This window comes from Aptenodytes patagonicus, chromosome 3 (genome assembly GCF_965638725.1).
Source record: "Aptenodytes patagonicus chromosome 3, bAptPat1.pri.cur, whole genome shotgun sequence".
NCBI classification, from domain to species: Eukaryota; Metazoa; Chordata; class Aves; order Sphenisciformes; family Spheniscidae; genus Aptenodytes; species Aptenodytes patagonicus.
Window position 1 is genome coordinate 80,657,087 of NC_134951.1, and position 72,089 is coordinate 80,729,175.

The 72,089-nt window shown below is 40.6% G+C and overlaps 1 long non-coding RNA gene across 1 annotated transcript; it reads right to left on the minus strand.

Annotated features, from left to right (window-relative positions):
- Positions 1 to 18,274: 18,274 nt before the first annotated feature.
- Positions 18,275 to 52,911, minus strand: LOC143159049 (uncharacterized). Its single transcript, XR_012995095.1, has 5 exons — positions 52,782 to 52,911; positions 42,949 to 43,209; positions 38,595 to 38,664; positions 21,959 to 22,062; positions 18,275 to 20,609 (listed from the first exon to the last, which is right to left on the minus strand). It is a non-coding gene; the product is annotated as an uncharacterized LOC143159049 (long non-coding RNA).
- Between the last annotated feature and the right edge of the window lie 19,178 nt (positions 52,912 to 72,089).

The window sequence follows — 72,089 nt, forward strand, 5'->3', positions numbered from 1 at the left end:
ATCTTCTATTAGCCAGTCCCAAGAGCTCCAGAGCAAAAACAAAACAAAACAAAAAAAGTCAAAGTTAGCAGTACAGCTGTCAGAAAAGCACTGGGATAGTCAGATAGGAGCTTCAGTCATTCCCCCTGGGCTGGAAAGAATGATGTCTTGTCATGTGGAGCTGTTAAGAGAAAAGTAATTAAAAGCTAAGAAAAAAAAATAAAAGGAGACCCATAGGAGTACCCCCTCTAAAACAGATGTTTTAAATTGCTAAAGACTGCTTTTTCTTTATTTGGGGAAAACTTTCCTTTTTGTTTTTTGTTGGTTTTGGTTTTTTTTCTTCTTTTCCCTAGCCTAAGTCTTCAAGCTGTAACATTGCCAGAGAAAGTAGCTTCACTACTAAATAGGCTTTATGCGGTATGAAGGTATCACTACATACTGCAGGGACAGGCAAAGGCCAGAAGTAGATATGACAGTAATGCTGGACCCCTGCCCATTAAACATATAGGAAAACAGCCTCTGGTGCAGCTGGCACTGGCTAATAAGCAAGTTTAACTTGCTCAGCACACTGTTGAGTCCTAAATCCACTTTGTGCACCTTTGTAAGTGGTCTGAATATGGCTCCTCCGTCCATGGTATCCTGACACGTTTTGTACAAGTAACATTTTCTTTTTGTACTAGGTTTCTTTTAAGGATCCTAAATCGTTTTGCAAACTTTATAAAGCTCATTAAGGTATTGCAAAATCAGTAACTATATTTCAAATTAATTACAATGCAATCATTGGAGGCATCATTGCTTCTATCACTGAGATTCATCCCAGAGGTGGATGTGCTGTAGTATGTTTGAAATCCAGAGGAGATTTGACATTCCAGAGGAACACTACTCAATCAGTTGGGAAAGGATGTGCATACAAAATCACATGTATCAAAAGGACAGCAAAGAAGGATCTTGTTTTCAAAAGATAATCTTCAAAACTAAAAATTACCTGTAACAACAAGTCTTTCTGACTAATCCAATTTGTCTGAAACAATCAAGGGGTCTTGGCAAGAATCATAATGCTGTCCATAATCCAAAGACTGAGCCTTTTAGCACATGGCTGTGTCCTGATCCAAAGGCATTAGGGCTTCCTAGTCACCTGCCAACATCAGTTCTGCAGAGTTTTCCTCAGTGACTTCTTCTATTGCATGTCTTTGCCTATCAATACCTACTGAGGCTGGATGGAGCTCATGCCCCAAGATATTATGTTATGGCAATTTAGCACCAATTCCTCTGCTGGCTGTGACATGAGGTCCTCAGAGGGAGATGTAGAAGCCGTCCCTTTGTATCTGTTTTTCTCAGTAGCAAGCCAAGACTGGTTTCTGCTCCTCAAAGATAAGTAATGAAAGGAGAGGATATGAAAAACAGGAATGGGAAGGAAAAATCATCCAAGCACATCCATGGGAAGGTCATAGTTAATGAGAAAGTGTGACGAAAAGGACATGAAGAGTACAGTCTGACTGAACAGTGTTAGTGCGTCACCGCCACAGGCCCAATATAGACACCTAGGAGATTAAGGATACAGGATATGAAGCAATCATAACCACTTTTTCTGTAGCTTTCTTTTCCTCTCAGTTAAAGAAACCCAAATTAACTCATTATTTGACAATTTAGCTCTCTAGTAGAGGCTGTGGCCTGCCTTGAGTGGGCAGGGACGCCGGGGGTCCCCTGGGGACTCCTCCCCTGGTACCTACATAGCTGCCAGCACCAAATTCAGCCCAGCAGTGAGGTGGGGGCAGGAACCCCTGCCTGTCTGCTGGGGGCCCAGACTATCCTGCTAGATGTGGAAGGGAGCACACACGCTGCCTGGCAAGGATGCTCCTTGTGTATGTGTTGCACAAAGCTCACTGCATGCTCAGTGACCAAATTTCATACCTTGAACCACTGGGCTCAGCCAGGCATTTGTTCTTGCTGGGAATATGATTATTCAGCTTTTCTTTGGGTCTGATCTAAAGACCACCTACACAAAGGTAGGGGCTCAAGGCAGGAAATGCTCATAGGTTTCACTTATATATGAATTGGAACAGAATATAGAGTAATGCAGAAGGGAAGCTGTACAAATAATCATTTCTCATGTCAAAGTATGCAATGGGTGGTATTAATAGCATGCCTAATATTTTTGTTAACTCAGAAAAGATGCTCTGGAGTGCTATTACTAATGACAGTGCTGCATTGTTATGTAGAAGAAGCTTCAGGCCAAAAAGATGAGTGATGCACTTCATACTACATTTTTATGGAACAAAGACAAACCTAGCCTACCTTTTAGCCCCTCTATAGGGCTGACTCTTTTTCCATCCTTTAGATCCAGGATGATTGGGGCTACCCTTCTGCCTGGTATGACCAATATAAGTTTAGCGACAGCAGTCACAATGTACTTAGGGATGTAGGGACAACATTAGGATCCAGACTCCCTGGATCCTTTCTCATGTGTTTCCCACAGAAGGAAATCCGGCTTGACATAGTTTTTGCATGTAAACTGAGCAAAAACTAAATATTACAGTTCTACCCCCACCACTACCCTAATGCCTCCACTGGGCTTCATAAATATAGTTCTTTCAAAGAGGTGTCAATGGGAGCAGAAACCATTTTCTTCAGTGTGTGCTTCGAACTAGCCAAGAACTAACCAAAAGAAATACCCCCAGCAGCTGGTGAGCACTTAGGATCTGCATAGTTTCCAGCTCAGGGGGAATTCACAGGGCTCCAGAACTGTGCTAGAATTGATTTTGTGGGCCACTGCAACTTGAAGTTGAGAGCAGCACGGAGTATGTATTCATAAATATGTCTTTTCCTTGGGAGTTTAAATTTTCCTTCAGCTCAGGCTGTGTAGGTAGTTTGCACAATGCAATTAGCAGAATTTGTTGCTGCAATAGGAGTTTGCAGTAATGGTTCAATCAGGACGTGTGAGCCACAATCAAATCTAATTCATTTTTTCCTAACTGTATGGACTCCTCAATGCTAGTGAGAGTAAAGGATTGTAAAAATCCATTTTTTTGTCACTAAAGTAAAAGCTCTGCCTATGAATATGTACACAAAGCACCCCTGTTGTAAAAGCAGCTGCCATTTTACATTGTCACTTCTAGAAAAGAATTTGACTTCCCAGAGCGAGAGAATGCAACACAGGACGATCGTGGATTTTATTCAGACTAGCATCTTCAGCAATAAAGTAGTGGGTGTAATCCTTAGAGAGAGGTTCTACCATTTTAATCACAGTGGTAGAATGGTATGACTCTGTGTGTAGGCAAGCGATAAAATAAATTTTGAGAGCCTGTTCTGAGCTACGGCATTCCTATGTTCTTGCTTTATACTTTTTTTTGCAACCTCCGTGAATTAGAATGAGTTATAACCTAATGTTAACTTCAATGAAGGCAGAGTTTGCAAGCGGTGCATGCAGAGAGGGGGTTGTATATTTTGGGAGGGTTCTCTGTAGTTCAGATCCATTCCTTCACTTCTGACTTGTAAATAGTAAAACTATTTGTTACTCAGTTTTCAAAGACAGCAAAATGTGTCGGCCTGTCACACTCTGTAAGTTGGCTGTCAATAGGAACTTCTGAAACAGCCCATCTTCCCTTCATGGCTAGCAAATAACTACCAAAAACTGAACGCTTGCCTTTTATGTTCTTCAGGAAACAAGAAAGCAAGAACAAAAAATTTGAACATTAGCCTCTTCCATGGAGATTCTTTTATGTGCTGGCACTTACAAACTTTTGGAATATTACGTTATTCTGGCTTCATTCACTATATCACCATTAGCTTTGTGTTCTGGGTAGCGTGGTTAAATTATTGTGAATGCTATAGTTAAATTATTAATGTTGCCTTGGTTGCTAATCCAGTGCTGACTGCTTGTTACCTTGGATTGTGTGGCTGGTTACAGTTCACTGCCTTTTGCCCCTGTCTTCCCAGGGTACTATCTCTAACCAATTACCAAGTCTGATGTTTTCTTATTTTTCTTGCTAGTTATTAAGCAGCTCTCTCAGCTTTTCCTTTGGCGTCACAGCGACAGTGCTAATAAAAACTGGAGTGGACCTGGAATATGGAAGCTGTATTTTTAGCCATGGAGCAAGCCCAGCTCAGCCTGCAGCACAGTAGGCTTCCCTGCTTTGTCATGTCAGACTTTGGCTGAGATGCCGAAGTGGACTAATTAATGCTATTTCTGTTGCCGTCACCTACACCCAGGGAGGTAAACTCATACCACATGGCTGAAGTCATGCTATCAACTTTTCCTTGTTCCCATGCAGGCCCTCTGGATTTGAACCAGCAGCCCACGACTGACTCTATAGCCTGCACAAATTCCTCGAGCTATCTACTGCCTTTGCCATGGATTGTTTCAGCAGTGTCCAAAATAAGTCAATAAACCAGTGGACAGAGCCAGCTGGGAACCGAAATTTTTGTTTGCAGGCTATTCTGCATTTCAATAATTCTAGTTCCCAGTTAGAATAAAAGCTATTCCTACAATAACCATTTCTGCAATTGCCAATTCTTAAAAAAAAAATCAGTAAGAGACCATTTTAAAATATTTTGCTCTGAATCATTTCACTTTGGTTTTATATAACATTCAGAGGTGTAATAGTACTTCTTTAATATGCCTAATATCATACACAGATAACATATAGCAATCATTTACAATACTTTAAACAACCCATCAAAATGAAATGCTCCAGCATTATATTTTGAATTTTCTCTATAAAAAGTCAAAAATTGAACTTCTGCAAAAAGCTTTGATTTACGTGAAACCACATTTTTAATGGAGAGTTGGTGTTCATCTACTGCTACCAATAGCTACAGGCAATACCACGATGCATTTATTTGGCATATCAGAAGGCACTTGGACATTGGGGTTTTTTATATCACTCAGTGTCTTTGTTAACACTCACAGGTTAGCCATACATTCCTAGAACAGCAAAGGCTACTTACTCTCTGGATCCGGAGCTTCTCTCCTTTCTGTGTTATCTTCAGGCTTGATTTGACTGGTTTCTGGCCATTCTGTATGTCACGGCCCATGCTTCCTTTCCAAACATTGGGAGGCAGAAGCACAGATGTGACCATCTCAGTGGGCTGGCAGGGACCTTCCTGCCCCCGGGGCACTGGACTGGCAGAGGGAGACCAGTGCCACCCTGGAGCCCAAGCGAGCATACGGAGGGGAGGTCACCCACAGTGACCTCCTCTTTGCAAGGAAGTGCTTGTGCTAAAAGGATTGCTTGTGTTTTGTGGCCCCACATAATGCCTGCTTCCTTTCCTGTGCCAAAAACTCATGGTCTAAGTGGAAGAGACTTACCCTGAAGTAATTTTCCTATATATGTACATACATATGTATTTCTTTAGTTATCCATACCTATATATATGTATTGATATAAAATCCTCATTGTATTTAGATGGTTTTGCCCATCTTTGATACTGAGGGAAAAGGTGTTTTAGTGAAACCCAGACTGGCTTCTTTGCTTTCCTAGTTCATGATGTTATTCCTTGGTATACTTGCAAAACAAAAATTGGCAGCCTTTGTCAAACTGAGGACAGCTGCAGTGCCAGCAAGGAGGATAACCCCCATCTACCAGAGCAAAGAGCACACAGTTGCCCACCCACTAACATCTCTGCTGCCTTAGAAAGCTAACCCAAAGCAGCCCATGCCAACCCAGCAGAGGCATCACTTTTCTCCTCCTCACCAGCCCACTTGCAACCTCCCTCTGATGCAGGTTGGTCTCCTGTCTGCTCTTGGCAGGAACCTCATCAGGGGAAGCTTTTGTACCAAATATGTCAGGCAAGCCAGGCTGCTTTACTTCAGAGTTTGAGCTAACATGAAAATTAGCAAAAGGCAGCAGACAGATGTATTGCCTCCAGCTACTAAGACACTATCAAAGATCCACTGCTTGACATCTGTGTCCATAGGAAGTCCTTTGCTCTAGATGTTGAAGCAGATGCCAGGCCTTCTTGGATCTTTGGCAAGAAAGAAGACCTTTAAACTTGACTGCCTCCTATGTCTTAGATGCACTTCCTTATCATCTTGTCTCTGCAACAATTTACTACTTTAAATGGGATAATAGAACCAATAAGTCAAGTAGCTCTTTGCTTTGGCTTTCTGTGTGCGAATGATTGCCATGCAAAGCCCGCTACTTTCTGCAGTCTTGGCAGAGCAACTTTCGATGCTGGGAAGAAGCAAGGAGAGCATTTACTTGTAGAGAGGCAGGAGCAGGGATTCACATCAGAGGGAAAATTTGTTTTGTCTGTACCACTGACAAGAGCCATGCTGAAAAAGATGTCTTACAAGGTACAGCTGTATTAACAATGAACTAAGTTTTCCTCAGTGACAGGCAAGAGCAAATGATATTCGGTATATCTCAGTCAATGTTAGATGCTACCTGGTAGTAAAAAGTTCATTCCCATCTATACTTACAGACCAGTGCTAGGTCCGGGGAGCCATTCTGACCTCTGTGGCAAAAGACATGAAGAACTTCTCATTGGTGCCAACAGGAGCACTGAGCTGGGGCTCCTCACTAGCCCATGCCATGCCAGGTCAACTCAGGAGAGGCCAAAAAAGAGGTCTGCACTTGGGTCAGAGGAGGGAGGGACATTTCTTTGTCTCTCTGCTTTTTGAAAGAAGAACGGGCCGAACTTTACGACGGAATAAAATGTTCCTATCCAAAAAAAAGAAAAGAACTCACTATAACATGGCATTCAACTATATTTCCGCTAAATTTTACAAGAAATCTGAAGCAAAATTGTAACACTGAATGCCATTTCAAATGGAAATTTTTGTTTCATTTTTACTCATGAAAACATTTTACTCATGAAAACTCATGATTTATGGAATCATGCTGCATGCATATCGGTTTGCGTCTTCCTTCCTTAAATTTGAATCTCTTGCCTGAGTTCAGCCAAATTTGACAAAGACACAAAGACCTCAGAAATAATGAAGGCTCTGCAGATTCTTGACTATCTTCAGAACAGCCTTTGGGTGGCTGTGCAGAAAGAGTGAGACCCTGTCAGCGGCTCTGGGAAGAAGAGGCAGCGATGTGAGTTCACCCATTACACATCAGAGTTCATGCAAGAGGCAGACATTATAAAATGTTCCAGCACTTGGATATTTTCCATCAGAGCTCTAGACAACCACAAATTCAAATCCATAGGAAAACAGCCACACTAAATCTACAGCTTACAGAACTGCTTTTCGCCTTTTCATTATACTTTTTTGCTTTCTATCCCTAAATGTATTACAAAAATGAAAGGCATGTAATGTTCCCTTTTCTCCAATTTCTTTTCTTTCTCCACTCATAGTTTTTCAAAACGCACCCCAGGGACAAGTTTCCAGATGGAAAAAGGGAGCATGAAGGTCTGTAACTGATGCTTACTAACTTTTCCAAAAGCAAGGAATGTTTGTGAAAGCAGACTTAGTAAAAAGTAAGCTTTGACTTACAGGGAATATATTTTTAGAGTAGGAAAAAGGTAAAATTTCTAGGTGAAAGAGGAAAATAAAAATCCTCCATTTCCGAAATAAAATGATAGTGGAAAAAAATTTAAAAAGGTCCATGTGAATTCCCTGCAGTGAAAATAATTGAAAAGTTCTATGTTTTGATGTTTTAAGCAACAAAACTAAAAGGTCTAAGAACTTGGTCATTAAGTGAAGGCCTCATTTCCCATACAAATGCAGAAACATCCCCTATAGTATATTTCCTGTGATAGGCTGCTCTTTTAACACATACGCTTATCAGTGACACCTGAAATATGTGACTCCAGCTTTCAGTCCCTGAAGGCAGCTTGTTACAAGTATGCATGTTGATAACAGCTATCATGTATTTATATCTTAATTTTCAGTGCCCAAAAGGCACCTAAGTCTTTCCCTATAAACAACACTTAAATACAGTTATTGGATGCTAGCAGCTGTTTTGCCATTAACTTCTCTTGGGTCAAGAAGGCAATGAAGATTTTAATTACACAGGTCATTTGTGGAAAGCCTTCCCAGAGCCCATCGAGATACGTCTCGCTTACTGGAAATTTTGTGTTTTCACATATCTGAATACAAGCCAATATTTTTCCCCTGCTATGAGGATAGCTTATTCTGTTTTGGACCAAGGCAAGGACTGGGGTATTTAAATAACTGTATACCTAATTCCTGTTCTTCTGTTCTTCTGAGTGTCATTTTTTCTTCCTTTTTTTTCTTCCCCTTGGGAATAAGAATATCTATTGTCTTAAAGATAACGTCAGTTTTCTGAGACCAGTTAATCTGCGTAGCTCGGTGAGTTTATTTTCTAGGAAACAACGAATTGCAGAGCACAAATGGAATTGCTTTAACAGCTAGCAGGACGAGATCTGCGTGAAATTTCCCCCACTGTCTCAGCTGTTCTCACTATATGCCAAATCACAGTTTCAGATGGCTGAAATAGATTCATCTCTTCAGACTTTGATTTGGCTGCTACAGAACCCTGTCATTTCTGAAAACAAAGGCTCCTTCTATAGTCTGATACAAATTCCAGAGAATTTGGATTCACAGACTAAAACTGTACAAAGTTTCAGAAAAACAAAGGTATATATCATCGAAAAACATTGTCCTGCACCAACTGGGATGGCTCCTGCCAACAACTGGTTTTGGGGAAAGCAGACAGTGTGACCCATGGCTGGCACTCAGGAGTCTCCCCCTCTGATGTTGCACTGACAGGGAAAAAAAAAAACCAAACAAAAAAAAAAGTATAAATTTAAAATCCTGAGTGCCAGGTATAAGCAATTCATCTGTACAATCTGAGTATACTTCGGCCTTACAGATTTTATTTAAACTATCCTTCTAGAACACATCTTCTGGTAGCCTGCTGCAGTGCTGACTGGCAGGTGATGCCCTGTATGTACCTTTCCACTCACATGGCCTCGTCTGCACCCCTCCTTCGGGATAACTTCAACACCCCAAACCACAAGGGCACTGGGACCTCCCAGTTCCCTCTTGTGGTCTGCAACTCCAGACTGGCGATGGGCAACATTAATCCTCACACCACTGAGTGATTACCTGACATTTAGCAAGTCTGCAGGATAAAACATGCCTTATCTTTACCAGCTGGCGGAGGATGGCTGGGTGTTAGAAAGCTCCCCGAGCCCAAGACCGTACCAACCGCCTCCAGACCAGGGAGGAGGAGTGGTGTCCCAGGGGCACGGCTGGACCCAGCTGAGAACCAGGCAAGAGCTGTAATTGCAGGTGAGTAGTGTGGACTCCCCAGTAGTGTGTAATCTTTGGTTCAGGGAGCACCGCTGGTGGCTGTCCATGCAGACCCCTCTGTAACAAGCTCAGACATGTGTCCCTTAAATGATGGGCATGTACCAGTCACATGACAGCACGTACAAACAGCCCACACTGAGCTCCAGCAAGTCTATGAAGTTTTGCTCGGCCCTGTTGAACACTCTTCTGGCTATGAAACATATGAGTTTCACAGATATTCTAGGGTTTGTGGTTGGGTTTTTTTGCAGTGTCCATGCGTTCACCAGCTCCATTTCAAGAAGATCATCACGGAGCCCTCAAATAGCAGTGACTTTTAATTGCTACCTATCCATATTGGATTTGAACCGGTGACCCAGAGATTAAAGGAACCATTCCTGATCCCATTACCCATCTCCTGAGTCCACCGGTCCCTGAAGAATGTGATTCATTAACTGAACTGCTCTTTTGCTGACTGTATTTTTCCAGCACCTCATAACCTACATGAAATTACAGTGTTTTTCCCATTCTCACTGTATGTATGTCAGATACTTACATATCTCCAGTTATTTTGCTAGCTAGCCTCATAGGAGTTGTGTAAATGGCATTATCAAAATTGCATCTCCCTGATTCATTATTTCCAATTTTATAAAATAGCTGAGTTAGTGAAGACACTATCAAAGGGGTTTTTAAATAAACATGCTTAATCTTCTGGAGATTAAAAGAGATATTATGGGTGACATATAACGATTATTTTACCCCAAAGCCATCAGAAATACAATGTACAAGAAAAACACATCAAACAAATAGGCACAATAGAAAGCATTTCAATGAGAAGATAATCACAGTGCAGGATTTGCTTCAACTCAGTGGCCTAAATATTGCCCTATATGAAAAATAAAATGAAAGGGGAATATTAAAAAAAACAGATTTATACCCCACAGTCTGCTTAAAAAAATGAACTGTAACTAATATCTAAACTCATTTATTTTTAAATTAATTCCTAGGATTTAAATTTGTCCAAGAGACAAAAATTAAAATAATTTAAGAATCTAGGAAGAAAAAAGCAAGGTGATCAATTTCTAGCATGATGTAAATTTTTATTGGTAAGAGTAAAATGATTAGGCAATGTGTCTCTAACCAGATATCAAGAAAATTACACTGACTGCCTGATTATCTTAATATTTTTCACAGAAAATGTAGGGTACGTAGAAGAAACACATGACCTGCCAGTGTAGAAACACATAGGAAGCAGTGTAGATTCAAGTCCGTAGAAAAGGAATTCATTTAATAAATCACAAATCCTTCTGCTATTCATCCTGGTTGCAAAGGGATGGTTGATGCAGAATAATGCCCAGTTTTCATACACCATGCTGGGCTATTAGATGTACAGATGCTATTAGGTTCTGTCCAGATCCTCTGTTGGTGTAACTGGCATAAATCAAATCAAGCTAATTGAGCTATGCATATTTACCCAGGTAGCTGGGAGAAAATCACATATTCATTTACAGCATGCCTGAGAAGCCCAGAAAAGGGTATTTTAAGGCATATTGTGTTCTTTGAAGTTAGGAACCTGATTAAGTCTTTCTAGCAGATGCAGCCTCTTTGTGACTAATGGCTTTTCCATTGACTAAATATTTGGATACATACTCCATAGGGCCCAAGCTTCCTGCCAGATTTTCACTGAGACAGGATCTCATTTCTACTGTGTAATTATTCTGTTAATTAAGTTTTCACACATTTCAGTCATGTGCACTGTGGCATTTCATCTGCCCCCAAATCATTCTACAAACACAAAGAGCCAAAGCAGGAAAAAAATCAGAAATGGTACCTGGCTATATAATTTCACTAAAAATTTGGGGTCATGCCTCTTGCCAGCTGATCATCCATATAGCCACCTGACTAGCACATAGCCTAACTTAGTAAGACCCAATGTTTTCCAAACAGCCAAAGCCAATGGTCCAAAAGAGCCACGGATCACTCACAGCACTTGGGAAGGGAAGAGCTTTGCTCGACCCCTCTAAAAGACTGGGCTGAAATCCACTTCCTCCCTTCCTCCCTCCCCAAGTATTTTGCTTTAATAAGATTTACTAAGATAGCTTCAAGCACTCCAAACTCAAACCCACCCCTCTAATATTGTTTGCTTACCTAGCGTTACAATAAAAACCTCACCGCAGGTAAGGAGCCCCACCACAAATTTCTTATCAGTCACCACCTATGAACAGTACATGCTGTGTTCACACCAGCATCAGGAGAGGAGAAATAAGCGGTCATCTCCCTTTTGCTTAAAGCTACAGACAAAAGATTTTTACTCTGTTTGACTTCTTTCATCCCAGGCCGTATGACAAATGCATTTCGTATCAAGCAGTGGGCAGGCTCGCAGCCACGACTGGAAAGGCAGCAGTTACAGAGACCATTGCAAGCTGGTCTAATGCCTCAGATCTGTTCAATCGCTCTTGGCTAGTTCAGATGCCAGATTCATCTCTGCTGGGCTGCGAGGGTGTCCCCTGTAGTGAACCGCACATATTGACACCGAGCGACTGTCGGATCAGGGTCCCAAGTATCCAGAATTCCCAATGTGCATTTAGGCTTAAATACAGGGAGGACACAGAACCTCATGGCTTTTGAACATTACCTGGTTTAGTTCCCGATACCTCTAGCAAATACAAAGTTGTTCAGACTCAAAAAATGCTCCTTGCAACTGATGGTTGGACTATACTTACAGTGTACTAGGTGTTTGATGTAATCAGGCCAGACAATTTGTGATAGCTAGTGCCTTGCTCTCGGAGGAAATAGTCATTTAAAGTAGAGGGAGGAATCTGTCCCTTAGGTTTAGTGTAAAAATTAAATTTTCCTGTTGATCTGTAGCTGCATAGTACCAACAGTACTTCCCAGAAGTAGTAAAGTACATCAGATTCTTGTTGGCATGAAATAAAAAAAGAATACCAGCTGTTCGATATTCAAACATGACAGTCACATATTTGCATTGACATGAATGAGAAAGGTTTCTCAGTCATTTCAATGGGAGCTTAGATGAAAGAAACAGTTCTAAAGGTTTCTTCTGCTGCTTTTTTTAACACTGCCTGCAAGGTACTTTTCTGCCTTCTTTTTTTTAGCTTATCAATATGTATTTCAGAGGTTTTTACTTTTATGTTTAACACATCTTTTTTAAAAGGGAGCACGATCACTTTCTAAGGGTGCTACTTAGAGGTACAGTGGTACAAAAAGGCAACCACAGACTGGGAGGAAAGCTTTCAAAAGCCCACGGGAAGTGACAGGGATGGAAAGCTGATCTTTCCATGGCAAGTCCATCCCTGGCACCTTCCAGGTTATACCCAGGTGGTGTATACTGTAGCCTTTTACAGTTGCCAGGTAGTGCTCTGGACTAAGATAGATCTCTATTACCAGTGCTGAAGACAAGCCCAACATTGTACGGTATTACTGTCACACATCAAAACAAGAGCCCTGAGTTCTGCTTTTCCCTTCAGAAAGCACTTGAGTTCATTTATCCCACCTTTTAATCAGGCACCACTTCTCTTTTGACTAAAGATTAACCTAAGGGAAAATCTGAGTACAACTTGAGGAGAAGAATCCTACCTGACTTTAGTCAAAGAAGAGTGCTTTTATTCTTGATTTCAGGCAAGAGGCAGTTTGATCTTAATAATATTGTGCTATAACCTCCTCTCAAATTAGGACACTAAGAGTTCTTCTGCTTTTGTTTCTGCAGGTCTTTGGTAGGTGGTTCGGGTTTGGAATATGATTAGCAATCTGTACAAAAACACAAAGCTAAGAATAAAAGAGGCAATTAGGGTTACATTCAGGTGAGCGCACCACTCTAAAATAGTAAGAATTCAAATAATTATACAGTTCAAGGATAATACATACTAGTGTCTCCCTTGAGAATCTTCAGTTCATCTCCTGGTCCTTATTTCTAATTAATCCTTGAATCCTTTTGTAGGTTAATACAATTAACAATAGGGATAAACCCTCTGTAGTGTTTAGTCAATTGGATTTGCAGTACTTGCTTTTCTTTGCTATGACCAGCAGGGGTCTGAGGAAACCCTGCCGCCCTCTTAAACCTTACTTAATTCTAGCATCAGCCAATGACATGCACACTCAAACACCTCCTTTTAACCGCACTCAGGGTACCAGAGAGGGAAAATCAGCTTAGTTCAATATTTCGTCAAAAGACTACTATACAAACCAACATGTCTGCCCCCACACACACCCACACACTTGCTATCTTCTCATTGTACTGTGACTATCCAAAATGAATACTGACAGCATGTCCTCGAAGGTATAGAGTATTCTCGCAAAAACTCAGCATTAGATTTAAAACCAAAAATGAATATATAAATATAACATTTTCCCCACAGGAATGTAAAGAGGGAAAGGTTCTGTAGGGTGAGACTGCATTCGGCATAAGACATTGATTTCTCTTCTCCTCTCTTCTCACCCTTATTTTACTAGCCTGCTGCTGTTTCTAGCTTTTCCAGGTCTTTCCAGCCAGATGCCAATCAGAAAAGCACATGGGTGCTGCTCTCCCTGCCTATATCTCTTTCCTTGTATGTTCATTAGCGTTCTGAGCTTCATATTACAGTCATCATAGTTAAATACGCAATTTAGATTCTCCTTTTAATCACCCACAAATGTATAGTCAGGACCTGCTGTACTTCTTTTCCTGATCACAGATAAACTGTATATGCAATATTGGCTCCCCTGCTCCCTTTCTTCTCTCCTTTTTTAGTGTTTTCTTCCATGCTTATTGGGTTGTCCTGTCCTTGGTTATCACACCAAGGGACTCACTGGGGAGTCTCAACGGACAACACTAACTGGCAATGGGTACTCCAGTTTCCAATGTCCTATTGACTTCAGCACCACAGTTGAACCATTTGGTTTTCCACCCGCTATTTGATGTTCAAAGCTTCTTAGATCATGTCCTTCTCCTCTAGATAACTGCTTGCAGGTGAGTATTTACCTTCTGTTGAATATCTCTCCATCAACAGAGACAGAAAGATAAGCATTGATGGAATACCTCTGCGAGACTCGTGTTTCCCAAAAAGAGACTGGTATCCTGGTTGCATCCTGCAGATGTCCTGTGAGTGCTGAAAGAGCCTGAAAGCCTGCACTCAGCACCAGATGTTATTATTTTCCTTTCTGCAGAATCTCAGAAGGTTTCCAAATGGATGCTTTTGTTTTCCAGGCCCGTGGAGAGTCCATGGGTTTTTTTAGTTTGAAATTAAAAAAACCAGTAAAATGAGACCAGCTATTCTTAGTAAAGAATTGGTTATGGAATATAAATACTGAAAATTGAGAAACAAAAGAGGCATTTTTAAAGGGTTTTTGATTAAATCTATATCCCCACTGTACTCTATTGCTGTGTGTCCATGCCTTCTGTGGTTCCTTCCTCTATTTTCAAAAACATCTGTAGTGCGGTGAAGGAATTACAAGGTAAAAACCTTCATCTGTGTGGTTATACATTCAAAATGTGTGACTGCAGAGTGGAAGCCTGAAATGAAAGGGCTTATTAATAACATTTTTTATTCATACAGCAGTAAGAAAAGGCTTCATTTGTTCATCCCTTGATCGTCTTTTTCTTTTCAATTACCTTTTCTAAAAGGAAGGTTAATGTTGTCTCTGGATTCCAGCAGGTTTCCAGTTAAAAAGAAAAGAAGACAAAACACTTTCAACTTCGGGTAGGTTTTCCTGCGACTTTTTCCACATCATTTTATCTATTTATTAATGAAGCACCTGGTATCTACTAACCTGAATTGAGAAAAGCTAATTTTGTGGGGGCCAGCAGAGCTCATGCCTCCTAGCCCTGGTGCCAATCCCCGACGCTGGCTATCTAATACCAGGACCTCCCCCTGGTCTGGGACCTCAGAGAGACCTTGCACCTGGGCTCACCAAGCAGGAGAAGCTGCCTCTTCTGGTGCTCTCCTGGAGTCCTACTCTCAAATGTGCCCCGCTGCAGAGCTTGCCCCAGAGTTGTGCCACAGTTGCTCTCACTGCACCGCCTGAGTGGTGGTGCAGCAGGAGGGCACACGGGAGCTCAGTGTGAGGTTGTGGGGCAGACCTGATCCTACTCTAGGATGTCCTTTTTCCCCATTGTCCTCTGTTGTGCTGCTCCTCCTCCTTCTGCCTCTGCCCATGGTTTATACTCCTAAGTCCTCAGCAGTGTTCCCTGTAGCGTTCTCCAAGATCTCATGTTCCCACAATACTGGTTGCGCCCCATTTTCTTCTGAGCTGGGGCAAAACAGTCCAGATTTTGTGAGGTTATCACAATGAGATGAGGGCTTCTAAGCTGAGTCAAACCTAAATTGAAATAGGAATGCAACCTCCTACCAGAATCCAGCAGAAGAGTATCAAAGCAAGGAATACGTCCCATCTACACAAGTCTTCTTTCCAATCAGCCTGTGTGCAGGACTGCCCTATAAATAAGGTTCAGAAGGATGTAAAAAACTTTGCAGTGATGTAGGTCTTGCACTTCAGGACTAATTGAGAATATATGGCACACCAAAATCTAAAATAAATATCCTGGTTTCAGCTGGGATAGAGTTAATTTTCTTCCTAGTAGCTGGTACAGTGCTGTGTTTTGGATTTAGGATGAGAATAATGTTGATAACACACTGATGTCTTAGTTGTTGCTAAGCAGTGCTTACATTAAATCAAGGACTTTTCCGCTTCTCATACTGCCCTGCCAGCAAGGAGGCTGGAGGTGCACAAGAAGCTGGGAGGGGGCACAGCCAGGACAGCTGACCCCAACTGGCCAAAGGGATATTCCATATCATGTGACGTCATGCTGAACAAAAAAGTGGGGGACTTGGCCAGGGGGGCGCAGCCACTGCTCAGGAACTGGCTGGGCATCGGTCAGTGGGTGGTGAGAAATTGCATTGTGCATCACTTGTTTTGTATATTCTTTTATCATTATTATTATTTTCCCTTCCTTTTCTCTCCTTTAAATTGTCTTTATCTCAAACCACAGCGAACGGCTGTGTGGTGTTTAGCTGCCTGCTGGGTTAAACCATGACAATAAATGAATATTAAATCTTCCCATGATCCTTGGGCCTTGGCTGGTGTCGGAAAGGAGACTTGAGTAGAAAGAGAGGAACGCCTCCAGATAGTTTTGTACAGATGGTAAATGATCCTTAACCCATCATTTCAAACTGAACGTGCAGCCCAGGGCAGAACTTTCTGGCTGTATACAAAGTAAGGCTCCTCATTTTACTCTAACATTGGAGCAGATCATCAACATTAATTGATTTATCTTTGCAATATTTCTTGTCTAGCTTTATTGTTTATATGGAACTGACAGTAATACCAGTTTACACATGTATTACAGGAGATCACCTATATTTCAGCTTGGGGACATTTCCTGCAGTTGGGTTTGTTGAATGCTAATTAACACTAGCCCCCACACAAAACACTTCTTTAAAATTAACAAACAAAAAAAATGTAAATAGTATAGTGTTTGATTGGTATAAGAGGAATTGACACTATTTTTTAAAATCAGGATTATTGGTAAAATAGTTGTCAAACAGAAGCTTCTTAAATATACTTTCAGGAAAGCAAACATAAAAGACAGAAAAATAGGCAGCTATAAACATGTAAAAAGCAGCAATCATTTGGGTGGTGCTGTAAACCCTCCAAAGACAATTTACCTTTCCTTTATCAAAGGTCTGTAAATGATTTCCTGACTGACTGGGATCAGTCAAGATAACTTTGAGAGACTCTGCACTAGGAAAATAAATCCTTTTTAGCTCTGCAAAGTATATTATTTCATGGTTCCTACATACCAAATGGAAGAATAGTCCATTTAGAGAAAAGCCATATGCAGTCAGATGTTTTCAGTACATCTTAGTATCTTGCTGCTTTTGATCCAAAACACAACTTTGTACACTTGGCTGGCTTGCCAATGTTGCATTTGCTCACCTCTCCCAGAAATCTGGTTCATCAGTCTTTAAAATGTCCAGAGGGTCAGCATAATGGGGGAAAAAAAAGGGGCAGAAAACCAGCTGATGTGTGATGGGTTATTCTGTTTCCCCTCTGATTATGCTTTGTCAAGTTGTTAAGAGGGTCTGTTATGGGAGAGCTTTTGATAACTACCTCCTTTACAGAGGCAGTCTAGCTTTTCTTGGCTATGGACTCTTTGCAGTAGAGTTGGCGCCCTGAAGTAGGGAAATGAGTGCTTAAGCAGCTATTCTCGTGGCTCTGTAATTCTATCTCACTTTTTTTTTTCTGTGATTTTTCTTAAGTCCAGTACTTTAACAAGTAACCCACCTCCTCCTTGCAAGTCAGAGAGCTATTATTTTTTAACAAAGCCAACTGATTGCTGCCAGCCTTCTATTTAGCGGTCATTTCAAGTATTTATCCCAGTCAACTGCTATTGATAGCTTATAACATTGTCTGTAAAGAAAGATATAGCTGCACATTGAGCAGGTCTGTGTCACTGCACACTCTCTCTGTAGTTTTGCTTAATCCTCCCTTGCTCTCTAGTCCAGCGTGCTGTAGGAAGCCCAGATTCAACCTGTTGTTCTAATTGAGATCCGACATGTCCAGGATAAGAAAGAATACCCTCCCTGTCATCAAGCCATAGGCTAGGCTGGGCTAGACCACCTTCAGCCTGTCCTTTTGTGTACAGACAAGGAGGGCAAACACAAGGATGGCAATACCACAGAAAGGAGTGCCACTGTCCCTTGCCTTGGTTGCTCATTTCCAACCTTTCCCATGTGTTGGCACAAATGCTTAACCTGCCACATAGAAACATGGATCAGTGAATGAATCTGGTTAAAAACTGATCCAATATAAAGAGAAGATATAAACTGGATAGGTTTTCTCACTTTACCTTGAATGTGGCTGCATTGGGGAAGATTTTACCCAGACTATTGTTAATGAGCACTGGCTGAACAGAATAATTGATTGTGGTGGGTTGACCCTGGCTGGATGCCAGGTGCCCACCAAAGCCGCTCTGTCAGTCCCCCTTCTCAGCTGGACAGGGGAGAGAAAATATAACAAAAGGCTCGTGGGTCGAGATAAGGACAGGGAGAGATCACTCACCAATTATTGTCACAGGCAAACCAGACTCGACTTGGGAAAATTAGTTTAATTTATTACCAATCAAATCAGAGTAGGATAATGAGAAAATAAAAACCAAATCTTAAAGCACCTTCCCCCCACCCCTTCCTTCTTCCTGGGCTTAACTTTACTCCCGATTTTCTCTACCTCCTCCTCCCCAGCGGTGCAGGGGGATGGGGAATGGGGGTTGCGGTCAGTTCATCACACGTTTCTGCTGCTCCTTCCTCCTCAGGGGGAGGACTCCTCACACTCTTCCCCTGCTCCAGCATGGGGTCCCTCCCACGGGAGACAGTTCTGCATGAACTTCTCCAATGTGAGTCCTTCCCACGAGCTGCAGTTCATGAACTTCACCAGCGTGGGTCCTTTCCACGGGGTGCAGTCCTTCAGGAACAGACTGCTCCAGCATGGGTCCCCCGCAGGATCACAAGTTCTGCCAGCAAACCTGCTCCAACATGGGCTCCTCTCTCCACAGGTCCACAGGTCTTGCCAGGAGCCTGCTCCAGTGCGGGTTTCCCATGGAGTCACAGCCTCCTTTGGGCATCCACCTGCTCTGGCGTGGGGTCCTCCACGGGCTGCAGGTGGATATCTGCTCCACCATTAACCTCCATGGGCTGCAGGGGGACAGCCTGCCTCACCATGGTCTTCCCCATGGGTTGCAGGGGAATCTCTGCTCCAGCGCCTGGAGCACCTCCTCCCCCTCCTTCTTCACTGACCTTGGTGTCTGCAGAGTTGTTTCTCTCACATATTCTCACTCCTCTCTCCAGCTACAGTTGCCCAGGTTTTTATTGCCCTTCTTAAATACGTTATCCCAGAGGTGCTACCACTGTTTCTGATGGGCTTGGCCTTGGCCAGAGGCGGGTCTGTCTTGGAGCTGGTGGCATTGGCTCTATCAGACATAGGGGAAGCTTCTAGCAGCTTCTCACAGACGCCACGCCTGTAGCCCACCCTGCTACCAAAACCTTGCCACGCAAACCCAATACAATGATGCATACACAATTTCTATGCTTAAAAGTACGTTTTCATTTTGGCAAAAAGCTTGTTTGAATACTATTTATAAGAGATCTGATCTTATGGTTAAGTGCCAGCAGGAATGAAAATTAAACCTTGAGAGTAAAAATTGCCTCAAGAAGCCAATCAGAGAATGGTAGTATTATCAAAAAATCCCTGCACCTTCTTGTTTCCTGACATTGGGTGTCATTGGAGTTCTGTGTTCACTTTGCCTTGAGGAAGCAGAGATAAATGACACTGAAACACCAAATTAATTGCTTTGCAGTCAACAGTCCCTCTGCCAGACGTATTGGATTACTCATTAGCTGACCATCATTTCTAAAAGACTTTGCTTTCTAAATTACGTTCAATTAATTGCAATTATCCTTAATTTGAACCTAAAACCCCTCCCCTCAAGACATTATCCACTAAATGAAAAGAAGCTTTGACACTAATCTCCCCACATTTCATTTTTTTATGCAGTAGTCCTGCATAATCCAAGCAAGAGTGCATCATTATACTAATCTCAGACACACAAATCTGAATCTACATTGAATGAGCAGGTAAGATTAGTGTGACTCATTACGACACAAAAACCCTTCTGCGACTGTGTTTTACACTTGGGCAGTTAAAATGGCAACTTCTTTGACAGGGAGAGAAAACAGTTTAAATACCAATCAAAGCATTTGACGTAACTAATGTAGTTTGAACATCTTGGCAAGATCATTAAAAATGGAATTAGTTGTTGAGTGATAGCACAAATGTGGCACTCTAAAGGACTTCACATTTCTGGAGCTTATCTCATGCTCTGCTGAAACTCATTAATGTATCTATACTGAAAGCTGTGATTTTAGAGAAACTGAAATTAAGATTTTGCATGCCTATTTACATGCAGATTATTGCAAAGAAATTGAATTACCAGTTGTTCCAAGAAATTCAATTTGGCCAGCTGTTCATGTGCAAGTTAAATAACTATACCTGTGGTGTGTTCTGTACAAAACCAAGGCAGTTTTATATCAGAGATTTTCCAGACACTCAGATTATTATCTCTAATCCCAGGGTAAGGATTAAGAACTTGTAATAGACCTTGGTGGCTAGAAATCAGGCACCACAATATTTACATTTATATAATATTAAATAATATAGGCACAACAATATTTACATTTTAAATGCCAGATTCTCATAACCTGTCTGTACCCTGTATGGGGGACTAGAACTTCAGACTAAACAAAATGGGATCTTCTCTTGTCGTGGCACTACGCACCAGCAGCAAAGAGGGACATGCCTTTTGGAGCCTGTTCCTGAAGCACAGCCTGTAGTTTTCTTCCTCAAAACCCATTCAGGTCTCTGTGTTTCCTTTAAAGGCCTGGTAAAAGGAAAAATATGAATTAGGTAACAGTGGTGGTGATGACAGTGGCATATATTATTCACTTTGCATTTAATATAAAATACAGAAACATCCTACAGAGTAAGCACTGGTACCCAAGACCAGTACCCAAGACTAGTACCCACGACCCTTTTACTGTTGTCCCCCTTTTCCCACCTCTAGCATTACATTCCTCTTTTTCCATACCTTTCTCCCCATCTCTCCTTCGCTCCCAGTAAATTTTCTTGATTTGTCCATTTCGCAGTAAAATAACTTCAACATGACAGGCAGAGAGTACCTCTCACTCCCACATGGTATTTAAGACACCTCCCTTGGAGGTGGCAAATGAAGTTTTGAACGTCCTCTGATCAAGGAGTGAGTCAAAGCCAGTTTCCCAGTTCCATCCGTGAGACACTGCCTTCTCACCATTGAAATTAAGCTGTATTTTGCATTTTGGGGGAGCCCAATATTCCTGGTATATGCTAGATGAATTATGAGACTCTCTATTGGTCAGAACCACTGAGGATACTGGGGGAAAGTTTGGAGTTTCCCCATAGATATCCTTATTTTCCTTCCACCTCTCAGATCCATACCAAGGATAACACAACGCTGCTGTCCTTTGAAAAGCCACTAGTTTATGAATCATTTTTAATTACCACTGTGTAGGACCAAAAGTCATCTGTAAGGATGGGCAACCCATTGCCAAAGGCAATAATGAGAGACAGCTTTTTTTCTGAGCAGTTTACAACCAAATGGCAGTGAAAATGAAGTGGTATTGCACATTGTCTTTCACGGCAGGGTGGATGGAGACATGGATAGATGAAATAGCTTGAGTACAGTCACACAGGAAGTATAAGACGAAACTGGAAAATTAAGCCAACGTTGAAGTCCCTGGTGGTGCCTTAGCCTCTAGCCCTTGCCTCATCTGTTAGACTGACCTTTTCTGAACCAAAGAAAATCTTCAATTTTTCTGATGCTGAGGCAAAAAGTATAAAAACCAGGGTAGGCACAGAGTGATTCTGCCTCTAGAATCCCCTCCCGGTTTCAGGCATAGCTGTGCCAAAAGATGAACTGCAACCTAGGATTCAAATTCCAGTCTCTCCCTATCTCAGGAGTATGAAAGTTAGTCCAGAATAGACTTCATCTGACTAAGATGACCCAGTCTGGGTGACTGGAGCTCTGAGGGGGAGCAACGTACTCAGTTCTGCCCATGCTCTGTCCCACCCTCCATATGCACCTGGGAAATTACATCAAATAGTGGCCCAGTGAGTCTCTCCCTCTCCCCCGCACTGGCACTTGCCATGCCATTAGTAATGAATGCACTGGAAATGCTGCTTGCCACATGATACCTTTTCCCATCTTTTCCTTGTGCTTCAGTTTTCCCACTTCTTCGGAGCACAGAAGAGTCCTCAGAGTGATGGTGACATATATGAAATTATATGAACTTTGTAATCTATAACAAGGAGAGATATATATACACACACATATATATGTTCTTAATATCAAAGTATTTTTATTTCTTCTACTTCATATTTCATTTGCACCGTACAGATTTCTAAATCTGTTCTCAGATATTTTTTGACTAGGTCTCTGAATGTCCCCTTAAATTCAAATGTCATTGTATTTGTCCAGGCCTACTTGCAGAACCAGCCAGCTGAGAAATGGAGCATGAATTCGTTAACAAATCATACGCACCAGAACTGACCTTACAACCTGCATGAATCAAAAAGAAAGACTTAGCTTGGGTGACTTCTTTGAAAAAACAGAGGCTAACCAGCACAGTCAAAGAGGGCAAATTCACAAAGAACAAAATGTTATTATCAATCTTGTAACATCAAATCAAAAACAATGGAAAGAAAAAATACAGAAATAAGGCTCTGAGACTATTCCAGTAAATGCGACAGTTGCTTACTAGCTTTTAAAAAAAAATGCACAGGTAGCCTTTATCAGTGTGGAACTGGAGAGTCACATAATGACAGCCTAAGCACTTTCACTCCAGGGAAGAAAGTGTTTCACAGCATAAAAGAAATTGCTGTAGTGACCCAGGGGAGCTGCCAATGCTTCTTGGATGAGGACAATTAACCAAAACAATATTATTAATTTTGCCATGGGTTTTAAATGATCTAGAAAGCAGAATACACACTTTACCTTAACAGACTCAACTTAGGCTCTGCAGCAGAAGGGAATTTCAGTAAAACCCTGCAGCATCCAGGGCTGCAAATAAGAAACCAACACACCTGCAGGAATAGATATGCACAGATCTTAACAGCACAATTGAACTTCTTTTAGCTGGGTTCAGAAGGGAACAGCCTAGCGCAGGCCAGCGCTGCGATGCACCCTGGTTGGCACCTCTGTCACCACTAGAATTGCGGACAGCTGGCCACAGCAGTAATCACCTGCACACAGTGCCTTTCCTCCCTGGAAGGGTCTCCTGACATACACATCTGCATCAAAACAGGCATTGCCCTAAGTAAATATTAGCTCTGCACCACAGATAAAGAAGTAGAGGTCCATGGCTTATCCCTGGTTAGACAGCAAGCCACTGGTACAACTAGTCTCCAACAACAGTCCCTGCTGAATCTTGATTCCCACGCAGCTGCGCTTACAACGATTTCAGAAATTAGCAGGTTTGTGAGCCCCTCAGCCTCAGAAGTGGTGAAGCAGGAGAACAACCCATGGCTGCCTGCAGTGAAAAGGCCCATAACATTCAGGCTGGTGCCTGTGCCATAGAGGCTGAGGCATACACGCATCTTAGCTGGTTTTAGGCAAATACTTGTGCCAGGGAATTGCTGCCTACCACTGCCATGCGCCAACGGAAGATGAGGTTGTGATGGATGCACACACCCCACATGAGGACGTGCCAGCCAGCCAGCACACTGCAGAGCTACAGCAGCAAAACACCATTTGCAGAGAACCTTGTTTCTTTGTCAGAAGCATTTCTTCTTTTCTCCTTTTTAACTAGATGACAGAGACCAATTAAAGTAATGAGCCTCACAAAGTATTTCCCTTGGCTAGCAGCAGCCTTTATTAATGTTTGCAGAAGTGCAGTATTTGGGCCATAAGCTTTCTGGTTAAATGTTAACACTTGACAAGATGCTTCAACACCCTGTGAAGTTCTCCATCTCTTAAACTGGTGCCTTTGTCAGGTATAATGACCCCTCTCCCGTTTCCCGTGGCTGATTATATCTCAGCGCCCCTGTAGATGTGAGCACCCAAGCAGCACAGCTGTTACTGCCCAAGGCCCAGCTTCTCCTAGAAGAGCCACAGAGGTATGAATCCTAGTCAGGCAATTTCTCTTCTATGAACAGAGCCTAGTTTTGCAATTGTCTCATTTAATGTTTTTGTTTGTGGAGTGGGGTTTTTTGGTGGGGGACACTTAAGCTAAAATATATAAACCCTTCAAGTTAGATCTCCCTCAACCTGCTACATCAGTTTTGGAAAGAAAGCCACAGGTTTAATTTTTTGAGATAGCTTGTTTTCATAACTGTTGTAATAAATGATTATGAAGAAAATTTCTCTGTTGAACTTGACAAGCTTCTGCTTACAAAAAAAAAAAAATAAAGGTAACTATTGGCTTTGGCTTGGATTCTTCCAGCTTGTTTTAATTACCACTTTTATTATATTCTTGTAAAATGCCAGACTTTCAAATGTGTTGTAAATGCAAACAGTGAAAAGAAATTAAATGTGGAGATAGCGCCAAAAAAACCCAAAGAGAGTTTATTAACTTATTCAGTTCTTGTTTCAGTGCTTCATCAAGCAGGTGCCATGTCACGATGGATGCAGGCCCTGGAATTTGGATCCAGATCTGAATCTGCTCGCCTTCCAAATCAGGGCCTTTCCAGACCTGTGGCTGCCCTCCAAGTCTGTCGCTGAAGCTAAAACTAAGGTACTCTTCCACATTCTAGGCAATTTTCATAATTTGTAGGCAATTTTTTCAAATTTTGGTGCCCAGTGTTAAACCCTGGGGGTGATAAATGAGCATCATTGAGGTTGGAGGACTGCAACAGACTAGCTACCTCAGGCTCCAATTGTAGACTTGTGCTATAACTTTCCTGTATGACTTGGGCCTCTACTTCATTATTACAATGTATTCTGGTCAGCATCACTGCCAGTGAAAACTGCCTGGACATCTTAGTGGGAAGTTAGTAAAACAAGGATCCAAGGCTCCCCCTCTACAACCAGCTCTTGTTCGAGGACCACACGAGAACCAGGATGGACAAAGGAGCAGACATACAAGTGGAGCACTGCATTTAGGTAGAAGGAAAGGACAGATAAGCACAGTCCTACACCGTGTGCAAGAAAACCAAGCTAAAGAGAAAAGAGGCAGGAGCTCAGCATACCCTCAAATATGGGCACACCTGCAAACTTCCAAAACGGCTAAGATCAGACTGAAGGTGGTATAAGCCAGGACTTTTGCTCTTTTGATGAGGCTTGTAGCTTCTGCTATATTTCAACAGCAAAGTGACTAGAATCAACATACTTCTCCAGAGCAGGAACTTCCAACTCTTTGGAAGAAAACAGTTGACTGAAATCAGGTTTCAGACTCCAAGGATGCAAAAGCAATGTGAACAAGGCTACATCACTTTAGCAAATTCAAATACTGTATCAATCACTCCAGCTTTTCATCTTACCTTAAGGTGCATAAATATTCCTCTATTAATCGTCATCATTCCCTCCTTGTTTCACTACTCCTCAGTTTTAGACAGAAACTGCTAAGCACTTTGAGAGATTGCTGCTTGTAAAATATTACACTGGAATGGTCCCCAGTCCTCCTCCACCTTGCAAAAGAAGGGACTTAGGACTTATACAGAAAGTGCTCAGCTCTTGACCAAATAGATCCATGGGAAGTCAATAATAACATCCAAAACAGAGAACTGGAGTCCTAGCAAGCCAGACAACCTTCACATCTGAAAATGATATGTCAATTTCACAGTGAAACCTTGCATTTATATATCACTTCATCTCCAAACACACCAGACCATATGAAATTATTTAACTTCACAGTATCTGTACCAGGTCATCTTGGCATTATTATCCCTGTTTTAAAGATGAAGATGTCTACCAAGATCCTGGACCTGTAAGGAGTTGCCCAGATGACACTACCCTGACACCAATGGCAAGAGTGTATGTCACTTGGCAGGATGATGCCCTAACTGATCATACCAAAGACACAGAGGGCAGTGCCCAGAATACAAATTTTAACTCCAGAAAGCAGCTCCGTTCAAGAAAGCAATTAAACATGTCCTTAAACTTGAGCATGTGCTTTTCTGTTCCAGGAACAGAATACAAGGCTCCTGGTTACCAGTCTTTTGCTCAAAGCATTATTCTTGTCATTAAGAAAAATGTTGTTAAAAACTTGAAGGAAATAGTTCTTTCAGATCAATGTAGAAGGAAATCTCATCTTGGATTCTGCTGTTGCTGTTGAAGTCAGTGAGAGTTTTGCCATTAATTTCAGTATGATAAGGATTAAGCTTTTAATGCACACACTAACTTTTCATTGACTAAGGTAAAAGAATTAGGCTATTGTTTGCTTTGCACTCACCTGAGATTTTTTGCAAAACAATACCTTTCATTTTACTTCAGTGTCTGTCAGGTGTTCTGAACAGTTTGTGCTTTTCCATCTTAAAGCTAAATATAATGCCAATTACAAAAAACCTCTCCAAAGACATTTGCCAGGTTTGAGACTCCTTTTAACAGACGTGTTAACAGTTGCAAGTTGCTCACAACACTCCGAAACCAGCTATAGCCAATGATTGCTTTTAGTGAAGAAAATAAAATGACCACAATTATATTAAATTACATTCTCTTGTACTTGGAACTTGAAATTGGAGCTGTGCTGAAAGGAACAGATAGTGCAGAGATGCTAATGTAATATACACTAATACTTGAAATTAAAAGCCACAAATTACACCAGTCATCTTTACTTACACAAGTAACTATTGGTCACTTAATCATTTGTTAATGATCATACCAAGGCAAGACAGCAACATGGTAAACACTATATTATTGCCGTAGGCCTGTCCAAATCCCAATTTAGGTAAACTAACGATACCCCACCAAGTTAAATTCCCCCTGTGTTTTGATCTGATGTGCTGTTCTTTTCACTTCAGCTTATGTGCTGTTATGGCATGCTGCTAAGCATTATTAAATACTTCGAGATGCTGTCCTCACATCGTCATAGCAGGTGAGGTCCTCCCTAGTGTGAAATAACACCACACTGCTGCTGTCTAGGGAGCTACACTGAGTAGCTTCAGGCTGAAAATTTGACCCACTGGGTTTAGATATACAAAAGATTTAATTGGTACAATGTAATAGCAAGGAGAGTAAATAAATGACAAAAAATCCAAACCATGTTCTCATAGTAACTGTTGCTCAACTTCACTACAAAGCAGATGCATTTCTGGTGTATTTAGGAAGGTAAGTATTAAGATCCTGATTGTAATTCCAGTGTTTGGGGTTGAATTGCTAGTCATACTAGAAATCACAACTTCAGTAGTAATTTGCTGGAGAAATCTTTTTCAAACAAAAATGATATACATCATATATATTTGAGCTGTTGTCCTCAGAGCTTACTAGCACATGAACTCCCTGAAGGATGGAGCGATTTTGAAGCAAGCTTACACAAGACCCCACAACTCTGCAGGGCACAGAGCACTCTCCGCATGACCCAAGGGGATGCTAAAGGCACTGATCACCCTGCAGGTGTATTCTGGATTAAAGCATAATGAAACAGTTTACAAGAGTCTTTATTTCAAGTAAATCACTGTCCCACAATCCAGTCTAAACCTTTCCACAACCTGTGTATCTCTACACACACACACACACACACACACACACACACTTGTATGCACCTGTCAGCAAATTAAGCCATAGACCTACAGCGTTCATCCTTCTGTACTGCAGAAGTCATTACATGACCATTATATATGATACAAGGCCTGCCTTTTCTGATTATATTCCCTCCCTGCTTAACTTAGCTCTTTCAAAGGTTAATTTATTCAAAAATATACATTTCCTAGCACATTCCTATATGGGAAAAAACCCCACAACTTTGTTAGAAACAGTTACGTTTGAAACCGTGGTAGGAGAGACCAGACAGCAACAAGCAAAACCCATCAATTTCTGAATAAAATGCAATAAAGTCTGCATATAAAGAGGGGATTCTCCACTGTTTTCTCATACAGTTGCCTAATATCCTGCCCTGCCTAATTCTCCTTCTATGCTCCCGCTACTGTCAATGGGGACGAAGAGGCAACAGAGCAGAAAATCCACCTCACTTACTTCAGAAATTTGTGCCAGGGAGAACGGATCAACTGATTTTTAAAGGTGCTTGGCTCTCTCTACTGGTCACAGAGGGAGCTGAGATAATTTACGTGGACTGGACAGTCAACTTTTACTAAGTTTGTAAGGGAAGAGCTCATCCCTGAAAGATTTACTGAAAGGGTCGCTGTTTAAATGAGCTTGGGTTTCTTCAAAAAGGTGGTAGACAGATATACTACATGCAACTGCACCCAGTCAGTACCATCCCTCAGCTCTGCTTTCTCGCTTTGTGCCTTTGCTTGGGAAGGGAAAAACAGTAAGATTTCTTGGTCAGGATCACGTTTCAGTGTCTCAGCCATGAGGCTAGGTCCTTCAGAAGATTAGAAGGTTAAAAAGAGTTTGCCATTGTTTCCTGAGGAAAGGATGCACAAAGGAGCAAATCTCTCCTCAGTACATGTTCACACCTTAAAATAAGACTTGTTGGAAGGCTTTGCCTGCATAATAGATAGACTGTGCTATCAAAGGTGAAAATTGCATTCCTGGTTCCCTTTCAACACTTTTTTTTGAGGGGGGCGAGAGAGGGAGCCTTCAGAATACATTGGTTGTGAAACTCCAAGCAAGTTATTTTCTCATTATTCTATTTGCTTTATAGCTCACTGGTTTGTGATATACACACCTAGCCACTGCTTGGAAAGACCAAATATTATGTGAGGTCACCCTCTCAAGGAAGCAATGGCTTGTATAACCCTGTTTTCTCTGATTTCCTGCAGAATCCCTCAAATCCCCCTCTTCAAAGGTATCATTTGCTATTGATCTCTGCTGCAGCAGAAAGCATATCCTAACACACACACTCAAAGAAAAGCTGAAAATTAGAGAAGGCTGGAAAACAAGAACCCGCTTTTGCAAAACAGAATGAGATTTTGCCATTTGAACTTCTTCTGTACCCAGTAAAAGAAAGAGAGGAGAAATTATCGCACCAGCCAATGTTTAAAACCTGCATCTGAGATGCACAAGAGCCAACCTGAAGTCTCTAGCTGGCCTGCCCACAGCAGCTTTCTGAACCTGTCTTTGGCATGCTGGCTGGAAGCTTTGACTCCCACACTGTGGATTCAACCACTCCCAATGCCTCCCATTACAGCTTTTCCACTTCATATAAAAAATTAACTACTTCTTGGCCCAGAAACAGAATCACACAACACTTGGATTTGGTCTTTGATCTCCCACATCACAGATAAGAGGCTGAATCACCTGGCTGTGGTCAGTGAAGACACCAGAAGAGATTAAGAGAAAGGCTGACTACAGACCGCTGGATGAAGACACTATTTGACATTAGGAAGATGCAGGTAGAAAACTGTCTTCTGGTTTAGGATTTTAATGCCAGTTTATTATATTTCAGAACCTAAACAGTGGAGTCCTGGTAATGTTGGAGTGAGTCCATATCTCTAAGCATCCAGGACCCCACTGAAAAATGTCCTGTTTTGCTGAATCAGTATTTTTCAATGAGCGTTGAAGTGAACATGATGACAAAATTTTGTGAGCCACCATAGTGCAGTTTTGAGTAGCCTCCTCTGGCAAATTGTGTATTTATATATAAGTTGCCTAGAGCAGTGCAGTACCAGTTCAATAGAACTGGTTCAATACCAATGACAGCAGTCCCAGGATTTACATATAAGTCACCCTCCCTTGTCCAGTCAAATGGTTTGAGGGACCCCAGACATTGGGAGAGGAGCTATGCAGTTTATCCAGATGTCCCAAGATAAGGGGAGAAGAGAAACAATTTTTATCTGCTGCTGCAATCTGTTTTTCAAGGAATTTCTTGAGCTGAGGTGGGCTGAAGCCAGGCAAGGGCAGGCAAGAATACCCATAGTAACTTCAAATCCTGACAAAGTGCCTTGGGGAACTTTTGTACCTTGATGAGCAGCATGCGTTTTAGAAGGCTTTGCGTCTGTTGTTTGTCTTGTTCAAGATCCCTTTGGATTCTGGTGGCTGTGGTTTTATTAAAAACTACCCCTATTGTTGTGAGGGCTCCTGAGCTGATGGCCTCGGGTTGAATGCATGCCTTTACAAGTGGCTTGAAATCACTCACTGTCACACAGACTCTTCTGTTTCATTTTCTGCTTACTGAGCACAGAGTGGAGATGGATGCTTCCACTGGGTCTGTCACCTGCAAAGCCTTGGAGGGAGTGCCCAGAAATAAACATGGTGATTTTTCTTTCTGCCCTACTGGTCCTAGTGGAAGTTAGCTTTTTCCTAATCCTCCTAGAATATTCTGTGGTTAAAGGAAAGAGATCATCTCACCTACTTTTTGCCCATTAAGCCCACATGCATACTTTCTGCCAACCCCCGGTATGGAGACAGCTCTTTCACTTAAAGGTAGCCAGAGGCACATTGTGCCATTTCCCAGGTGACACCAGCATTTCCTCCCTGCTGTGCTTCCAGAAGAGTTCAGATCCATCCCCCTGACAATGGGAACAGAGACTCACTCAGTGTTATCTTTGCATTAGCCTTCCCAGTTCCTCAATTCGTTATCTCATATTTTTCTTTACTTGATATTTTTTCCTTTGAATTTGTGTGATGCCTCCTCCCCATGACATCCTATCAGCGAATGACCCTGGAGGTGTACAGCTCTCAGAGCACATACCCATCAGGTGCCTCTATGAAACCAAGAAAAGCCAAACAACTTCTCTAGTAGATTTTCATCAGATGGTGTTAAGGTCAAAACTAACAGAGAAGGGCAATTTTTATTTTCCCTGGGTATGTAGAGCTAAAGATTTGGAGCTCTATAAAGAAAAGAAAAGTGAGAGAACCCTTCATAGACCCCAAAGATGGAAAGAAATGGGAGAACAGAGATGAATCCTCTGAGAAATCCTGAGTGAATAACCTGTTGCTCTGGATAAGGCTAGGTCAGAGAAGAGCCACTCTTTATGCTGATGTGCTCCTTACCAAGAGGTACACCAGAGTCCTTGGTACCGAATCTGTGGTACCAGGAGTGCTGCTACCTCTGTTTTGTGCCCTCAGTGCAGAGTAGTGAACTACGAAGTCTTTTTGATTTCCTTAAGCATAAAGTGCAGCCGGAAAGGGCAAGTTTCTCCCAGGGTTAGAACTGCCTTTTTCCATGTATTCCAGTCCACAGAAATTTTAAATGTTCCCTCCATAACACTTCCTCTTTCTGAATAATTTTTGTTAATTTCTTGCTTTACAAAAATTGCATGGATCATGAGATCAGAACTCCAGGATAAGTCAAATTCTTCCAAACTGTCTGACCAAAAAAACCCCTTCACTTCTGACCTTAACAAAAAAGAAGGTAGTTTACTTTCTAATTTGTTGTTCTTTTTCTTCTTCTATATACCATCTCCTTGTTGGCAGTCACTACTGATTGTGAGGCAGGGTTTGTTGGTTTAGGGTTTTCTTTTTGGTAATGTATAATTTTTTATTAAGATGAAAACAAAGAAGTACTTTCACATTAATCATCAGGTAGCTTCCCAGTCTCTTGCCATCTGAGTCGGAATTTAGAAGCAAAAACCTTAAAATCTTATGTCCACTCATGTGAACTCCAGGGTCCCCTAGATATTTTAGCACTGTTTCTCAAGCTGGTCTTAGTCACCGTAACTGCCTAATTGATCACCTTTGACAGCTAAGGTTTTGACCTTTTTTCATAAAACAAAGAGTTCATCTTCCAGTTTACCAAGCAAAAAAGACATCAAATTTAAGTAAGAAATTAAGCAATTGGATAATATCTCACTTTTTTTTGGGGGGTAAAGGAAAAATTATCTCAAAACTAGTCTCAAAGAACATCAGGGACAAGTGGAAATGCTCATATTTTTGGATTTAAGAAAGCATCTTTGCTGAAGTTCTGGAAACCTTGAGAGAAGAGCAGTGATTGGTATGCAGATGGAGGAATGAGAATCATAGAATCATAGAATCACACATAGAATCACAGAATCTTTTAGATTGGAAAAGACCTTTAAGATCATCAGATCCAACCGTTAACCTAACACTGCCAAGTCCACCACTAAACCATGTCCCTAAGCACCACATCTACATGTCTTTTAAATACCTCCAGGGATGGGGACTCCACCACTTCCCTGGGCAGCCTGTTCCAAGGCTTGACAACCCTTTTGGTGAAGAAATTTTTCCTAATACCCAATCTAAACCTCCCCTGGCGCAACTTGAGGCCATTTCCTCTTGTCTTATCGCTTGTTACTTCGGAGAAGAGACCGACCCCCACCTCACTACAACCTCCTTTCAGGTAGTTGTAGAGAGCGATGAGGTCTCCCCTCAGCCTCCTTTTCTCCAGGCTAAACAACCCCAGTTCCCTCAGCCGCTCCTCATAAGACTTGTTCTCCAGACCCCTCACCAGCTTTGTTGCCCTTCTCTGGACACGCTCTAACACCTCGACGTCCTTCTTGTAGTGAGGGGCCCAAAACTGAACACAGTATTCAAGGTGCGGACTCACTAGTGCCAAGTACAGGGGGACAATCACTTCCCTACTCCTGCTGGCCACAGAATGCAGAAGCCCAAAATTACGTTTGCTGCAACTACAAAGTGGGAAAAAGATAGGAGAAAAGCTATTGCAGGAGATGCCTTTTAGGGCACTTTATACATAGAGCAAGAGAATAGTCAAGATGAAATGGTGACCATTTAGAAATCAAACTCATCATAAAGGTACTTTAAACAGTTTCAATATTTTGGCTTCTATGCAGTCACCCTGTCCCATCTGCTTGTTTCAGTGACAAAAAAAAGGAGCTCCTGCTTCAGTTCATACTGTAGCTCTACTGCAGCCGTGGAAGAGCAACTAGAGTCTAGCCTGTTTCATGCATCATTGACAAAGTTGTCAGCTGAGTCCCCAGCTGCAGATTCTTTATTGGTGGTGATAATGTGGGAAGCAGAAGGGAACACAGCTTGATTTGCAGGGCCCAGGCTGAATTCCCATTTAGAAAAATAATCCCTTTACTCATAAACTGAGCAAATCTGATAATGAGTCATCAATAGAAAACAAACGGGGAACCCCCGCAATCGTCCATAAGGGAGTCCATCTGACTCCACAGAATCTGCAGTAAGGAGTAAAGAGATGAAGGGAGGATTCAGTGGGATCAAATTCAGTGGGATTGTACAGCAGGTATGTACTTTCTATATGTAAAATATTTCAGAAAACTGTGGAAAAATCATCAATTATTAGTGTGCAGTTAGTATGAGAAAAACAAACAGTGGACACAGCTGAGATGTAATCTTGCCTTGCTACTCACCTCAAAAGGTCAGTAGTCAAGGATGGTGACCGCCTTCAAAGTGAGGAAGAGACATGGGAGCTTGACCACCTGATCTATGCATGGGGAATTTTTAAATGGGGAAAAAAGGATGAGTTCATCTGCAGCAAAGAGCATACGTTTCCAAGAGTCTTGCAGAGAGAAAATCTGAACAACAAAGAAGTTTATTTAGCTACAAATACAACTACAAAAATGTTGAATTTTGAACATTTTGAGTTGAAAAAGAGCTCTGCCAGCATCCATGGCTTAGATGCTCAAAGTCACCACTGAACAGGAAGCCTTAGAAAGTAGGGACAGAGCAGAAGGGATCAATTAGGGGATCAGTTCCCATTACAGAGCCAAAAGCTGGAAACCAGGAGTTCTACCTACAGGCTAGTCTCTTGGGTCTAACTCTCCATAAGGCTCGGTAGGGGTCAAGGGTTTTGCTGTGGGAAGAGGAGTCAAGCCCCAGGTAACAACCATATTTTCTAGTGCAAAATGGCATGTGCAGCCATAATCAAAAAAGGTGAGATTTTAATTCAGTTTTCCTTTGTTTTTCAGCTTAAGGATGGCAGTTTCAAATCCATAGTGCCGTTTTACTCCATCCAACTTTTCTACCTGGAATAGAAAGTGCTACTGCACTGTTGAGTTGTTTTGTTTAGCTGCTTCTCAGGTTGCATCCCAATGCAGTTAGCAGCCCTCCATCCTCAATCTGCTGTTGCAATGTTTGACATGACAACTGCTCTGTGGAGACCTGACAACTTCAATAGCAGAGAAAAAGTCAAAAACCTAGCTATAGTTACTTTCCAGATAAATATGATCTATTCAGTTGTTGTGCTTTGCTGGCTAACATTTGAATGGGCAGAACTCTGTGCAGCAGAGAATTTCCATCATGAAGCTCTGTCCCATACTGTACTTTGTGGTTATACTCCCTACAGAATTAATTAATTAAAGCAGGAGAGGTGCAGGTTAAAGCCTATTTTGTCCTACTCCACTAAGATGTCATACATGTGGACCTTTTCCCTCCTACATCCCAGGGCACGCAAATCAGGCTGAATGATGACCTCATGCTCCTCAGCACTAGGCAGAAGTCCCAGTTAACATTCCTAGGGCTATATACTGGACACTGTTCTCAGGGGTCTGTAGTCATTATGGACAAATCGTTGCTCGCTGTATAAAATACTATAAATCCCGTATAATGACTTACAATGTCTAAGAAACAGGATTAAGGAGCACACACTCTAAAGCTGCAGTCCTGAGTGACTTCTGGTGTATCTACACTAGTGATTTAGTTTGGAGCAAGGTGCACTTTTGACGTGAAACTCCAGACCACCCCCCACTTAGTATGTTTTGCTTCACGTCGCAGAGCTGTCCTGACTCTGAATCCCCTGCAGAGGAAACTAAATCAGGAGACGTGCTCCAGGAACTCTCAAATGTGCTCCAGCTGCTGATCAGCATTCAGTTCACGGGACCAGACTAGAGCTACTGCAAAATGATCCTCCCCCCTTGCCACACCTCTGAAAACGTGTGTTGTACAGAGGTCACAGCACCAACCGTTCATCTTTCTGAACCTGCTTCTGTTGGGTCACAATACTTGGTAATACAGACACAATCGTTGTGCTCCCCACTGAGCCCACGGGCATATCTGGAAAGTAAGCTTAAGGAGGACTGTAGCATGTCTTGAGGATAGCTGAGGATAGCTGTCATCAAGGATGGGTGTCATATGTGTCACCTCCTACTAGCAAGTAGGCAACAACCCTCTTCCCACAAGGTTTTAGATAACAGACAGAGTGGTAACAAAGCCCTTTGTCTTTACTACTGTTCTTACCAAGGATGCTGGTAGAGACCGCAAACACGCCTTCATTTGCAGTATAAACATGCCAAAAGCATTTACACAGACAATTTGCTCCTTATGCCTGCTCCAAGTTTTTTCCAGCCTTCCATAAGCCAATACAGGGGGGAATTCCTCTCTGCTTTAGAGTGACTTGCTTACTGCAAGGCTAGGTCCACGTCAGAGTTTCGTGTTTTAAACTGGATGTTTGGGGAAATGGACTATATGCTCGTAACTTTCTGTGTTTTGGGCAAGTCACACAAATTTTATGCATCCTTTTTTCAGCTCTTTAAATTAAAGGTAATCATTCTTCTAAACCTCTGTAAAGGAGCCAAAAGATACTATAGCAATGTTTAAGTGTACCAGTATCCCAAAGGTTTGCAATTTCCCAATGAAAAAGTTAGCTCAACAGATTTTGGATCTTCCTAGTTCTGTCCAAAAACTGCTTCAAGAAAATTATCTGGTAACAATAAATCCATATTTTCAGTCCTGAAAACTTTGTCCTGGCTGGAAGACAAAAGTACAAAATTGTGCCAAAGTGAAAAATATTTCAGGCTCTTAAATAAAAGAACCTTTTCAGTTTTCCCATGAACTTTATGGAGAAGTACTTTTTCCTATTTAATCCCAGTCAGTTTGCCCATTTCTCAGTCAGCACAGACACACACAAGATCCATTCACATCTGTGCAGGATCTTTCTACCTACTGTGTTTAATTTTTCTGGCCAAAGCCATCATTTAAATAAATAAATAAAAACCTTTCTTCCTTCATCCGTGTTCCAAGCTACAACGGTTTTCATTAAAAACAACAAAGGTTTTTCTGAGAAGGTTGCACCTTTAAACCTAGAAATTAATTACTGATAGGCACTCCTGCTGTCAAGCCACCCTGCATTTCCCTAGCTGAAGCCCAAATAACACAAAACCCATTCAGAGGCCATTATAAAGCCATATTTTGAACTCCTCATTGGTATATATTGTTTATCTTTTTCAGCTTTATAATTTTGAATGTTTCTCTAAGTCACCTTGAAATCTTTCCTTTTGCAGAGAAAAATCCATCAGCATTTGCTTTTCCTCTCTTCATTTCCCCTGAACAAAAATTCCTCATTTATCTCAAACTGCTTTTTCCAGTCAGTCGTACAAAAAGTCACTCAAAAAGGTATAGTGCAGATGTTCCACAACAAGCTCTTTGTTAAAAGATTTTTTACTTCCTTCTCTGATTCTGAACCTTCCCAGAGCTATTTTGAGGACTGGGTTTTTGTTGCTGTTGTAGGGATATTTTTTTTTAATTGTACCATAAATTTTTAAGTAGGTTCTTGAATGAACTCATTGGAGAGTTCTCCCGGTGACTGGCCTTAAGCATTTGTCATTCATTACATTTTCACTGCCATAATCTGCTCAAAAGCTTCTGAGTTAGTTAAAACTTAACTTAAGGCTCCTTTCACACATGGCTGTCTCTAAACAAATTATGCTTTTTGAATTTCAAGGTGTTCCCTCCCTACAGCCATGCAAATTGTTTCTAATACTGTAACTGCAATTGGTACTTAGGAAGATACTCCATAATTACTGGATGTGTACTGTGGATCTCCATTTGTAGACAGTGATCAAATGACACTGTCAGCCAGTAAAAATCTGACTCATACTTGGAAACTTTCAAAAATTTCTGTTGGGAGTTTTGATAATTTCCATTCTCTCTCTTCTCTCAGAGGGGCAATTTGTGTACCACAAACATAGTCATCACAGCTCACCGGAGCTGGAAGTCTCAGCAGAAGCAGGACCCTCTTGCACCTGTATTTTTCTTGTTTGATTCTTATAGGGGAAGCACATGAACATACATATGTATGCATGTGCGCACATGCATACACGCCCTATAATAGCTACCACTTCAAAAAATAACATTTATATACTAAGTGCAACAGCCTACTACTTATAGGGCAGAGAATTGTTGTGTTATTTCTAACATCACTGCATACATCACTGTGTGGCAAGGATGGGGAGATGAAGACTTCTTAATGACCACCACCATATATGCATGTACAAAACAAACTGGATATAATTATAAATGGTTATGTACAAATAAGAAGACTATTTTGAGCTTAGGTCATTCAATTTCAGGAGTTTGAAATCAAGTTAGTAACACTTTACAGGTAAGAAACAGACAAGACTTAACAGATATTACAAAGTGTTGCTGGCATCTCATTTAGGAGCATGAAGCTACTCTTTCCTGTAGTTTCCCATAGAAGAGGCTGGATAGATCCTTAAAATGGATAACAGCAATGCAGACTGGAGCTGTGTCAGGGCAGCTTGGTTTCTGTGCTCAGACATTTCACCTCTCTAAGGGTCTCTCTAAACTGTCACAATGTGCCTGTGGAGAGAGTGGTGCCCATCACTAGGAACTGGAGGGAGAGCTTTGCCTCTTTGCACACTGCTCAACAATCACATACAACCAAGCCGTAGGCTAAGAATAGCTCCCATCACTGCTGGCTTGCTATGTGCTTTCTTGAAGATCAGCTTGGAAGGTACTATTAATCTTCACATAATTTCCTGTTTTATAAATGAGAAGCTGCACTGAAAAAGCTGACCATATGATTTTTCATCATTGTGGCTCTCTTCAGTCCTTTCCATTGAAACACAACTGGTTCTTAGCACTTTATTTTTTTCCTGCTTTGTCGTTTCTCTAGTGTGGGCACCCCCTTTAACCATGTTAAAAGATTTTCATATTCTTTAAAGTAAAGGAAAAAATAAATAAAACTAAATTCTCTATTGCTTCTTTTCTCAGTTACTGGCTTTTAAGTAGATAATCTCATCTTCTAAGCCGCTTGCTCGGATAAATGTCCATTAATGTGTCCAAAATGACGTGTGATTTTGTAGACTGCAATTAAAACAAATGGCAGAAGGAAGCAATCCTTTAAATAACTACAGAAATGTGCTCCCCTCTTTAGAGTGCTCATAGTTATTTTCATGAACAATGTCCAAGTCATTAAACCTCCTCTGAGATCAAAGCTCTCACCTTACAATCTTCTTTTATCTCTAAAGACCTTTCTGATATACATGTCCTAACTGCTCTGGGAAGATACAGAGGAGTCTTAGCATAACCTGACTATATTAATTGTTCTGAATTTCCACCAAGCTGTCTACACTGGGGACAGAGCTAAATTATACACCTCCTTTCACCTTGCAAATCCTGTGATATCTTAGTAGAGAAAAGCAGGCTTTGGTTTTAAACCACATTTCTTACTCAAGGTATCTTAAATGTTCTTTGCAACAAGAAGTTGAATAGTGATAACCCAGAATCCACGGCAGCAGATTAGTTAGAAATTCAGTCTCCAACTGATGTTTGGAGCAATGGCTGTCTGAGATCCCTGGACCCTGGATCTAGGCTTTTTACTAGAAGAGATATTTGCCAAAATGGTACTTTCCCAATATTCTTCTTTTCACAGGGTTTTTAACATCCAGTGAGTTGCTTACAAGAGGCACTCAGAAATGAAGTCAATTTAATTACACATTGAGAAGATACAATCTTTAGCAGAGCAGTACGATGACTCCCTTGCTCCCTGTGTTTTTTGTTACCAGCAGGTGACACTGAATCTGAATCCTAGTATAAAAAATGAAGCCACAAAACTTCTGGTCGGGAAGGAAGAGGAAAGAAGTAACTCACATAACCATTTAGGCCACCGTTCCCATTCTTCTTCTCCTACGTGCTCAGTTCATCAAGCCCTTTGTCAGACCTGTATAAATCAGTAGATTAAATTATGACATGGCACAACATCTAATCATGTCTGGCATTCCAGTCATAACAACCTTATCTTTGAAAAAAGATCCTGGCCAACAATTAGATCATGATTGCAGCTACCATGGTTTGGTATAACAAAATAGTTTTCTTTATCCCTATTGACTTTTCTTTGGTTTACCTTCTAATAATTTCCTACAATGCTAACTGTTGAATACATTACCAATACCTCTAAATTACCTCTAGAGTTCTCTTTTTTCCCTCTTAGATATTTATACACTGAATTAAAATCACAGTAGGACATCTATGTCCTTGCTTCTACTTGCCGAGATTTAAGTTGCCTCTCTCATGTGTTGATAGATGTACATAGCATAATGCAAGCAGGATATTAAAAAGCTAATTCTTTTTCTTTCCCCTCTTTAAATATCTTGCCTTTTTTTTAAGGATCAACTAACTCAAGTAGCTCTTTTGTATTCCTTTATTAGCTTGCAGCATGCTTTGTTAAGCATGACATGGCAACACAATTTAAAAATGAACAAGAGTGGCCATGATGAATGTGTTTTTTAAAAAAGACTAATCCACCATTTAGTCTGATTTCCCCTTTCTGGTTTGGTTTTTTTTGAAGCAGGCAAATGGCAAAATTACTTAGGAGATTTCTGGAAAAAACAACAATTAAAATAGCAAGAACTCAGCTTGTGCCTATAAAAAATTACTAGAAAGGTTAAGGTGATTTGTATGTCCTGAAGTAAAGTGCATTTCAAGTGACTGTGTGCTATAGGGAGAATTCAGTCTTGTTTAGGCACTAACTGGATTTCCACTAAAGAGTCTGCTAAATCTCTTGCCTGTTGTCCCAGCAGGAGAACGCGAGGTACAAAACTAGTGGTGGTCCACCATTACCATCCATGCTGGGTCACTAGTGTTGCACCTGTGCATTGTGAGAGTAAAGCACCATCAGTTCAAAATGGCAGCACATCCAGTGCTAGGCTCGCAGCTGGGACTACCCAAAATGATGAGCAATGCTGGATCAGTCTCCACAGGATTTATTCCCAGGGATTTCCATTCATGCCAACAATTCTTCTCTGATGTAAAAATGCAATGGCTCCACCAGATTTGAGTTGAGATGCACAGATCTTCATCAGCAAAGGATCTGACATGATGAAGTTAAACATGGGAATAAACGGAGGAACTGAAGAACAGATAACAGTGCTGATGTTGAAGGTCATCTAGTCTGACATTCCTGCTCAAAGTAAGTTAGCTAGAGCAAGTTGCCCAGGACCATGTCCAGTCAGGTTTTGAATATCTCCAAGGATGGAGACAACTGCTCTGGGCAACGTGTTTCAGTAGGACATTTCAGTAGGATGTCACCATGTACCTTTGCAGACATGAGCAAATAAATAGATAAAGCACCGGAAGTATTTCTAAGCATGTACGTGCATTCCTTTCTCTGGGAAACTGTCCTCACCCAGACTATAAAAATCTCAAGTTTAATAGTTAGAGATTATATGGGAATGCCATCAGCAAATTTGTTCCTGGTCTACAGATTATTTGCAGAGAGTTTGTTGCACTGATTCCCCATTCACAGTTCATGCTCTGATGCTTTGTTACACAACTCAGCCTCTTTGTTTCTGTATGATTTATGTAATTCTTCATCCCGGCACAAAAACTAAATAGGAAATTTTACACTACGTGAAGTATTCTCTCAGTAAATTTGTGCATTTCAGCCTGACATTTGCCTTACACAGTAATAGAAGACCTCAAGAGCTCAAATGATTGTGAAAGGCAGACACAAATGGCTTGCAAACAAAACCATTAAATCTGAATTCATACTAAAACGTGAGCAACTATTCACAGAAAAACTGATCCTAACATTCACTGAGCACTCACTAATCAATGTTTGGGAAGTGTATTTGCTTATGGTCCTCTCTGGTCAGTGTGTGATTTTGAAAAACACCTTGCTTTTCTTCCAGTTCTGCTTCTCATAATTTATGGCAGATGAGCTTATTAACAACTGCTGTAGGTTTGCCCTGCGTTGCTCCTGCCCCCTCTCCTACTCAGAGACCTTAGCTCTGCAGTTGCCTGACTTCCCAACACAAGAGGGTTGGGAAGTCATTCGGGAATTTCACTGGACAAATTCTCTGCTGTTTTGAGGAACTAAGACACGTCCCGTGAGCATTCCTGTCTGTTCTGGGTGTGTAATATAGCTGCGGCTTTTAGTCTTTTAGGCCATGAGTTTGTTTTAAAGCATGAGTTGGTGAAGACCGTGTCGGCACATGGAGCGTGTGTGTCCCAGCAGCTGACCTGAACCTCTAGCCCATGGCTGCCCACAGCTGTGTTAGGCAGGACCCAGCACCCAGGGCTCTGGATAATGCTGCCTCATGATACTTTGGAAAAAGCGTTTCCTGGTCCAGTTGTCCTTTTCCGTCAGCAGCACCTTTCTAAAATTCAGTTCTGATTTGACCTTTTAATGAGCCCATTGCTCTCTATTTTGCTGTTTATCTTCCTAGCATTAGTAGTCTTCAGGCATTTTTATGGAATTGTCAAATTCTTCTAATCAAAAAAACTTTTTTTTTGGTCTAAATAAATTGAACTCCGAATTGTTTCTACCTCCCTTTATTAGGCTGTTTACCACATTTTAGCCCAGTGCGGCTTTTTTAATTGCTCACATTTGGTATCTGCTATGTTCTCCTTGGATCTCCAGCCACAAAACAAGCCTGAGGCACCTATCCTGCACAAGGCTGAGTCCCTTCTGCAGAATACCAAGAGCGCTCGCTACATGGAGAGCATCTCTGCTCCCTGTAGGACTGAACCAGGTCTCCACTGGTTCTGAGGTCATGAGCTCTCATTCTCTATTTTAATCCTTTCCTTACCTTACACTCATGAACTGCACAACCCTTCTGATTTTCTACCACCCATTTAATGGGGCTCACTACACTCATTTTCATTTTGTTGTTTTCTCTTCCATAGTTAGAAAAACTTTTTTCCCCTTCAGTTTGCAGCTTACTCACCTCTGAGGCAAAAAAACCCCCAACAACCAGTGAATAGAAATAAGAATTCTGAATGGCACTTAAGATAGATAGATAAATAAATAAATAAATAAACACAAACATGTGTAGACCTGCATTCATATGTAAAATTGACCCAAATTACTAAGTGATGAATTAAGTGATGATTAATTACTCTACTTGACATTAATAGAAGCTGCTGGATGTTCAGATCTATGCAAACTTAAGCCTAACTTTGGATTTTCTTTTTTTGACAAACTCGGCCAAACTCTCCAATAAGACAGAGAAACAAAGTGAACTGAAAAATGTACTGTGAGCGACTGTAACATTCCATATTTGCAATAAAACCAATAGCAGCTACTTCACAACAGGCAGGAAGATTCCTCTGTATTTAAGGGCATATGAAGAAAAAAAGAGACAGAAGGACACTTCTTTCATTATTGTGTTACTCAGAGTACAAGTTTCAGAGGGCATTTTTAGAAGGCTTCTACAATATTACATGGCATTACTGGCAATGTTGATTGACATAATTTAGAGTTAACACAGCAAAATGGGAATTGACACATTTTTTTCTGATTTCTTCCCATAAAAAATAATAATCCTATAGATCAACAGCACCTTCAGAGAAACAGTGAATAAACCAGACAGTTTTGCTATTGGCTTCAAATTCACAGATGGTGTTCAAGTGCTGTCCTGAACCACCTAAATATTTTGACAGCAAGACTGGACTGGAAATATCATTAGGTCAGCATGGCTTGTACAATTTCACATTTCCCTCTCTTTGGTCATTTTGCAAATAAGTTGTTTTCCTTCACAGCTTATTGAAATCAGTGAGTTTTACACCTTCCTTGAGCTTAGGGACAGCCCTAGAGTGAGCTTTCTCCTTGATATTTTGACACTTGCATTTCTGTTCCCAACAGAAACTAGGAATTATAAATGTGCCTTTACAGAGGTACCCATAGAGGTAACTTGCATTTCGGAGATTCAGGAATGCTGGACTCTGGAAGGTGATTGTATCTGGGCCAGGCAGCACATCCCTCATTGAGAGCACAAAGGTAAAGCAATGAAAAGAGGAGATCCCATTTCACATTTCTGCTAGTACCTTTAAAATCTACCTAGCCAAGTTCAGCTGTTGAAGCACATGGATGGTCTAATTGTAATTTGACAACTCCATCCTGGGGGGACTGAACCATGCAGTGACTCAGTCCGTGCACAGATGGGACTTCTGTCTTGCATCAGCTGCTGCAAAAATACACTTACTTTCTGTAATAACATCTTACCTTTTTCTCAGCCCCCACAAAAGAGTGAAGAAATTGCATCTCAGACACTGATCTTGTTAACGCGAACAAGTCCTGAGTCTCCCATATCACAAATGAAGTCTCATGAACTCCACAGCCAACTGGAGCTAAATTCTCTGGCCAGGTAACCCTGTTACGCTTCCTCATCACAATGTGATGTACTTTGCTTCACATCCCTGCTGCGACTGCAGGCGCGGTCAGAGACTCCAGCATCAGCTGACTCCTGATCTCAGGTGGCTTTGCCTTGCAAATGGAAAAGACCAATTAGCTTTTCTTCTCTCGTTTTTTCAGTGAAACCTTACTTCATCCAATTAATCCATCATTAGAGAGCATATGAAAGCTGTTGTGCAAGGAAGAAGGGAAGGCAAGAAGCAGGTAATATGTGGAAAAGTTAAAGGAGAAGGAGTTTTTTTTAAACTTGTTTCAAAATACAAGGGGAAAAAGACTGAAGGGAAAAGGTGGTAAACACAAAGCACATAAAAAGCCATATTGTGGTAGGCAAAGTATAACTTATTCTGGAATTCACTGCTGCAGTAAGTCCACAGCTGACTTTTAAAGATTAGTATTTTGAATCTGAGAGCTTCTTTGGAGTGAATCACATTAGCTTCTATAAAATTTCACACTGAGGGGGAAAAAAAAAGAACCTATCAGAAATCATGAATATGAGCTTAAATACTTTCTACAAAGTTGATTTTTCAGGCCCATTGTGTAGATCTATTTCAGTTCCTGGATCATTTAGCAGATAAAGGAGTTCTGACCTTCTTTCTCGTCAGTTTAGCTGCTAGAAGTGTGTGCTTAATTCACATGCTAAAAATCTTAAGGACATTTTTATTGAGTATAATAACACAGCAATGCAGCCACAGTAACTGGTTTTTATACTGCAGGAGAATGGCTACCTTAATTAATTTTCTCAAAACATTACCAGATATCAAACTTTATTAAACTAATCACCCATTTGTGTTATCACTCAAATCCAGTTTAAGTTATATAAATGCAATTTTAAAGTCTCTAATCTATAATGCTCTATTTTAATTAATTTATTTATTTATTTAGTCAGAGACATGGAAGAAGCTTATAGTTTAAAATTTCAGAGCTAGTTTCTACTGGGGAAAAAAATCCTAGGTTTTGTTTTGTTTTGTTTTGTTTTGTTTTCTTTGCCAATCCCCTTCATATACTACTGTCTTTAAAACAGTAGACGACCTTCCCTTCCTTTTATAGTCAGAATGGTTTTTACACCATCTTGATCTCATCCAGGTTGCCTTGTGTGTGAATACATGGTAAAAACAGGTTACACACCTCTCTGTGGTACCAGAAAAGAGACCAAAGCCTGAACTGGCATCATGACCAGTCTCTGAAATAGCTGCTCCTTCAGGTCCAGCGGGAGAAAAGCAGGCCAGAAAAGCTTCCACTGCTGCTGTCTATGCTGTTTGCTTTTGTAGATTAATCTAGGCCAGCTTTTTGCGGGGTCAGTATTTAATTCCTTTGTTGATTGCTATCTTTATTTGAAAGAAACGATAAACCAGCTTTTTAAAAAATAAATACGTTTAGTAAGATTTGCCATGCTTTGTTAAAAATATACATGCTATGTGTTAGAGAATTAAACAAAATGCAAGGAAAAGCCTTCTTGGTAAGAGATTGGAATGTTACAGAAAATAAAGCAATGGAGATGATGAGCCCACTTTCATTCTTGCATTAAAATTACTTTTTTTCCCACTTTCTTTAAATTCTTCTGGAAGAGACTAGAAAGTTCCCAGAGAAACAGATCTCAATCTAAATAACATTGTTTTATAGTATTTTGCTGTATTTTGGGTCATGTCACTGACTTCCATGGCTCAACATTTACGATAGAGAAAAACCAAAAACTTTTAACCAAGTCAACACCCAAAACTTCAATGTTCAGAAAGGCTTCCTGATTGTTTTCTTGTGCCCCTGCTTTCTATTTATAAGAAGTAAGAAGCTGCAGATTTCATACTCTAATGTGTATTGTGCAAGCCACCAATGATGACAGATGTTTTTTAAGCTGCAGTTAGCGAGATAGCATAGATTGAAACTCTTCCTTTTTATTATTGCTTTTGATGCACACAAATCCTTTAAGAGGAATTTTAGCAATTGTTCTATTATTGCATGTCCCCTCTCCCCTTCAGATGAATTATTCATACTTTGTTGTCATAGCAATCCTTTCTCTCTCTGAAATGTTTAATAACTACTCTTGACTCCTAACTAGACAATGAATCAAGGTGTAACAAAAGCTTTATTAACTAATGTGCTTTGAGGCAGACGCATTGTTTGTCTTCCACCTACACTTCCCTTGAGCTGTTGTCAGTCCAGTCCAGTGATATTAATGATGACAGCAAAGACGCCTGTAAGAAATGCCCTTTACATAAGCTAGTTTCTTAGTGTCCATCTCCTTTGCAGAGTGACGAGCCTCTACTTTTCTGTTAGCCTGACTTTTTTCAAAGCGGCGGTAAGCAGCCACTGCTCTCTGCAGAGGACTCCCTGTCCTGGTGGATATGGACACGGTGGTTAGTGGGACATTAAGAATCACAGAAAGAGTCAAGTCTTAACAGGGAGAAGGGCAACAGCAGCATTTTTCACTGTTTTTAGCCTGTGTCTACATTATGTACCTGTGTTATTTTACTCTTTAACTGTGTCCCACAAGTAGATGTTGATCTAACTTGTCTATTTGCTCCAACCACTATGGTGACCAGCATGACCGATATTTTACATCTGAGCACTGTGTTAGAGATCATCATAACCTTTCCACCTACCATACACCTGAGGAGGAAAAATCTGAGTGCAAGAAAGTATTCAGTGAATATGCAGATTTGAACTTTTCCTACCATTTTTACAACAGTGCTTTTGGGGAATATTAGTCAGAGTGAATAATCATCCCCTTTAATTTTTACTTTCCCTAGCAGAGAGATGTCTGCTTCTTTAGCAATGGTGTCACCTCATACAATTGAAGACCCAAAGTCACATTAATGAAGACATTTTCCCTTCCTTTGACAAATGCTGGACAGCCAGCACGGGTGACGACCAGCGGCAGAGCGCCGCTCTCCTGGAAGCTCAGCTTCAGTGGTTCCTGGCTTCCAAGCCCAGTCTCACTCCCTCCCAACACATTTCATTCCCTGCACACTTTTTTTTGAGGTCAGTGATAAGATACTTCAAAACAAATTTTGAGTTCTCTGTATGCATTCTACAATCATTTCATTCAGTCTGTTATTCTCCTGATTTCATAGTTTATGAGAGTCCTGGCCTTCTGCATGCCATTCCTAAACCTGAGAAGGTGGTACTGTCCGTAAGAAGACAGGGACAGCCCTGGTGTTTCAGGTTGGTTCAGTTCAGTGCAGGTAACTTTATAATCCCTACCCATACTCACTTTGCAGTTTCACATATATCCTGTATGGGTTTCCCCTTGGCAGAAACAGTGGACACTGTTGGTCTTAAGCAGCTGACATACTGTAGCACAGCCAGAGCTGTGTGTAAGTGGTGGACAAATGATCTATAGGTTGAGTCATATGGAAGTATTCTTTTGTAGTGTTCTGAATGAGCAGCGAAGGGCCCAGCTCACAGTGTTAATATCGGCCAAAATCTACCCGATAGTCAGTAGAAGCCTTGCTCTAATAATTCAGTGTTCAGCCTGAAAGAGCTAAATCAGCTAATGTAACAGTCTATGAACAGTCCTGGATCAGAGGCCTGACAGGAGTGTAAATCACTAGAGCTTCTGATGCTGGTTCTAATGCAGGAACAACAGTCTATTTTCTTGGAAGAGAGTTCATGGGAATAACAAAGGCTTATATTTTACGACATCAGCTGCCTTCAAGCCTAGAGTAAGGCATTTGGGAAGAATGTCTTATTTCTGCCCAGCCTGCTGGGATGATAAAAAACAATGTCCTAGGCCAACAAGGATTTGCTTCCAGGGAGGAATGGGGAACCAGTTGTGTTCTCCAGCAGTTCTGCTATGCTGGCACAACTCCCATGAGACAAAAGATGTCACTCAGGGAGGTGGTGCCAGGAGCCAACAGATGACCTCCTTTTTCTTCACTTCTACTTGCGGTGTGTGTAGGGGAGAAAAGGAATGACTTTGCCAATACAGATGTCGGAACAACTGCTGTGGAGACCAGTTGTTATTATCCCAAGAGATGGGCATGGGGGCACAGCACCTTTTCAAATTCATCCTAACTTTGAAATTTTCTTTTGGCTGTCGTTATGTTATTTTACTACTTTAGCCTGGATTTTGTTCATTTTGCCTATAGTTTTGTCAGTATTTACACCTGAATTATTCCCTTCAGTCAGGTAAGGTCCAACAAGCTTGTCCTGAGCAGGCTCTGCCCCTGTAAAACTTCTCATTTTCTTTTCTATCCACATGGGGAGTGGTATATTCAGCATCATTTATTCATCCTCAGTTTGGTACATATATTTGATCTAACAAGGGCTTCATCTATTCAATACCCTATTGAAAAGGTCCACAGAGTCCTTTCCAGCCTTCTGAGATGCAAATATTAAATATAAAGCCGAATACGCATGATTGGGTTTGAGAATATTTTGTGACACTAGTGTTCATTATGGGGGGCCTATGCCAAAAACTACATTATTTTAATATTTTGTCATAAATCATCATTTGCTGTTGTGCATTTATTTTACTTCATAAATGTGTAATGAATGGTCTCTGGGTTAGACTAAATTTGACTTTTTCCGCACATTAAAATCAAAACAAGTGATGTAAAAGAAGAACAATATTTAAAAATAATTTCTCTGGCTCAGACAAAATAATGAAAAAGGTGCAGAAATTTAACAAAAATATCTGGATGATTTAATAGACATTTCAGGATTGTGAAGCAGTCATTTTCTATGCAAAATAGAATGAATAATACAGTATGCAATATGTGGCTGTGTGTCAATTTGAATAAAAATCATGTTGTTTTTTAAATCACATAAAAATACAGGCCTTGTCCAGCAAAGTGTGCTAGCTTGTGAGTCCCCTAGATGAATTCAGCTAGTCTCACTGAATCACCTGTCATTACAAGAACACATGCTTAAGTTTTGTTGACCTAGACTTACCTGAAGAGCCAATCTCCTCCTTCCGGCCCAGTCCACTAAGTTGTCTTTTGATTCTTGGTCTTCCTCCAGGCCTCTCTTGCTTATTTTTTTCTGTTAGGCTTGCTTTTTTTCTTTTTTTCATTATTTTTTTCCCCCAGATCACTTATTGAATAAAGTACCAGCATGGTTTTACAATTCAACTCTTGCTCTTGTGCCCCAGCACTCCAACATTCTAACACCTTGGTACACTGAGTGGTTATGAGATTTTTGTGATCCAGTGAATTAAAACAAAATTTCTCTTTCTTGGAAGTCAGGCTTCCTGTTCCTTCCGTGAACCCTGCAGTATCTTGTAGGATCACTATTGTGAGAAAGGACTACAAATAATCTCCTTTGCAGTGTGTCAGATGCAATTCATCAATACCTTGGCCCTTGTTAATCCTCCCAGAGAGCTCCAAAGCTGTAGGATTGAGCTAAGAGCTGAAGTCTGGAAACAGGATAGTCAATAGTCTCATCTCATTCTTGTGCTGCCCGTATGGATGTGAACATGGGTCTATAGTAGGGAACAGCCCCTCTGTGGTCTGAAATGCTCTTACCTCTCAACACACACTTCAAAATATCTTTTATCCCATTTTTGTTTCCAGGAAGTAACAAAGAAGCTCCCCAGAACAATTCTGGATTTCACAGCCTTCTAAATGAGTAACAGAAACAAGGTACATTTCCATGAGAAATGTGTGATCTATGGGTCAGGCATACACAACTTTATTCTGTCTACCCATTTACCCCATCCTTGATCAATATCAAGCCTCACTGCAAAAGCCAAAGGAGCCCCAGGGCTGTGACCCAGGTATCTTCCTTTGCCATACTGTGTCTCCAGGATGCAGCTTCTCACATGTGACAGAGCCGTCTCCCTTTCTCCCCCCAGGTACATGGAGGTGCCTAAAGCAACACCCAGAGCTGCAATTTTCAAGGTCCAGTTGTTCTTAACACAACAGCAATCACACTCCAGGGCTTAAATTCAGGAAGCAATGTCATCCTTTCAAGCTGTATTCACTTTCTCTCTCCATTATTGCCTCAGATACAAAGCTTTCAGTTAAAAGCCACTACACATTTCCTAACCAAAGGACAGCTTAGTTCAGGGCCTTAAAAATTCCTCCAAAGAATGGACTATTTGTAAAAGTAATATGAAGAAAAGCACCACAGACTCTGCATCAAATGCCTCTGTCCTTCAGACAGACTTATGCTTTCCCATCCTGGAGGAGAGGCCCCCATCTGTAGCAGCCCCTTATCTGTGTGTGCTGGTTTTGGCTGGGATAGAGTTAATTTTCTTCACAGTAGCTGGTATGGGGCTGTGTTTTGGATTTGTGCTGGAAACAGGGTTGATAATACAGGGATGTTTTCGTTACTGCTGAGCAGTGCTGACACAGAGTCAAGGCCTTTTCTGCTTCTCACCCCACCCCACCAGCGAGTAGGCCGGGGGTGCACAAGAAGCTGGGAGGGGACACAGCTGGGACAGCTGACCCCAACTGACCAAAGGGATATCCCATACCATATGACATCATGCTCAGCATATAAAGCTGGGGGAAGAAGGAGGAAGGGGGGGACGTTTGGAGTCATGGCGTTTGTCTTCCCAAGTAACCGTTATGTGTGATGGAGCCCTGCTTTCCTGGAGATGGCTGAACACCTGCCTGCCAGTGGGAAGTACTGAATTAATTCCTTGTTTTACTTTGCTTGCGTGCACGGCTTTTTCTTTACCTATTAAACTGTCTTTATCTCAACACACAGGTTTTCTCACTTTTACTCTTCTGATTCTCTCCCCCATCCCATTGTGGGGGGAGTGATTGAGTGGCTGTGTGGTGCTTAGTTGCCAGCTGGGTGCGAGCGGCTGCATGGTGCTTAGTTGCCACCTGGCATTAAACCACGACACTATGGAACATCTTGCTGAAAGACACCCTGTTGGTTTTGGAAATTAATGTGTCTGGTTCAAAATGGAAATCCTGTACACTGTTTTTCAGGACTTTTTCTCAAAACTTACTCATTACTTGATAAAGGAAACCATATCGCTGTTTTTAGAAGGGAGAGAGCATAGGAACACCTCAACTTGATTGCCATTCCACACCTATATTTGACATGCCTTAAAACTACCATCTCTGGAAGAGCTAGAATGCAGCCTGCAAAAGCTGTGTGGCCAATTATCAGCATTAGTGACTATAACCCATGAAGCAACTTTTTGCCATGGGCTATCAAAGACTCAACCGTAGGAGGACAACGTCACCACTGATTATATTGCTAGAGGGCTGTGGATGTGCAGCCCTCAGCTCCCTTGTACTTCTGGAGGACTCACAAGCATGTTCGAGTCCCAGGAGAGACTGCCGGAGGCAGCAGAGGACAGCAGGAATGTCGAGGTGCTGCCAACCAAAGTGCGCTTTGGCCTCGGGTCAGCTGAGCTCTCCAGCCGCGATCACCACTTGGACCCATCTACACAGCTGTCCCTCCCACAGAGTTTGGATGTAGACTTTCTTCCCATTTCCAGTAAAGAAAAAGGCTGCAGGCAGAAATGTACTCATAAACATAAGCTTTAGTCCTCGAGTCCCTCCTGAACTGACTGTTCCTATGGCTTCTGCCTGCAGGATCTCTGCTGTCCCTTCTTCTCTCTTTCTCTTGCCTCAAAGAAAAGCTCAGTATTTTATACTTCTGAGTTAATGAGCCGGCCTGCCTGGCCTGACTGTCAGGATGAGTCAGCAGGCTAGTTCTGCACCTCCATGCCATACCGACACTCTCTCTCTCAAGTGGATTTAGCATCATTTAATAATATTTTTTCCTGTATTAGTCCAGTGGCGATTCTCTCATACCTTAGAAGCATGAGTTGATCATTAACATTATTTCACTTAGGTGGGTCTCATAGTCCAGCTTCAGCCTAGGTACAAGATGGATTTTGTTCTTTGTAATCATCTGTACCAACAGCTACTGATCGGTGGGTAACTGTTTCTGTCCTTTTGCGTAAAGGGGATTCCAGAGTGGAAGCCTACATTCAAATCAGATTCCTAATTTAAATTTCATATACTTTTATTAGCAAACATATATAAAATTAAAAAACTTAAATACTGGTAACTCACATCCATACCTGCATTTATTATAATTCATGAAATTATTTGTATTAAATAAACATTACTATCCCCATAGTACATGTGAACTGCTGAAGGCAAATCCCTCAACCATGTAATTCAGGAGTTACGGAGTTCTAGATCTAAATCTGTGAATGTACTGAAATAGTTAAAAAGCTGTAGCCTCTTCTGCAACTGCAGGGATGATATTTTCTGCATTTCTGTTTGTTTAGTTACTTAAATTCAGTGACTAATTTATTCATAACTGAGAAATTTTTGGCTGCTGAGAAACTGGATAGCTTATTATCCCCTTCCAATCCATAAATATAAATGAGGTGTAACAGGATGAGATCTGGTAGTTCTAAAATCATGACAGACATGATGATCAGAAAGTATTAGTACAACTTGTTAACCATGAACAACACTTCCTTTGTTTAATGAATCAATTAGTTTTAAAACCCATTTCAATAAATGAATGTTTTCCCTAAGTAACCAGCTATTTAAGGTGGTTTAATTTAACTAAAACAAACAACTTTATAATGTTGGGTTTGTGCTTTTAATTGAGTTGCAAATTCCATCCAACTGCATCTTGACAAGAAACACAAATAAGAGTATAATCATAATAGGGTAAATAGTAAATGTATCTTTCACCATTTTTCTAAATTACTTTAGAATCATAATCTGACTAAAGGTATATCAGGCTATACCCTGGCTACATGTGTATAATATATTCACCTCATTAAAATAAGAACCTTATTTAACATACAGGTTCTATTTAGGTGAAAATCAACACGTTCCTGTGGTTACTAATCAGGACGGTCCAATATTCCTTTAGGAACGTGACTAATAAGTAAAAATGCAAACCTAGATTAAAATTGATTATTTAAAACTAAGTTTCCTGTTTGCTAGTTTAAATGATGATCAAAATTGGTAATAGAAATCAATCCATAATGGTTAACTCCTGCTTTTTAGTAGAAACACGGCTTTAATCGTTTTTCTGTGGCAGAATATATCACAAATGAAGAGAAAATCACTTTTTATCATCATTTATCTATGTGGTAATTTCTTAAGCACAAAGAAACTTTCCCCTTTTACTGTGCTGGGGAAATTCTGCGGACTGGAAGTTAGTGGGTAAGCATCTCTTAGGAGTGGCACCAATCCAACATGATATCATTCTGCTGTGGACTTCTAGCTTAATTTTAAGCCAGCTTTAAGATCATTTACATGTATGTAATTCTTTAATTACCAATGAGAGCACTTTGTAACGTTACCATAATATCCAGCAATATTATTCACATTTCTTTCATCATTACAGATGCTTAGAAATACCATAGCATATGGAAAGCTGCCAACTTCACTTGAGCCACTGAATTGTTCTGCCCATCATTCAATTTTCTTAGTGTACATTCACAAAATAGAGGCATTGTAAAGGAGCAAATGATAGTAACCTGCATAGTACTGTCTGAAAGACAAATCTCTGCATCCCAGCTGTCCCCTGGTCACCTCTGTGTGGGAATCTCTTCAGCATCCCTTCTCCTCTTTCTCCTTGCTCTTGTGAAGTGAAAGACAGCCAAAGTCTTGTCAGTTAAGTGCTGAAGTGACAGCCCTGAAGACTGTAACCTCCTATAAACCCATCTAATAAGAATAACAGGGTTAACACAAATTCAAACTTACCGTCACAGTCTTGCCAAGAGACAGATTATATGGGATGAGCGGCCTGTTCAGATTTCAGCTTCCGTCCTCAGGATGCTCAACGGCACCACTAAATGCAATGCTTTATAAGGCAGGGATTGTTCATACAGAAGACATAACTGCAAATGCAATACATAAAAGGGGCAAATTCAGCATACTCCACAGGATCAAAATAAAACCCATTGGCAAGGCAATCACTACAGTCCTGCTGTGCAAGGAGTGGAGGACACGTTAAATGAGGAAGGTATATGTGCAATATGCATAGATCCACACCGTGCCTGCCCATTTGCCCTGCCTTTTCCTGGCAGAGTGTGGGTAGCTGCAGGGAGCACAGGGCCTGGAGGCAGGAGAACGTTGTTATGGGGAACCTTTTACTTATCTGTGCAAAACAGGGGCCTCACATGGGGGTCCTCAGTGTCCTCAGTGCCATTGCACTCAGGTGCTGCAGACTAAGCTTATATCTGTTACTGCTCCATGGGCATATTTCTCTTTTCCTGTAGCTAACCAGCCTTGGAGAGAGACTTGCATTTTGGCTTTTCTCAAATGGAAGAGAGTGAAAGAGAATGTTTTAATTTTGGGGAAGACATCTGAGAACACAATATCAAAGTGCCCCAGTATTTTTCCCATTGTTCCCAGCAAACGATCAGGAGGGTCTTGCATCAACCACTGAGAGAAATCACTGAAGCAAAATCAGAGTATCAGTCATGAGCTCCCTCTCCGTCATGGCCTTCTGTAGCCAATCCGCACTTAAACTCTCCCTTCATTACATCCATCCACATTCTAGGTAGAGGCACATCTCCTACATTGTAGGAGGCAGTTCCTCTCCAACAAGGACTCAAATGCAATTCACTGAAGCAGAAAAGAGGAAATTACATCCTGGATATTAGCTGCTTTAAATTTTCAGGAAAAATTATTAACATTTAAATAATCTTGCCCTCTAGGCCATATGCAACTGCACTTCAAAGCCAAGCAAACAAGAGGCTGCTCCACAACTTGCATCTGAATTCAAGGAAAGAGTAGTGCATGATCTCTGCACCTCTGTGCTGGTGATATTTAATCCTCAGTTAAGGAGAGAGACAGTTTTGTCCACATAAACTTACAGCCCAGTCTGGGTCATAAATTAAAAGGCAGCCCCAAGTGTCCTTTACAATGCTATTCAGATGGGCCTAATAAAAACAGTAATGGCTTTTGCTGTGATCTATTTGTCTCAGTAGGGAAGAAACAGAAATGTTACTGAATATAAAGGATTTTGATATGATGTGGTCCTGTATGTGTCATACCATACCTAAGAAGTTCAGAATAGGAGCTATTTTATGCAAACTAGTTCATCTCTAGAAAATTCTGTTTTTGTCCTCTGTCTCCTCTATCTTCCTATCCTTGGTCTTATATTTAACAGAAATCTACATGAAAACTGGAATATTCTTCCCATAGGAAATTCCAGTATTTCGATACCTGATTTGTGTATAAATACCTAATGAGAGGACAGGAGGGAGTAAAGAAGAGGGAGACAGTGGTGCCCAGCAAGAGGACAAGAGGCAATTGGCACAAACTTACAGACAGGAAACTCAACTTAAATATAAACAAAAAAAATTTACTGTGAGGGTGGTCAAACACTGACTGGCACAGGTTTCTCAGAGAGACTGTGGAGTCTCTATCCTTAGATGTGTTCAACACCCGACTGAATGTTACCTTGAGCAGCTTCCTCTAGCTCAGACCCTGCTTCTGACCAGAGACTTCCAGGAGTCCTTTCCAACCTCACCTGCACCCATGATTTCAAAGTTTCAGCAAGTTTCTAAGGTAACACAGCAAAATATCCCACTGCAAGACTTACAATCAAAATAATCATGTCAGTGTTCTTGTACAGAAGCATTCCAGTTTGTTGAATCTAAGTGATAAGTTTATTTTCAGATCTGTTTGACATTAAATTACAATTGCCTCATTTACCCATGATTATCTTGGGGTAAATTATTCCCCATTATTACCTTCCTTTACCAGTCCATCATTTACTTTGGCACCACGTGTCCTGTCAACATATGGCACAGCTAAACTGTGGGAGAAGAAGAACATAAGTGATAAAGTACCCAAACTGCAATTTCAAGAGCTTGGCAAAATCTTCTGTGACTCAAGAGTAAATATTTTTGTTTGGTTCAAGAAACTGAAATATTTCAAATTTATCATGCAAAATGATGAAAACTATATAATTTCAATATTCCTGATAGAAAAAAAAATCTTTGGAAGCATGATTCTATTCCCTTTAGTTTGTAGAAACTACATTTCCCACAGAAAAAAACCCACATAGGTGCAAACTACCAATAAGTACTGGGTTAACAAAGCGTAACTGGAGACTCTGTATTGTGCTTCACAATCATCTTTGAAATCTTATTGCCTACTCTGCAGTAGAAAAGGGGCTACTCCAAATTTGGTAACTCCCACAGAGGGCTATGGAGAAAAATATTGGGAGTGGGGAGTCAATATCCCAGTCTTACTGTCACCCCAAAGTGTCTGGTTACTGTTGTATGTGGCAGAAGTTAAGAGCTAATAATGAGCTATATGCATCTACCCCATGTAGCAGCTTAGTTGCAAAATATTTGTTCCTGCACACACTGACATAAAGTCTAAGGATCAGTGGAGGATACACATCCCAGTGAAAAATGACAACTCAAATGGCTCCACAGCCAGTTAAGTTGTCACTGCCCCGCTCCCCCCTCCACCACTTTGCAGGATGCCGCTACCCCTTGTGCTGCAGTAGCATAGGGGAGCCGACCCAGACAAAAGCAGCCCTGCAAAACAAAGAGGAGATCATTTTTCAAGCTGATCCATTCCCTGAACTGCGACTGCCCATTCACAAGGAAGTCAGCAGGACCACACGGCCAGGGAGCGCGAGGAGCAATGACAGCCTCAAATAGATCAGCCTGAGTGGCCGCTGAGCAGATCTCTGGCTCACAAAACTGTGTGTGTGTGTTTGTGTAAGGGTGACCTTTATCTTTTCAAAACAAAGAGCTGTTAATTAACTGGACAAGTACTGGCACTTGGTCTAACGGAGAGAACTGGCACCTCTCAGGAAATGAAATAGTTCAGTCAAGAGAGAAATTGTGGAGAGGAAGATTAAATCTGTATGTACCTCCTGGAGGACTTCAGATGGACTATAAAAGCTAGCATCCCCAAGGGGTTCTCTCCACAGCATGCAACCCAAGGTGTTAAATACAGGATCCCTAATGAGGCGTACATGAGGAAAAGCTGCAGTGTGTTAGCTGGACTGAGGGACAGACCCTCCTGGCTGAATCTCGGGGAAGGCAAATTACACATAGCTCCTCTGCCCCTGTCTTGTATAACTGTGCTGCTTACCCTGGATGTGTACAATCACTGCATTTTCCTTTTGCCTTGCCCAAGTTGTTCATGTTCTCAGGGCTTCTGCACAGCAAAGTATTCCTCACCCAAAGGCATGGCCAAACCACAAACTGTGACACAAAACACCCACACGAGCATTCCCGCTCCCAGCCTCCTCCCCTGAGTGAGTGAAGGGCAGCAGAGCAGCTGCTGCTGTAGTCCTGACAGGACAGTGTGCGTCTGTGGGCATTTTTCACACCCTTGATGCACAGACCCTTTTTCAAATGGCAGAATCCCTTATCCTCTCTGTTCATACAGTATATACAGTTTTTTGGAAATGGAAAAAAAATCTCTAAGTACCTCAGAGAGACAAAAAATACTCAGCAATTGATCTGTTGTGACATTTACGTACACAAGTAAAGATCAGCCGCCATATATTAAACATAATATACATTGTAGATATATTTTATTCCCCTGCTGTTCTTGAGGAATGAAAGTGCTTCTGAGGACAGGAGTGAGAATTGAAAAGTGCTTGGACTGTGTAGGGAAAGATGGTTCTGAATAATGTTAAATTTTTAATAACTTGCGAGTTGTGTCATCAGCAGAGCAGCAGTAGATGCGAGAAAGTAGAAGTAAGAACCACATGGAAATCTCTCCACACATATCACTCCTGTTAACTTTCATTTTTCCCCCCACCAATCTTTTAGAAGGATGCTGCTGACTCCAAGCCTTCTGCTGTTGTGAGTCATGTTGTGTTGATCACCTGCCGGAGCCTGGGAGATCTCTAGGCAAGAGGCATATACAGGCTGGGAATAAGATCTGTTTGAAGGGAAAAGCCAGCCTCTCTTATAATTATTTTTCCTCCAGCAAAGCAAGCAGAAGTAGTGGTGATTTCTCTTTGGCAGAGCTAGCTAATTCAAAACACACCTCCCTTTTTTCATTGCTTAATAATAAAGAAATACAGTATTGGTCTGCTTCCTAGTAGAAATTAAAACAAAAATAGGTTTAAGCATTGATTGTTCTTGTATAACCAGCTGCTACAGTTATCTTCTCTCATCCTGTTAATCTAAAGAGAAAAACATGCAACCACCTATTATACACTACTGATAGAGAAAATCTGCACAATGTGGGATGCAATATTCAGCTCACACAGCTGGAGTTCACTTGACCAGTTGTGTGCTGAAGATCAGAGTAAGCTGACAATTGTTTAAACACATCTTCTTGCTCAGCTGGTCAATTATTCACAGGTACAGCGGAGCAGGAAAACAGCTTCTGTTAGTGTGAAATGTGCATCTACATCTATCAACGACTTGCTGTGAGATCTTTGGCCATCGCTTCCCTTCCCTGTGCCTCTCGATTTCCTCCCACTCCTTGCTCTTTGCTCGCCCAGGTTCACATGGTCTGAGTGGCCGCCTTTTGCTGCGTAACATGGAGCATGAGACCCTTGATCTCAGTCAGGGCCTCGAGGTGCTGCTGTTCACAGTTAAGTAATAGCTGCTTCTTTTTCCCTGCTGGAAGCTACAACATCATCCTTCCCTTGGAGGAGAGATGCTAAGCTGGAGCTCAAGGTAAGTTAAACAGTCCCCGCCCCGCCATGGCTCCTCTGCACAACCCGGGGCAGCCCACCGAAGGTTCAGCCCAAGATAACAGGAGATGAGCATCTCAGTGTCTTTATGTACTCAGTAACTCTTGAAAACCAGAGCAAGAACCATAACCTGTCTTTCAGCTCGTGGCCCAGCCCCAACTCTCATTCAAAAGATAGACGTTGTCTGCTGCCTTGCTTAACGTGGCTTTTGTGAGTTCATTAGTGTTGCAGTGTTCGGCTTCTGCAGTGATGACAACCAAAGGTTTAGAGGCCAAAAGAAACAAAGTTTGACAAAATACCAACCTATGTGGTTTTTTGAAGGCCTGTTTTGACACACAAAATCCCTATTAATTCACAATAATAATTTATTGCAGTCTCACACCTATGCAGGAGGTCCTGTCATATTGATGGGACTAAAGTCTCACATGCCTTATATTTGTTTGAAGGGTTTGCAAAACTTTTTATGTGTTTTATTTATTATTTAGGGAATACTGTAAACATGAAAGATGCTTTACGAAATACAGTAGCAGACAAGGTCTCTGGCACCAAAAGTCCTGTGATCTACTTCAAATACAATACATGTGACATCAGTTTAGATGCAAGTGTGTGTAAAGGTGTCAGTTATGTGGGAAAAACAATGTACAGGTTTTCATTAGAAGACAAAAAAGACTTAAAATCTCAAAAGACCTCCACTGATCTTTTTCCTTTGAAATCATGCAATTGTACATACTCACAATTCTGTTTTTAAACTAAAGCAGTAATGAAAGCTGGCTGCATAGTACATTTGTGCAACCTTACACTAACAGGCCAAAAGTTGAGCCTATTAAAAAGAAGAAAAATCTATACTGAGGCAACAGATTTCAAATTTAAGTGCAATATGATTACAGAAACAAATGAAAAAGCCTTCTTATCCCACATACATACTATATGCAAGATTTCTAGAGGAAACAAAGTTCCTGGAGGTTTAATTGCCTTTGTTCGCTTGAAAGAGTAATCTTATGATAGTAAGATGTGGAAACTGCTATTCTAACTCCAGACCTCCGCAAAGCTCTTTTCTTTTCCTTTTTACCCTCTGCAGACCCATAATAGATATGATACTTAGCTCCTCTTGCAAGAGGTTAGGATTTGGGGGTATGCGTGTGCTGCTTCTGTTCTTTGGACTTTTTTTCACATCATACCAGAGTTTATGCTGAATATTACTTGTGAATGTGCATCGCACATTTGACCCTTAAAGAATATAATTATATGTTACATATTACAATATAATACATTATAATATAATAAATATAATATATAATACTTTTTATATTACTATATATTATATATATGCTCATCTGTTATATACAGTCTCATCACAACCAATGGGAGCACTGTCACATCCTGCAGAACACAGAGGAAAAGGGAAGAGTTTGGACAGAGAAACTGTTGTGAGGAACTACTCCTGAATCAGAAAAAAAGCACTGTTAAATAGTCTGATATTATATTAAAAACAATATTGAATTAAAAATTTGGACAGTTGAAATGCCTTCCCAAGACTGAAAAACACATATGGCAAAAATACCAATAAATGACTCTTGCCAATGGCTTGCAAATTGCAAATCTTGCAAATGACTCTATCTTTATCTGCTGTAAGTGAAAAAAACAGACATTAGATAGAGTACCAATTGCTTCATCTCTCAGATATATTGTTGAGACCCTTATTTGTTTGCATTTGGATCAAAAGGAGATTGCTTGAGAAAAGACTGCATTGTGACCACTCCTTTGGAGCAGATTTTCCTGGATTTCATATGAAGCAGCAGGCAGTTAGGAATTAAGTTGCTGTGAGCTCCAAAAGTAAAATACTTCAGTACTTCATTCAAACTAATGATGGGCACTGTTACAGACCAACGTATTTAAAACCCCCCACCTTTCCCTGCGTTAGAAACAACCATTTTCACCTTATGTTCACTAGTGGTGCATCTTCAGTGTTTTTGCACTAGAAACATTGTTTATTTATTTGCACGGACACCAGGGACCAGCTTCTGCTCATTAGAGTAGCAGAGGTGCAATGTAATTCCATTGAAGTTAATCAAGTAATTATAGCTTCCTATGGATATAATGCCCACTCTCCTAATAAAAACCTGTCTGCAGAATGTTATCTGTTCTTTAAATTTTAATACGCAGAAACATACATATTGAAAAAAATCTCAGCCATAAGACAGAACTAAACACTTTAGAAAAAGTCAGTTTTATCCTGATTTAGCAATTACTTTTGCTGATTGCCAGTGCACAATTACATGAATGTACAAAGATTTAATTCTGTTCTCGCACAACATTGGGCAGTTTGTGTGTAAATGAGCTTATCCACATGTGCTGTCTCCACACATTTGTTGTCACTAATGCTAAATAGTGGTTTGCCATGCCGAAGTGAGTACAGGATACGGTCTAAAAGGGGATGGGGAGCAGAGAGAGGCACATCTATTTTCCATGTCTTTACCAGGTTAGGAAAAAAAAAAACAAAGGAAAAAACCCTCTAGATTTCATTAATGACTGAAACTAAAAACATGCAATTAAATCCATAGAACAGATTCCAGTGGAAATTAAAGGCATTTGAAAGGTGAGATCTTTGCAAAGTGTCCTGCATTAATTAAAAAAAAAAACTACGAAAATATAAGTATGTAGTTAACAAAACTGAGTAATTCTTTATTCTCTGATCAAAATAAAATCTTGAATGTATGTACTGTAGGTACATTGCAATGTATTACTACATGACAGAAAATGTTCAATTATGCTACTTTAATGCAACCTGAAGACTGTGATGCAAACCAACATAAAGTGTCATTATGTGATATAGCTGGACTTCCGACACTTTTGTGACAATAGTTTGAACACAACATTGGAAACAAGGAATGGAAGGGCATCTGAGATATTATTTCATGTCAGACTTACTGCAATCGGCTGTATAAATACAATGTTCCCTTCAGTATTTGTTCACCTTTGTTAAGAAATTGGGCAGTGTCAGAAAAGTAGCAGGCTGTGGGGTAGCTGCATTGTACCCAATATTTTGAGCAAGATCCTATAAAACACTAGTTTTCTTGGTATAGATCCAGGAAGACGCTGACGTGTGTTCTTGGCTGTCTGGCATAGAAACAATCTTAATGCAGCTATTTGAACTTTTCACTTATTTGCCATTACACACGTACACATTTGCTTTGCTGGATTAGGCCGATTTACACAGGAAGCCAAACTACCTGTTTACCTTGAACCAGCTGCCTGATCAAGGGAATACTAAGGCACCAGACCTGTATAACAAAACTTAGATGAAAAAGATCTAATTCTCAGGTACTATGTTAGATGCACACGCCAGGAGTTGGGACCAGTCCTAAGAGAGAATATAAGGTATCACTCTTCTGATCTTGTACCATTTTAAGAGAGTAATCAATTATTCCTGATATGTGTTTTCTGCCTCCCTGATAAATTGTTATAAAATTTCTCACTCTAATCCTTAATTTTTTTAATAACCTCTTTTGAGAAGCTCTGTCTTGTCTTAATGCCATCTTTTTCATCTGCACAATTAAGATTAAATTATCAGATTTAATCACATAATACTCACATTAGGCAGATTTGGATATCATTTACAGGGATTTCAATCGGATCTAAAAACCCTACCGAAATCAATGGAGTTAGGATTTTTGTAAGTGATAACAAAGAAGGCCACAGGCAGTGCTGCCTTGGTGTGGAACAACAGTAGGCACTGGCTGGTGTTAGCTTTCCTGATGCCTTGAGCTTCTGACCTTCTTCATCCCACTGCATTTTGACTGGCTGGCCATTTCGGGGCTTCTGCTGCAATTAATGAGGTTGTTAAATAGTGGGAAGTTATAAGAAGTTGATGAATTTTGAGAATTTCAGACTTCAGGAAAATCTTCTTTTAACTGACAGCTTGATCTTCTGGGAAAAAGTTAGTAACCAGAAACAGTCAGGCTGAGACATGACCTGCACAACTCATTTGCTTTGTGACCTCCTTGAGCTTCATCACTAAAATTACAGGAAGAGAGTTTTCATAAAATTCTGCTCTCATAGCAAATGGTTTTAAAGGCACAGAAATCATGCTGAGAGAATTCCGCTTTCAGGTCTGTAAGTGTAACGAGAAAATCAAACCGGGAAAAAGTTTCTAATCTTAGTTGTAAGATATAAGAACTGATTTTTTCCCCCCTTTATTTCCTCCTAGAAAATAGAACAATGGTGAAAATAATAATTTTTCAAGCATCTTCAAAGGACTGAGTTTGTGAACTTCTTAATCTTTCTTTTGTAACTGAAGAATAAACTGCATTTTCTGTATATATATACATTTTCTGTGTCTATTAACTAAACACACTCATCATAGTGCTGTAATCTGTGGTTAAAGGTTTAATCTATGTATTTTATCTTGGCTTTTATACAACTTGCCCACTAAGAGCAAAGCCCTTATCTTCAGATGGACAGATTAAGGAATGGACCAAAGGGTGGCTGAGGTCTGCAATTATATCACTACATCAATACCAAGAGGGAAATCAATTGGCTTCAATAAAATAAAAACGAATTTTTAGTTAACCATCTCACAAAGTTTATGATTCTTAAGTATTTTCTCTGAATTTTCCTATCCTTGAAGATCTCACTTTTTCCTAGACCTAAAAGAAGGCTTTTCTGTATATTATTTCCAACATAGGCAAGCCGTGAGTTACTGGAAACCCCTCCCATTACATTCTCATGAAATTTCCATCTCAGTTTCCAATCCAAATAATTTTAGACAAGTTCAGATACATTAGCTTAGATATGCTAAGGAATATGAGCAGGTTTTTTTAAGCTTCAGATTGGAAGGACTAAGACCTCCTTAAAACACAAATTAAAAATTTGATAAAACTGTCACAGTTCATCTTCCTGAAACAAGCACTTTCTCTTCTGCTCAGTAAACTGCCAGCTTTTTATGATATGCTATTCAAAAGTCAAGATCCTTTCCAGTTCTAACAGACACCAGATATTCCATCATATTCATTAAACACATGAAGAGTGTAGAAATACTATTTGTCAGCATTGTTCTTCCCTTCCTCCAGCAAGCTGGAGTGTCCACGTGGTTTGCTTGCAAAGCTGCATCCCCCAATTCATTTCTGCTGACACGGATTTCTTAACTGACTGTGACAGAAGCAATGCTGAGTTTTAGTTTGAGGTGCAGGTACACGATATACATTTGGTGTATGAGGTACGTTTGGAGTGGGGTGTATGCACAAAGATTCCCCCACCGCTAGCCCCCCAAGATATGTCATATATAGTGTTGTAAAATGATTTGGACTGAGAGAGCAAAGAGAAAAAGGAAAATAGCATTGCTTGAGCTTTTCAATATTTACATCAAAACCAAATGGGCTATAATATATGAAGAGAAATTATATGTGTGTGCATGTGTCAAGAAGTCTTTGAAGTGTTTCTAGCAAACCTGTGTGAAGGAGATCAATATCGAGCAGCAAGGATGGAGTTTTCAGTTCTACTAATGCTTTAAGCTGATAATCCATTTGGAGGAAAAGTATGTCTAAACTTCCATTCTAGTTATGTAGCCCTCCTCTCCTGCTGTGTAGGGCTCAGGTGCCAGCTGCCCGTATTCCAAACTGGCAGATACAGTCCAAACCTAGAAAAATCCCTTGTCTGTTCCTGCCCACTCTGGATTCCTGGGAATTTGTATTCTGAAAGTTGGACTTTTCAGTATTGCTTCATACGTATCCTTGCAGAAAGCACACTTCAGGGTTTGGGGATTTCACTTAAGAACTTTCTTTATAAAGAAATTTTTCCTCCAGCCTCTGGTGTAAATCTCCCATGTTTTAGAAACTGCCAAAGTAGCAGAGGGCTTTCATGTTTGTATATGGCTAGAAAATGTAGTTTGTGAGACCCTGGTGTTCTTTGCTATTTCTGCTTACTATTGCTGTTTAATGAGCAAAACAAAAACCCGCCCAGCCACCTGGCAAAACTTTTCCATTTCTTCCAGATTACCACATTTTATTTCTCTTTCCTGCCTGCTTTTTCCTGAAAGTCACAGGGCCTCGATGAATTTTAATCTTTTGCAAGTCTCTGTTTCTAAACAGTCTGGCGGCATTTCTCCCTTTTCCCATCCTCCCGTGGAACAGTCCATGCACACATATCTCGCTCCTGCTGCAGTCTTCATCCTTGCTGCTTCTGCATGACTTACCACCATTCCCATCACAGACTTCTTTAATAAAACACACCACATTTATTTAACATCTTCCTGACAAAAAAAGCCTGTAAGCAGACTGGCTGGGAATTCTTCTGTCATGACTTTCCACCCCGAACACAAACACAAATGGAAATCATAGGTCTTTGAAAATTCCAGTCCCTGGGATTTAGGATAAGCAAAAGAGAACAAAACATTTTGCTTGAGTTTTCACAAAGGAAAATTGACACAAAATTTGTGATCTTTCTAAAATTGAAATGTTTCTGTTTCTCCAGACAAAGTGAACTGTTTTGCCTGACATCAGTTCAGTGCTGGTCAGTCTGTCACAGCTGAGTTACAGCTCCTCCCAGGAGCAGCAGGCTGGTTGTCTGTGGCACATATTCCTTGTCTTAGGTAGGGCTTCCTGTTTGGGCTATTGCTTCTAAGATAAACAGCACTGTCCCATCTGCCTTCTGCACTAGTTCAAATATTTTAATTATAAAATTATCTAAACCAGCTTTTAGAGATATTCAGTCCAGCAAAACACTGAAAAACACTCTTATCACAGGAGGTCAAAAGGCAGCTTTAGAAACTAGTAAAAGCAGTGGAGAGGCCTGTTTTCAGACTGTTATGCCAACAGTATTTCCCCTCCCTAAATTGTTAGGAAGGACGTAGATATTTTTTGCAAGGGTAAAAAGTCTTTACATTAAAAAATTTGGTATAAATCTCCTGTCTGAGGAACAGGCTTTGAATGCTTTCTTGGCCAATTAGTTGGTCTTGCCAGCTCACAAAACAAACTCTGAATAAATAGGGTTCAAAGAGCTGTTTAATAGCATTGTTATTGTTATTTACTAAAAGGATTCTTTAACTGCTGAGTTACACAAATGTCTGTTTATCTTTTAATATTGACTGTCCCAATTTTCCTAGTATTCATTGTGAAAGTGAATATAGATGAGTCCATGGAGAAATCAAGCACCTATTGTTCCATGGAAGTACCCCTTTGAATATATGCCTTTCTGCAAGCTTTACAATAAAATCTTGGGGGTTTAGGATAACTTTAGCTCAGCAGAGTACCCACACTCCTCCCCACCACCCTCCTCCATGCTTGTGGGTCAATATGTTCCCAAATACCTGAACCCCCTCAAAAGAAATTCCACAAGCCAAGGCCCCCCCATGCCGTCCACCTCAACATGAATGGAGGGAGCGGTCTTATGGAGTCCTGGACATGTTGGTCTTTTTCAATGTAGCAGCTGTAGATAAATTTAAAGATATTTAAAGCTAAATCAGAACTGAAATCCTTCCTCAGAATCTACCTACAGAGAAGCTGTGGCAGCTCTCAGCGTGTAGAAACACGGTGTATGAGCTGGTTGCCCAGCTGATGCAACTGTGCTGAGTCTGCCGAGACCAAGTGCCTTAGAGAATTTCATGGTGGGACATCACTTCCCACTATTCCATACAATGATTCAGGGTAAGGTTTTTATATTAGAGCAGAAACACTTTGGAAAATGTGTTAAGTCAATTATTTGTAAAGATAACATCAGTCTGGTGAGTTTACCACTACTCTAGCGATAACCACAAGCTGCTTAATTGCAAATGAATAATAACAAGGAAAAGAATGTTTTCCTGAAGAATATTTATTCAGTAGCGTATCCAGAGGTCTACCTGACCTCCTTCAAATGGAGCTAGCCTTAGCTGGGTAGTATACAATACTTTGCTACGTCTTGTAGGAACCATTCCTTTTACAGAGATATTTTTCCAGAAAGTCTGAGCAGCCAGTCTGACTCGGTGTTTGAAAGCAGCTTAAAATACAAGGTAAGTAATCACTAGTCAATGAGCATCAGACAAAAGTATCAACCAGATGCACTGAGGACCACTTTTCCAGAAAGCAACATGTCATCCTCCGCTGCAATCAATCACAAACAATTAGACAACAGAAGTACATTATCATGCCACTTCTGTTCAAATGTATGTTCTTTTAAATCATAGGGTAAACTTTAGCTTCTCTTTCAAATAATCTAACACCTGAAATGTTTGTTAGCCCAAGGAATTGTGTGTACAGGAAGAATGGGACATGCTCCCTACGACTTTGCATAGCACCTTTCATACAAAAGGACATATACATTGAGTACTAGTAATTGCCAGTTACATATAAACTGTGTACAAGATACTTTGTATTTGAAGGGTCAGGACTTCCCACTGTGCAGAGGAGATGCATCATATTCCCAGGGCTAAACAAGATCCTTACACCTTAGCCAGGCAACTACACTGAGTGGTAGCTGGAAATAGAAGGAGCTGGGTGACCTCTCATCATTTCTTCCTTGAGTTGTTTGAGACTTTCTAATTTCCATTTCTACAACCATGGGAAGATTGCTCTGATCTCATACCAGCCATGTAAAAGGAGGATTGGGCACTCTTTACTTCTACCTGTCGTATCATGTATCCACATAAGGCAAGAACAGAGCACAGGTGGGAGTTTGGTGCATCATCAAGAGATATTGACCTTTATGATCAACTCTGAAAAGTGTGCCAGATCTGAATTTGATTTGGAGTCTGTTTAAACCTCACCATGGCTCTGTCTTAATGTATGCCTGGCAAGGAGAAACTGTTATGATTTCACAACCTGGTTCCATTCCACTCCCTCACAAAAAATTCCTGTTCAAGCAAATACTTTAGGGTGATATTTAAGGTGTACATGTACATATATTTATGCAGATGGCAAAAGCATTTGTGAGAACTTTAAAAACATCTTAATTCCTGAATGTCTTCTGAATCAATAGGAATTAGGCAGTCAGAAACTTTAAAAAAAAAAAAAAATCCCCCTGCCGGCTTCTTTTCACATTTAAGAGCATAAAAATTAGAAGCTGGGCAAAATATTTTCTGTTGATTTTTCAGGAGTAGTATAAAAAACTGGATGAATGAACGGACACAGATAAACACTTACTGGCTAGGGCAATCATCCACTTAGTGGAAACCCTGGCTTCAACTTTCACAGCCTATTGAAGCTGTTTGAGCCTTCATCTTCCACCTTCCAAGAGGGTATCTTGTCTGATAAGCTATGGCATGTGTTATTGTTTTGTATGATATGTATGTGTCAATGTGAGAAAGAATGTCCCTCTCTCTTAGCTTGATTAGTATACTCACTGCATAGGTAAAAACAGTGAGTTTAGCGTGTTTCTCTTTTTCAAGTGGAGGAAGAAAAGAAGAAAGAAGAAAATGAGCCTCAGCAAGGCAGAATGAGAGAGGGGCTATCTCCCCTGGATGCCCCATGGCCTCTCTCAGGAAACACAGGCTCAAAGCCTGCAGGAAAAAGGGAAGAGTGAGTCAAGGAGCCTTGAACCAATTGTGAGCAATTTCTTAGTGTAAAAGGGCAATGACAACTACCTGATTCAAGTCCTTTGCTGCCTTCCTTACATGAATACAAAAATATAATAAACACTTCAATTCAGGGGAAATCGGGGACTTTGTTTGACACAAAAGGAAAGTTTGCAACATTTTGTCCTTGTGAGAAAAACTGAAAACTTTTCTATTTGATTTAATCATAACCAATTGCATTTGGTATTTGGTCTTTTTTTTTTTTTTATTTGGCAGCTGAACTAGCTGTTCCATGTATTGTACAGTACAGTACACTGCTGCACCGTTCTAAATACCTTTTAAGTTGTGGCCCTTAGTTCCTAAGGTAGATTTCCAGAAACAGGAGGTTGTATTTTCCTTTCTAGGTCAATAAAATCCCAAGGGAAAGAAGGTTTTATGTGACAGAAATTCCCAGACTGAAATCCCTAGACCCTTCCATTAATTTATCAACCAAGCAGAATTTATGATGTATCTAAATTGGAAATGAGTTGTGTATCTCAATGGCCTGTTCCCCCTGTAAGCGAATGAATAAATAAATAAATCATACTACTGTTGTGGACAAAATGCAAAGTTACTTGCACCTTTCTATTCGAGCTTTAAACGCTTGCAAATCATTATGTGAACACAATGAAAAGGATGATAGAAAATGTGTCATATGCCCATGATGCAGTGTGCAAGAAAAAATCCATTTGTTGATAAAATGGGAAGTAATAAAGATCATTACAAGGATATAACACTTTCATTAACAAAACACAGATTTTAGAACACCCCATACTGCTGTGGCTTAAGATACAGAGAATATTACTGAGTGGGTATAGAATGCTGCATGTCTCACACATTGAAAAAGCAGTGTAACTCATTATTTCCATGGGGCTTTCAGGTCAAAACAACTTGGTGTATTAAGATTTTCATTAAAATAATTAATGAATGAATGTTAGAATTGAAACCCCAGGTTTACAATGATGTGCATGGTGACCTAACCAAAAGAAATGAATACAGAGATCTGTAGCAGGAAACCGTTTCACACCTCCATCCCCGTAAATCTTAAAAATAAAAATATCGCCTACTTTTACACAAGTTGCTATTCCAAAATACTTGCTACCTTTTCTTTTTTAATGCTGGCTTTCCAGGAACATAATCTTTAATACTATAGCTGATCAAATGTAAATATATTTCTATAACTAGACTGCTTGGAACCTGCTCAAAATTGACCTCCAACCTCCGCTTATGAAAACTGGACATGCTTGATTGCTTCACACCGACACAGAGCATGTTCAATTAATGCTTACATTATAAGGATTGTGCTAACAACACAAATGGAAATTAAACCTTTTCACTACCCATCTGCATCTGAACATTCATAAATTGAAATAAGTGTAGAAGAGCTGCACTCAATCAATTTCAGCTCGAGTCCCTGACCTGATTATGTTATGCATGTCAATATACATTCTCTTAATTAAATGTGGTTCAGTGAACACTAGTGGTAAGAAAAAGGGAGACTATTGTCCACTTATTGCTACCCAAGATATTACCAGGAAAACAATAGAAAGTAAATTAATGGGGAAAAACATCAGCTAAAGACAAAGCTGTTGTGTTATGTTATCATAATGTTCTCCTATGCTGAGAACCGAAGCAGGTAATAGAAAGTGTCACTATTTTTCCCTTGACGACCAGCTTAACAACTACACAAAAAGGCATAGCGTCTCTGAGGAAAACCAAATGCTACACTTAACTGCATATCACTAATCATCTGCTGTTGCAGACAACAGGAAGGCACCTGCTGGAAAACTGCAATTTAAGAATGAAAGAGTAATGTTGAGCCCAAGGCTTCCTACCACCCTCACCCCTCTCCATTTCACATCAGCCTGATGTGGTTTCTGCACAACACAGCAGGATTTGTGTTTTGGTTTGGTTTTATTTTATCACTTTCTTTCTTCTCAATTCTCTCCAGTTTCCTGGTCCCTTTCTACCTCTTCCCTAACCAGCCTGCCACGGTGACACCCATGGAAGTCATCACAGAGGTTGTTGCCACACACAGCACATAACTGGTTTCCACAGGGGAATATTTTCATCAGTATGATTTGGTAACAGAGGGTCCCACACAAAGACCGAGTTTGCAAGGCTGCAAAGAGCTGATAATGATGTTCGAGGGCATTAATTAAGTTTCTGGCAAAGATAGCTTTTTACTCAGGCTAATGCAGATCCTTGGAGGAAAAGAGGTGATGGACTGGAAGAGTCACTGAGCACTGGCGTAGAGTCTGATTCAGGAGGGGAAAAAATATCTACAGTTGGCTTGTGTTATTTTTACAGTATCTTTCTCTTCCCTCTCAGAGTCAGGCTATGGATTACACAGCACTTATGATTCAGAAGGAATAAAACATCCTCTGGTGTGCCAATGAGCATGTGTTGCATCGCACAGATGGGAGTTAGGTGATCCCAAATACCTATTCCCACCATAGCTAGATGCACGTGGTAGGCAGCCTCTCATTTTAGCCCATTGTGACGAGCTAATCAATTCTGGACCTGGAAATAATATTTAGAAAAAGACCATTTAAGTTCACCTTCATGGACAAAAGCAAATTAAAATAAACAAATCAAACATGTTGAAACAAGCTATTTGGAGCAGACTACACTGGAACACAAATCTGACTCCAGCGTGGTGTGGCAAATGCAGTCAGGCTTGCAGAGATAAATATGATGACGGCTCTCTATCTTGTCTTCCAGAAACCCTGCCAAATCCTACTAACACTCTCTGCCCCCTCTCCTCCGGGCTCCTCCAATCTAACAGCCCTGAAGTCCAAACAGATTAGAGAGGTTTCAATTGCACTTATTGAAGCATATAAATTTTTGTCTTATTTAGCTCTTTTGTTTTTCCATTCATGAATGGTCTTCAGTCAGACTACAATTTTTTTCATATTTATTTGCACAATAATTTCTGAAAACACTTATAGGACAGATTTTTCACACATATATAGTGTGATTTTCACTGAATAGCAAGAAAATTCAACGCTATTTGCTTCTGAATGAAACTCAGAAAGATGGTCCCAGTCCCAACTGGAAACAGCTGCAAAAAACAGTACATGGCCAAGAAAACACAATATTATCTGTGAAAGAAGAGCCACAGGCAGTAGAAAGTAAATGAGTAAAGCTTAGGGTGTACTTATTTTCAATACAGAACTATGTGAAATGAAAACACAAACAAATAAATGGTAAAATAAAAAATTCATTAAACTACCATGGGAAAACATTTTGCCTTTTGGTGTTTAACAATGACAGATATTTTTTACTCCCATTGTGGAAGATAGGGACCAATCAATGGAGGAAAAGGAAGTAAGTTTCTATTTTAATCAGTGCACATTTCTTTAAGTAAACTCCTTTACTGAAATATGCCAAGACAACAAAATAGCAGACATGCAAAACGAGATCTGGAAAATTCTGTTTTGGCTAATTTGGCTACTATAGATGGAAGAAACTTTGGGTCTTCAACCTTATTTCTTTGAAGCAGAGGAACATGGGGGAATGCTTGTCTAACACACCAGTAACATCCACATCTCTACCCCAGCCCTTTCCCTGCACTGGGGAAAATATTAATGAAAAATTATCTAAACCTCCACCAGCATCTCCTTTGTACAGGAAAGCCACACACCACTGAGGACTTGACAATGGCCTATTTTTCCAGCAGCCCAACTCTGTATTATGGTATGGTCTTTATTTTCATTTTCTTTCAAGGGCTCGCTGGGTGGAGGGTAAGGGAGGGACAGAAAGGTCCTAGAGAAGACAATCAAGGTAATTTTGTTATATACTAGCTCTGCTGGGTCTATGTGTTCTCACATTTCAGTTTGTCTTAGTGAAGGTGGAGCAGAAAAGCAGCTATACAGATACCTGCCCCACTGTCTTGTCAGTAGCTTTTGGTCTTGCCAGGGGCAGGAGAATCATCAGCAAATACTAAATATGGACCTCATAAGCAACACAAGCTAGGAAAAAGCCAATATTCAATCTTCAGTACTCAAATAAGCAGTTGACACAGATAACATCTCTAGTTCCTCAGGCTGCAAAAATCATGTTTAACATCATGTTAGTTCATATGACTTCAGCTGTGATCCATCTAAGTTTTCCACCACATTCATCATACTAAATCCAGAGCAACTACTTCTCAACCTTCTAATATGACCTACTTTTCCACATAAGATAAACCTCTTGCAAAGCAGTCGATTAAGGATGATAAGATACTTCAGCCTTTGCTGATGTTGTCAAACAGGATGCTAATTAAAGCTATTTCTGGTGATAGCATTTTCTTATTTTCTTTGTTCTTTCTTTCTTTCAGTCGGTGTCAACATTTAGTCACATAAAACCCAGACTGAATGCAAACAATCTTAATCCAATGCTAACATAGAGACCCTCTTCTCCATCAGCTTTTCAGGTGCTCTGAATGGCAGGCAAGTTCCTAGAATTTTAATAGCTGCAATGGTGGTGGCTTTTCCAAAAATTCCCCCTCCTTCCTCTGAGAGCTCTGCAGGCACAGTACTGTAAGTAAAATCAATGACTACTCTGATAATTGTAAAGCTGTCAGGCTAGCACAAGAAGGGTCTTTTTTGTCCTATTTTTAAAATCAGGAAGCCATGCTTTTCCGTTGACCTTCCCAGGTTAATCCAAATTCCCCCTTTGCAAGAACATCTGGAGGAAATTAAATGCAATAACACAAATCTTTCTAAATGGTTTGAGCTGATGCTTCCATAAAAGTCCTATTTCATTTATGTTCCTATATTTCCCCCTGTCTTTCCACTCTCTCACCTATTCAGGGACAATAAAAGATATTACTCACATCTATCAAAAGACACTTAAGAGCTAGAGAAGT